The sequence below is a fragment of the Cherax quadricarinatus genome, chromosome 72 (assembly GCF_038502225.1).
Source record: "Cherax quadricarinatus isolate ZL_2023a chromosome 72, ASM3850222v1, whole genome shotgun sequence".
Lineage (NCBI taxonomy): Eukaryota > Metazoa > Arthropoda > Malacostraca > Decapoda > Parastacidae > Cherax > Cherax quadricarinatus.
In genome coordinates, this window is record NC_091363.1 from 1,474,124 (window position 1) to 1,546,212 (window position 72,089).

Below are 72,089 nucleotides of genomic sequence, written 5' to 3' on the forward strand. Positions count from 1 at the left end.
CTGTGTAGAGCTTTACCATGTTTCACTGTGTAGAGCTTTATCATGTTTCACTGTGTAGAGCTTTATCATGTTTCACTGTGTAGAGCTTTATCATGTTTCACTGTGTAGAGCTTTATCATGTTTCACTGTGTAGAGCTTTATCATGCTCTACTGTGTGGAGCTTTATCATGCTTTACTGTGTAGAGCTTTATCATGTTTCACTGTGTAGAGCTTTATCATGTTTCACTGTGTAGAGCTTTTTCATGCTTCACTGTGTAGAGCTTTATCATGTTTCACTGTGTAGAGCTTTATCATGCTTCACTGTGTAGAGCTTTATCATGTTTCACTGTGTAGAGCTTTATCACGTTTCACTCTGTAGAGCTTTATCATGTTTCACTGTGTAGAGCTTTATCATGCTTCACTGTGTAGAGCTTTATCATGTTTCACTGTGTAGAGCTTTATCATGTTTCACTGTGTAGAGCTTTATCACGTTTCACTCTGTAGAGCTTTATCATGTTTCACTGTGTAGAGCTTTATCATGTTTCACTATGTAGAGCTTTATCATGCTCTACTGTGTAGAGCTTTATCATGTTTCACTGTGTAGAGCTTTATCATGTTTCACTGTGTAGAGCTTTATCATGTTTCAGTTTACAGCTTTATCATGCTTCACTGAGTAGAGCTTTATCATGCTTTACTGTGTAGAGCTTTATCATGTTTCACTGTCAGGAGCTTTACCATGCTTCACTGTGTAGAGCTTTATCACTTTTTACTGTGTAGAGCTTTATCATGTTTCACTGTGTAGAGCTTTATCACGTTTCACTGTGTAGAGCTTTATCACGCTTCACTGTGTAGAGCTTTACCATGTTTCACTGTGTAGAGCTTTATCATGTTTCACTGTGTAGAGCTTTATCATGTTTCACTGTGTAGAGCTTTATCATGTTTCACTGTGTAGAGCTTTATCATGCTCTACTGTGTGGAGCTTTATCATGCTTTACTGTGTAGAGCTTTATCATGTTTCACTGTGTAGAGCTTTATCATGTTTCACTGTGTAGAGCTTTTTCATGCTTCACTGTGTAGAGCTTTATCATGTTTCACTGTGTAGAGCTTTATCATGCTTCACTGTGTAGAGCTTTATCATGTTTCACTGTGTAGAGCTTTATCATGTTTCACTGTGTAGAGCTTTATCACGTTTCACTCTGTAGAGCTTTATCATGTTTCACTGTGTAGAGCTTTATCACGTTTCACTCTGTAGAGCTTTATCATGTTTCACTGTGTAGAGCTTTATCATGCTTCACTGTGTAGAACTTTATCACGTTTCACTGTGTAGAGCTTTATCATGTTTCACTATGTAGAGCTTTATCATGCTTCACTGTGTAGAGCTTTATCATGTTTCACTGTGTAGAGCTTTATCACGTTTCACTGTGTAGAGCTTTATCATGTTTCACTGTGTAGAGCTTTATCATGCTCTACTGTGTAGAGCTTTATCATGTTTCACTGTGTAGAGCTTTATCATGTTTCACTGTGTAGAGCTTTATCATGTTTCAGTTTACAGCTTTATCATGCTTCACTGAGTAGACCTTTATCATGCTTTACTGTGTAGAGCTTTATCATGTTTCACTGTCAGGAGCTTTACCATGCTTCACTGTGTAGAGCTTTATCACTTTTTACTGTGTAGAGCTTTATCATGTTTCACTGTGTAGAGCTTTATCATGTTTCACTGTGTAGAGCTTTATCATGTTTCACTGTGTAGAGCTTTATCATGCTTCACTGTGTAGAGCTTTATCATGTTTCACTCTGTAGAGCTTTATCATGCTTCACTATGTAGAGCTTTATCATGCTTCACTGTGTAGAGCTTTATCATGTCTCACTGTGTAGAGCTTTATCATGTTTCACTGTGTAGAGCTTTATCATGTTTCACTGTGTAGAGCTTTATCATGCTTCACTGTGTAGAGCTTTATCATGTTTCACTATGTAGAGCTTTATCATGTTTCACTATGCAGAGCTTTATCATGCTGCACTATGTAGAGCTTTATCAAGTCAGTTCAGCATTAAGGTCTTTACGCTGCTGTCTCCCACAGCAACCATCTGACAGCAGCACAGCACCGTCAGCACTGTACGAGCAGCTGCTGAGGGAAATCAGCAAGAGAGACGACCCAGGAGCTGCCTGTCAACTCCTGTGTCATGGGTCGCCCCTGGAGGCCACAGGAGACTTCTACACCAGTGCTGTGGTTCTGGCCATAACCTGCAACAGACCCAGGATCCTGAGCCTGCTGCTGGCAGCTGGTGCACCGCTGACCACCTGCTCAGCTGGGCTGTCACTGCTGCAGGTGGCCTGGAGGTCACATGATGTCACCATCAGGGTCAAGCTGCTCGTCACAAGGGTCAGTCTCCAATACAAGTGTCAGGAAACACTTGTCCTGTTTCCTGACAAACCTTACCTAACCTAACTAAGCCTAATCTAATGTAACTTAACTAAACCTAACTTAACCTAACTTAACCTAACTTAACCTAACCTAACCTAACCTAACCTAACCTAACTTAACCTAACTTAACCTAACTTAACCTAACCTAACTTAATCTAACCTAACCTAACCTAACCTAACCTAACTTAACCTAACTTAACCTAACCTAACCTAACCTAACCTAACCTAACTTAACCTAACTTAACCTAACTTAACCTAACCTAACTTAATCTAACCTAACCTAACCTAACCTAACCTAACCTAACCTAACCTAACCTAACCTAACCTAACCTAACCTAACCTAACCTAACCTAACTTAACCTAACTTAACCTAACTTAACCTAACCTAACCTAACCTAACTTAACCTAACTTAACCTAACTTAACCTAACCTAACTTAATCTAACCTAACAACCTAATCTAACCTAACTTAACCTAACCTAACTTAACCTAACTTAACCTAACCTAACTTAACCTAACTTAACCTAACCTAACTTAACCTAACTTAACCTAACCTAACTTAATCTAACCTAACAACCTAATCTAACCTAACTTGACCTAACTTAACTTAACCTAACCTTACCTAATCTAACCTAACTTTACCTAACTTGACCTAACTTTACCTAGTTGTAGTAGCAATAATTGTTACAGCAGTATATATATTACATGAGCACTAATCACATAGAGGTCATGTACAGTATTTTCATTATATATCAGTTTTAAAATATAATTGTAGAAAAGCACTAAACCCACAAGGGTCATACAGCATTGATAAAGCACTTGAATGAAAGATACTTAGGTTTGTTCCAAGCAAGAGGACGGTAGCTCCGATTCTTGGATCAAGAGCATTTCTTAATGACCTATTATTATAATAATGAAGCACTAAACCCATAAGGGTCGTACAGTAATGATCCTCAGACGTATTGTCTTCAGAAAGTTTTATTGTTGCAGCACTTGTTGCACGCGTTGCAAGCAGAGAAACGTCGCATCAGAGAGGAAGACCGAGGTCTACACGATGGTGTTGAACACTTGATGAAGACCATGAGAGGTCCCAGACCATGGCAGACCTCATGGCCTCCTGACACACTGACTAACCTCACCTCCCTGATGGTAATGGCAGCTAGTAACAACTGCCCCCTGGCAGCCACCTTCCTCAGGCAGGCTGGTGCCAAGTGTTTCCTCAGGAATGAGGCAGGTGTTACAGGTGTGCATGCAGCCATGCAGGCTCGACACTGGAAGCTTGCAGAGTTGCTGCTGACACACCTGGGTGGCTGCCTCTACATACCTGACTCTGCAGCAACACTGCCTCTACATATGCTACCAGAACATCACAGCAACTACATAGAAGATGTAAGCTCTTACTTTCAATTATTTTCTTTATGGAGGGAGACCTAAACCCATAGGGGTTGTACAGCACCTGGGGACAATGGGAGGTAATCAAGTTTGATCCAGATTAGGTTAGATCCAGTTCCCTAGATCAAGAGCCCCTCACCAGCATCAAGGAACCTCCCTTGAGGCAGGTCCTGAGAAGCGAGAAGTAATCAGGTTTGATCAGAGGGGGGAAAAGGGTAGCTCCAGTTGCTTGGATTAAAAGCCTTTCACCTTCATCAAAGCCTCTCCCACTCTTGAAGGATCCATTATGCTGTAATTATATTCATGGGGTTTTGCAGAGTTCATTATTTTTACTATAATCGCAAAAACTTTTAAATAGTGTGAGTCACTGAGCACTGCCTTCATTATATCTTTGATCATCACATTATTATATTTATTGGGAAGCGCTAAACCTGTAGGGGACATACGGTGCCTCGGGGACTGGGAGATAATCTATGCTTGTGCCGGGGAAGAAGTGATCAGCTCTAATTCATTAGACAAAAACCTCTCACTAGAAACAAGGAACTTGTAATATATTTAACAGGAAATTCTAAACACACAAGGGCTTATTATAATCAAAACTAAGCACTAAACCCACCAGGGTCATACTGCACTGCAGTGTCCTGGAGAATGAGAGATAGTGAGGCTCAGTCCAAGTGTGGGAAGGACCAGATCCAGTTCCTAATATCAGAACCTCACTGGCATCACAGAACCTCCCTCAAGGGGTTTATTATTATTGCAATCAAAACTTAAGTACTAAACCCACAAGGGTCATACAGCATTGCAGGGTAGGATGTGCTAAAGATGTGCTATGCCAGATCAGAGACCAGCGAGGGTGACAAGGATGCTGGAGGCAGAGTCAGTAAGGGTGGTGAACGCTCAAGGAAAGTATAATCAAAGTAGGTGTAGTAAAGCTGTCGCTGACGGGTTTCTTAACACTGATTTTACTGTAATTGACTGTCAATAGAGGTGGCAGGATGCCACTGAAGGGCAGGAAATTAGAACTTCCCTCTTTCTTAGATATTATACAACTGCCTCCAATTTAAATTCTTTAGATATGTGACCCCTTTGGATCTTACTTAAATTCTCATTTGAATTATAATTCATTAAATGTACTTATCATTTATTTCAGGTTATATATCACCAAGAAAAGCATAAATTAGAAGATATTATAGAAAATGCCAAAGATAAAGAGGAAAAGGATGAACTACAGGCAGTTCTTGACATATACAAGTATTTGTATATTAGATATCGTGCACACACTACTATGAGAGAAAGACAATTGTCTGCTTCACCACCACAAGGATCACTCATCAGCTCATACAGTCTTCTGGTGTCGTGCCGTAATGGGCTGCTGCAGTTAACATATCTCTTGATTACTGTGGGCGGTCTTAATGTTGATGTGGTGGTTGATGCTACACACGACTCTACTGCCCTCCATCAAGCTGCCTCCCACGGTAACTCAGCCAGCTTAGCCCTCCTCTTAAGTCTTGGTGCGAGCCCTTTAAAACAGGACCGCTATGGCCATACCCCTGCCCACTTTGCTGCCATGTTTGGTCATGATACAAGTTATGAACAGTTAAAGGTACACATGTTAGATCAACCACCATTGAGTGTTGCTGGGACAATACCCAGCGAGGTTAGTGCTAACTTTACAGACTATTTGTATCGTTATAGAAAAATTGAAACAAACTCGGAAAGTGCAGTGGTGTTCAACAATCCATCCGAAGCGATCAAGAAGATACTAAACTTTATTAATATAAGGGATGTCTTGGGAAACTTAAACAACATCACTGTTGACTTTACTAAAGGTGAAGCTATGAGGGTGAAAATGGCTCTGACCAATGAAGTGCAAATCATAATGGATAAAATCAGTAGTGTTGACAGCTTGTATAAAGGTGAACTCACAACTGTTGGGAGTTCATCAGATGGCAGCCGCTTATATGCACCTGATGAGTATGATATAAGTGTTGTGCTTTCTAATATCCCAGGAGTTGATATAGAAATTGTTGAGCAAAGTTCCCAACAAGCAGCTCTGAGTGGACACAGACTGAGAGTTGTTGTAAAATCAGAACATCCAAGACTACAAGGAAATGCTTTGATAAACACATTTTACGAGTTAGTGAGAAGTTGCCTTGAAACTCATGCGATTGAAAACCGTCAATTAAGTCTAGTGCCTCCAGGAGTGACAAGAACTCAGGTAGGAGTGTCCTTAACATTTGCATGGCAGGGAAAGGATTATCCACTTCTGTTGATAAACATAGACTTGGTTCCCGTGTTGGCTGTCCCATGGCCTCCAGAAGTGAGAAGACCACCACTGACGCCAGACAACATCACACAAGTGTACCTCAGTAATACAGCTGATGGTGAATGGCGTTGTAGCTTTGCCGGAGCCGAGGCTGAAGTACTGAGCCGCTTGAGCTCACAGGAGCGTCAGGTTTATATAGCCTGCAAAACTCTTCTCTCGCACCTCAAGGCTGAACCTTGGATGCCCAAGGAAGTGAAAAACAATTACATTTGGTGGGACTCAAGAAGATGGAAAATTATGATTCCTGCAGGATTTGCAATGAAAAATAGTTTCCTAAATCAGCTGCAACTTAAGAGAGAGCAGCAGCTAGAGTGGTACAATGAGGACCTCTTGGAGATTATCATCACTATCATGAAGAATATGTGCCAAGATTTTCATGACCCATCAACTGGTGTTGAATCGCTGGTGCCAGCCAAAATATATGCTTATTTTGGTGGAGAGTTTGAGAAACCAAAATTAGGCGAAGGCGCTCCACAGATCATAGAAGCTTTAAGAGGAATTCAAAAACAATAGATACTGTTTTGTTCATCGTCCCTTAAATTACTGTACAGTGGACCCCCGCATAACGATTACCTCTGAATGCGACCAATTATGTTAGTGTATTTATGTAAGTGCGTTTGTACGTGTATGTTTGGGGGTCTGAAATGGACTAATCTACTTCACAATATTCCTTATGGGAATAAATTCGGTCAGTACTGGCACCTGAACATACTTATGGAGTGAAAAAATATCGTTAACCGGGGGTCCACTGTATTTATCTTTAATCTTTTCAGTTATGTAAAAGTATTAGGTACAATTTGGTGAAAGATAATTAGTATTAAAATAAATCAGGGGTTATTTAAATGTGCTCAGTAAATTATTATTATTACTATTTATGTATGTTGACGGCACCAAATGACCCATACAGGTTTGACAATCTGTATGATTATAACAACATGGTACTACCCTACCTTGGTGGGAGACGGGCAGAGTGCTAAAACAAGGAAACTAAAAAACTGTAATGATAATCTCCACATTCACAAGGAAGTGCTAAACCCAAATGGGTCATTTAGTGCCAACAGTAGGAAGGTGTGCAATGGAACTCCCATTTATCTAATATTTTTCAATATGTTCTCTGTAGGTCACAAACCATCTCCACCTTATTAGCAATGCTATTTTCAGTTGATGAGCAATTCCTGTGGGTTTAGCTCTCTACAGAGCACACAACAACATATGTATTTTATACTTGCATCCCAGCAGTAACAGCCTAGTTAATCAGACCCTGATCCACCACTAGACCTGGTCTCAGACCGAGCTATGGGGGCTTTAACCCCCGGAACCCTCCCCAGGTATACTCCAGGTATACCCTCCCCTCGAAAGTAAAAAGAGGCAGAAAGCCACAGGATTATTACCACCTTCCTGGTGAAGCACTAAACACGTAAGGGGGTTGTAGAGCACACAATAAATGGGAGGTAATTACAGTAGTACTGACCCAAGGAGGAGGAGGGAAGCTCCAATTCCTTAAATAACCAGCCCTGCACCAACATCAAAGCTTTCTTCCTTAAAACGTAGAAGACCAGGTTATTGTATGTCTCCCACCTTATAATCTGCATAATACTCCACTCAAACAAGCTTCACTAAATTAGTAGACTCATTTACATACAATATAGCTATAGATATTGGCAGTTTGGAGGGATATGTTGTGTATCTTTATATGTGCATGCTTCTAGACTGTTGTATTCTGAGCACCTCTGCAAAAACAGTGATAATGTGCGAGTGTGGTGAAAGTGTTGAATGATGATGAAAGTATTTTCTTTTTGGGGATTTTCTTTCTTTTTTGGGTCACCCTGCCTCGGTGGGAGACAGCCGACTTGTTGAAAAAAAAAAAAAAAAAAATAGCTAAATATTTAAGGTACAGACTATCTTGTCCTCCTTTCTAGATAAATTATTGAATTGCATAAAAAAATTTTATAAGAAATTTGTATCTTGAGTTTACAATGAACATCAATAGGAACTCACATTTTTAATTCTAGAAAATAAGCTGAAGGCCCATCAGTATAAATTTTCTTGGTTTTAACTTTTTACTTTTAGAAAATATGAAATTTTGATAACTAAATGTTTGGAAATTATTAAGAATGAAAAGCTTTGAAGATTTTACAAGATTTTCTTTTTTTTAACACACTGGCCATCTCCCACCAAGGCAGGTGACCCAAAAAAAGAAATGCTTTCGTAAGTTTTTCTAGTTTTTAAATTTTGTAATTTATACAAAAGAATGGGGTTACTAGCTCCTTGCTCAAAGCATTTTAGTCACTACTTCCAACATGCACGGCCTACAGAGGAAGAATTCTTCTCCACAGTATCATATACATGTTACATGTATTATATATTATATATCAACACTGTCCTAGGTAGCAGGTTGGTAGACAGCAACCACCCAGGGAGGTACAACCATCCTACCAAGTGGGTGTAAAACAAAAGCCTGTGAACTGCAAAGTTTTGGAGTAAAAAAAAAGCAAGTGTAAAAAAGTATTCTGGATATTATATATTCCTGGATTAGTTTTTCATATGGACTTTTTTTTTTCTACCCCAAAAATAAAAATAACATTTTTTGCCGCAGATGGCAACACCACATCAATACTTTGAAATATGGTAGAATATCTTTATACGTATATGCTTCTAAGCTGTTGTATTCTGAGCACCTCTGCAAAAGCAGTGATAATGTGTGAGTGTGGTGAAAGTGTTGAATGATGATGAAAGTATTTTCTTTTTGGGGATTTTCTTTCTTTTTTTGGGTCACCCTGCCTCGGTGGGAGACGACCGACTTGTTGAAAAAAAATAAATAAATAAATTTCAATATTTAAGCATCAGCACATCTTTGTATATTAATAAATTCCAGGATAAAAGTAATGTATAATAACAATTATCTGGGGAAGGCACTCTGGCATGCACGAAGCTGCTGTATCTGGCCCCAACAGACCTTAAAATAACACAAAGCCTAGCCTAAATGAAAGGATAACTCCACAAACAACATTCCTGATAACAATTATTCTTTATTTTGGTCTTTTTGTAATTGATTCTAATACTGAACAAGAAACTGAAAAGCCTATGAAGCCATTTATATCCTTGACGACAACTGGATAACCTCAGTATACAGTAATGAAAACTGTCAGCCTTGTATACACCATAGACTTGTGAAGAAAAGGTGTGCAGAACAAGCCTTTGTTGGAACAATGTTTGACTCTGTATAGAGCTTTATCAAGTCAGGATGACTACATAACGCTCTACAAAGGGAAACACTGACTCAATAAAAGCTTGTCCTGGAACATGTGTCATCTCTTCACTACTGTTGGTAATATGCCCTTTCAATCTTTATATTACTCTGAGTAAAATACAATATCACAATTTTGCCACCTCGCATTTCTCAGCAAACCATAAAAGTCACTACACATGATTTTTTTATCTTATTAATGCCAATATTTAAGTTGAAAAAAAAAAAAAAATTTAAGTTATTCATTCCTACATATGAGAGTACAACTATTCCTGTTAATTTACAAAATATATATACACTCAAAAATAATTACAAAAATCTAGTAAATAAATACTAAACCAAAATATAGTAATAGAGCAAGACTAAAAATAACACTACCAGTATTAATGTACTAAAATAATGGTTTAAAAACGAAGCTTCCTTAAAGCAGGAGCTGATAACAGTTGTTTAAGTGTAATTGTAAATAAAGTTACACAAATCATTAAAAAAATCTATGAAATCAAACTCCTGTTGGCTATATGTTAGCCAAGTTCACACACAACAGATATTCTCACAGGATATTGCACTCGCTGCATTTATCGAGTAAATTCTTAATCCACAACTAATACCCCCAAGGACACATCTCTGACAGCGATGAAAGACCTAATACACACAGCATTTATACTTTCTGCTGCTAGATATGCGAATACTGTACAACCTTTGAACATATATATGCATACACCTGTTCGCTTTTAATAAACCACGGAACTGGTGGGGTTTGATCCCATGGCAAGTGAGTTGTAAAACTCCAGGCCAGTGTGTAACCCACTGGGCCAGCTAGCCAAGTGGCTTACACACTGGGCTGGCTGGCAAAGTGGCTTACACACCGGCCTGAAGTTTTACAAACCACTTTTGATAACACTGCAGGAATGTCTCACAAGCTGATGAAAGCTTGCACAGTCTACATACATGTTATATCTTTCCAGATATACAATAAACACCAACATGTCAGGACGACCTCGACACAATATTTACGGATATTTAAATCTTGCATCCAGAATATGAATAATGATACAGTATGTATTTACAGAACCAGCTAAAACCATGCATTTTTCAGAAACTGATACAAGACTCAAACACCTGCAGCAAGCTTAAGGATCTCCTCAAGTGGCATATTATTTTGCATGAAAACAATTACAGCAATTTTATCCAGCCTGATACATGGACTGGATCAGCAAACAATTTTATACATTTTAGTGCACTGGCAATCAACATGATACTCAAGTCTTTAGCAATGTGTAACAATATACATTTTACAACACTTGCTATGAGCATGCCAAATGTTTACTGAAGACTGATAAATATACAATTACAATTATAATGTCAGCAATTTATCTTATGATGCTCACAAGTACTTGACAGAAGAAATATGGATTTGTTAACTATCATTAATGCACTTGCTTTCAATTTCTTCATATCTTCAGATAAAATATTCAGGCAAATTATTATAATTACTTTTTCTTAGCTAAGGTCAAACTAAACATTACATATAGTTCCAATTACCCAGGTCAAAACAAGGAAAAATATCCTTACCCTCTCTTTAAATAAAAATCTAGTGCAAAAATTATTCCTATTAATTACACAAAAAATAAGTAAAAACCAATACATATTTTAACAAAATATGTTGAAAATTCTCCCTAGACAATTCAGTCAGTAGAAAGCAACCACACTGCTGTTGCATTACTGCAGAATTAAAGAAATAGGATTGACAGACATGTCAACACTGGCTGTCAATTATCAGGTTATTTTCTCTAGGTAATATTAGAATTATACAGATGTTACACAATTATTCAGGTAAAACTGTGCATTCGTGTAACTTTCAAACAATAGACTGGTTTGTCAATAGATTTAGACTAGAACTAATACATTAGAAGATTATTACAGAACTGTATTTTATTGATGAGGAGCTGCCAAACCTGTTGGGATCATACAGTGACCAACACCTCAGTAGAACCTAATCATGTGAATAAGCATCTTGAACCATATAATAATAAAATAAAGGAAAGAAGAACGGTTAGGTCTACACACTGAAGTGACAATAGGGTAATACAGCATTACGTTCAACACAGGTGTCTAAGTGCTCTTACGTATCCAAGGTCAGTCATGAGAATTTCTTCCTTTTTTTCCCTTACATTCCTGCTGCTCTTATAATTTGTTAATATATTTTTCCATCAATAAACAACAAAAGGAACCTCAAAAAAATTCATCTGTTAAGAATGAGCATGCAAATTATGCATTAAGGAAACTTACAATTAGTATACCATAATATTATGCATATGATATGTGTGTAATTACCTATTTACAATTACCTATTTGAGTCTGTGAGGATGAGCTCATACCTCTTGATCCAATCTTAAACTCTCAACAAGAGTGATATGAAACAGCTTCATTATACCTACTTATGATCCCTTATATGGAGACAGCTTCCACTGTTTCACTCTACAAACCATTCCACTTCTGTAGAACTAATGTTTAAGTGTTTCCTGATATATCTGTGGCTCATATGGTGTGTAATTTTCACCTCATCTCTCTTGTTATTGTTGCTTCCCTTGTGCAGGCAATCCTTCTCTACCTATGAAGTACTTTGAATATATTGATCACATGACATTTCATCCTTCATCCTGAATCACGAAGTCATAATAGCACAACGATAACAAACCACTTATGGGTGGGGTTAAAACCCATGGCGAACGAGTCGTAAAACATCAAGTCAGTGCATAAACCACTGTACCAGCTGGCTACAATAAGATTCATCCAATAGGTATATTTATAAACACAGGGAGGTTAGCATGGGCCCCACTGTATGCCCCCCCTTCCCTTGATAATAGGCTGTTGGATATATATGGATACAGGACAAGCTAACACAGATGGAAGCAGTAATACCTATGAACCATAAGAATTAGGAAATACAAAGGTATGCAGAAATAGAATGACGTCAGTGACATAATTATTTCCACGGTAAAGTTGATATGGGCTAGCTCACATAAGAGATTCGAAAGTTAAGAGACCAGCTCTGGCACTAAAATGCAACTCTGGCAAACTCAACTAGGTAAAGTGTGGACAAACAACCACACACTCACGCATTACCCACATCCCCACAATAATCAGCACTGGGTATAAACAAAACATAAATATATTATGTTAAATACTAAATTAATCATAAAACATTACTATAAATTCCTTGTATTTAGAACTATAAATCAGAAAAACAGTATCAAATTTATTAAAAAATCAAATACTGTATGACTAAAAAAATCTACAGTCAACTATGGTTGCATCTTATGATGAATTCTTTTGTGGCATGTTAAGTGTACAGGAAAAAAATATACATTTTTACCATTATTGGCCTGTAATTTGAACTATATGCAATATTTCGTCTAACCTAAGAGACCCTTACCACATTATGAAGAGAAGATCATAACATATTTTTCCTCCAGGTAGTGATTACCAATGTCAAAACTAATCCCTTCCTTGGCTGGTAGTGGTCCCAGGGATCTGTCACCAGATAACAGACTTTTACACAATGTTTTACATCCTTAAGATAACAAGATGTTTATATATCAATGGATTTTTACTCAGCATTCAGCAAACTAAGATCTGCACACTTCAGTCCTATCAAACATACAATGCATAATAAGTAAAATAATTCTTGGAATAGGCAAAAATAAAGTACATTACTCCAATGCATGAAGGCCAAGCATCCCAAGAATTAAATTCCAGCTGTAAAAGAACTCTCAAATGTTTTGTTCAAGTGGCACAGCAGCATTGTTCACCAAGCCAAGTTCAAGAGGCATTGATAACCATTCAGATACAAGTCTTTTTGATACAATTTATCATAACCACTTCCCATCCCGTGGAAGATAATTCATATAAAACTTCCCCATATACACTATGGAAACTACATTTACAATACTATATACTTTTCATTCACATACAAGTTTAATCCTCCTTCTTCTCTTCTAAAGACTTCGGTGGGTCTAGTTTTGCTGCAGCAGCACCATTGCCCAGAGCAGCTCCTTGTTTCTTCTCTCTTGCCTCCTTCTCCATGTCCTGGGAGAACCCAAATTCATTCACTCTTGAAGGATCTACACGATAGATGTACCTCTGTAAAAAAATATATATGTATAAGGAAACAAATAAAGAATATAAATTATAAATATGCTCTTGCTAGTAGAGTACAACTTTTAGCACGTAAACACTCTGTCCTAGTTTAACATAGTTCCTTATACATTAACCCAACTTCGTTTAAATACAGTTTTTTAGCACCAAAAATTTAGACCATAGTGTGGCATACATCATCAACATGTAAAGTGAAAACAATATATCATGCACCATACATTTGCTATTAGGTATTTTTTCCAAAACAAAGAACAATACAATCACAAACATTACTACGAAACTTGCAAAACATAAAACATGAGAGCACAGTGTGAAAAATTAGAACATGCCAATTTAAAAATTTTATGCATTGTACAGCAATGTATGTAAGAACCTGTTGTAGTATACGAGACCTAGCCAATATACAGTGGACCCCCGGTTAACGAACTTTTTTCATTCCAGTAGTATGTTCAGGTGCCAGTACTGACCGAATTTTTTCCCATAAGGAATATTGTGAAGTAGATTAGTCCATTTCAGACCCCCAAACATACACGTACAAACGCACTTACATAAATACACTTACATAATTGGTCGCATTCGGAGGTGATCGTTAAGCGGGGGTCCACTGTATATATTTGTCATAATTTTTCTAATATTTATTTCAAGTCTGTAAGTATATTAATTATTATTTTTGTTTAACATACTGGCCCTCTCCCCACTGAGGTTGGGTTACCCAAAAACGAAGAAATACTTTCATCACACTCACTCCATCACTGTTCTTTCAGAGGTGTTGATAATACAGTTCAAAACTGCAAATATCCTCATCCCTCCTTCAGAGCACAGGCACTGTACTTCCCACCTCCAGGACTCACTCCTATCTACCATGCTTACACATGCTTGCTGGATATTTAAGCCCCATTACACACAAAATCCTCTTTTACCCCCTCTCCCCAACCTTTCCTAGGACGACTTCTACCCTGTCTTCCCATAGCTCAACTGCTAGCACACTCAGCTCACACAAAGATTTGGGGGCCGATCCCTGGTACGGGTGGAAACATTAGGACGTGTTTCCTTAAGGCACCTGCTGTCCATGTTCACATATCAATAAAATAGATACTTCTTTCTTTCTTTCAACACACCGGCCGTATCCCACCGAGGCGGGGTGGCCCAAAAGGAAAAACGAAAGTTTCTCCTTTTGCATTTAGTAATATATACAGGAGAAGAGGTTACTAGCCCCTTGCTCCCGGCATTTTAGTCGCCTCTTACAACACGCATGGCTTACGGAGGAAGAATTCTGTTCCACTTCCCCATGGAGGTAAGAGGAAATAAACAAGAAGAACTAGAAAGAAAATAGAAGAAAACCCAAAGGGGTGTGTATATATATGCTTGTACATGTATGTGTAGTGTGACCTAAGTGTAAGTAGAAGTAGCAAGACGTACCTGAAATCTTGCATGTGTATGAGACAGAAAAAAAAAGACACCAGCAATCCTACCATCGTGTAAAACAGTTACAGGCTTCAGTTTTACATTCACTTGGCAGGACGGTAGTACCTCCCTGGGCGGTTGCTGTCTACCAACCTACTACCTAGGTAAAATAGATACCTGGGTGTTAAAAAACTGGTTTAAGTCAAATCCTGGGGACAAAATTGACCTAATTTGCCTTAAAATGCTCTGCATTTTAAGACAAATGCTCTGCATTTTAAGGCTTTCTACACAGTAGTAAGTCATAGATGTAAGCCAGGCCTGTATACCTTGTACAAGTACTTGTAGAAATAAACATTGTTCTTTCTTTCAACACACTGGCCATATCCCCACCAAGGCAAGGTGGCCCAAAAAGAAAAACAAAAGTTTCTCTTTTTAAATTTAGTAATTTATACAGGAGAAGGGGTTACTAGCCCCTTGCTCCAGGCATATTAGTCACCTCTTATGACACGTATGACTTACAGAGGAAGAATTCTGTACCACTTCCCCATGGAGATAAGAGGAAATAAATAAGAACAAGAACTAGTAAGAAAATAGTAGAAAACCCAGAGGGGTGTGTATATATATGCTTGTGGGGGGTTGAAGAGGGTTGGAATAGTTTTAAAAATGCAGTATTAGAATGTGGGGCAGAAGTTTGTGGTTATAGGAGGGTGGGGGCAGGAGGAAAGAGGAGTGATTGGTGGAATGATGAAGTAAAGGGTGTGATAAAAGAGAAAAAGGTAGCTTACGAGAGGTTTTTACAAAGCAGAAGTGTTATAAGAAGAGCAGAGTATATGGAGAGTAAAAGAAAGGTGAAGACAGTGGTGAGAGAGTGCAAAAGGAGAGCAGATGAAAGAGTGGGAGAGGCACTGTCAAGAAATTTTAATGAAAATAAGAAAAAATTTTGGAGTGAGTTAAACAAGTTAAGAAAGCCTAGGGAAAGTATGGATTTGTCAGTTAAAAACAGAGTAGGGGAATTAGTAGATGGGGAGAGGGAGGTATTACGTAGATGGCGAGAATATTTTGAGGAACTTTTAAATGTTGTGGAAGAAAGGGAGGCGGTAATTTCATGCACTGGCCAGGGAGGTATACCATCTTTTAGGAGTGAAGAAGAGCAGAATGTAAGTGTGGTGGAGGTACGTGAGGCATTACGTAGAATGAAAGGGGGTAAAGCAGCTGGAACTGATGGGATCATGACAGAAATGTTAAAAGCAGGGGGGGATATAGTGTTGGAGTGGTTGGTACTTTTGTTTAATAAATGTATGAAAGAGGGGAAGGTACCTAGGGATTGGCGGAGAGCATGTATAGTCCCTTTATATAAAGGGAAAGGGGACAAAAGAGACTGTAAAAATTATAGAGGAATAAGTTTACCGAGTATACCAGGAAAAGTATACGGTAGGGTTATAATTGAAAGAATTAGAGGTAAGACAGAATGTAGGATTGCGGATGAGCAGGGAGGCTTCAGAGTGGGTAGGGGATGTGTAGATCAAGTGTTTACATTGAAGCATATATGTGAACAGTATTTAGATAAAAGTAGGGAAGTTTTTATTGCATTTATGGATTTAGAAAAGGCATATGATAGAGTGGATAGAGGAGCAATGTGGCAGATGTTGCAAGTATATGGAATAGGTGGTAAGTTACTAAATGCTGTAAAGAGCTTTTATGAGGAGAAGTGAGGCTCAGGTTAGGGTATGTAGAAGAGAGGGAGAATACTTCCCGGTAAAAGTAGGTCTTAGACAGGGATGTGTAATGTCACCATGGTTGTTTAATATATTTATAGATGGGGTTGTAAAAGAAGTAAATGCTAAGATGTTCGGGAGAGGGGTGGGATTAAATTATGGGGAATCAAATTCAAAATGGGAACTGACACAGTTACTTTTTGCTGATGATACTGTGCTTATGGGAGATTCTAAAGAAAAATTGCAAAGGTTAGTGGATGAGTTTGAGAATGTGTGTAAAGGTAGAAAGTTGAAAGTGAACATAGAAAAGAGTAAGGTGATGAGGGTATCAAATGATTTAGATAAAGAAAAATTGGATATCAAATTGGGGAGGAGGAGTATGGAAGAAGTGAATGTTTTCAGATACTTGGGAGTTGACGTGTCGGTGGATGGGTTTATGAAGGATGAGGTTAATCATAGAATTGATGAGGGAAAAAAGGTGAGTGGTGCGTTCAGGTATATGTGGAGTCAAAAAATGTTATCTATGGAGGCAAAGAAGGGAATGTATGAAAGTATAGTAGTACCAACACTCTTATATGGATGTGAAGCTTGGGTGGTAAATGCAGCAGCGAGGAGACGGTTGGAGGCAGTGGAGATGTCCTGTCTAAGGGCAATGTGTGGTGTAAATATTATGCAGGAAATTCGATGTGTGGAAATTAGGAGGTGTGGAGTTAATAAAAGTATTAGTCAGAGGGCAGAAGAGGGGTTGTTGAGGTGGTTTGGACATTTAGAGAATGGATCAAAGTAGAATGACATGGAAAGTATATAAATCTATAGGGGAAGGAAGGAGGGGTAGGGGTCGTCCTCGAAAGGGTTGGAAAGAGGGGGTAAAGGAGGTTTTGTGGGCAAGGGGCTTGGACTTCCAGCAAGTGTGCATGAGCGTGTTAGATAGGAGTGAATGGAGACGAATGATACTTGGGACCTGACGATCTGTTGGAGTGTGAGCAGGGTAATATTTAGTGAAGGGATTCAGGGAAACCGGTTATTTTCATATAGTCGGACTTGAGTCCTGGAAATGGGAAGTACAATGCCTGCACTTTAAAGGAGGGGTTTGGGATATTGGCAGTTTGGAGGGATATGTTGTGTATCTTTATACGTATATGCTTCTAAACTGTGTATTCTGAGCACCTCTGCAAAAGCAGTGATAATGTGTGAGTGTGGTGAAAGTGTTGAATGATGATGAAAGTATTTTCTTTTTGGAGATTTTCTTTCTTTTTTGGGTCACCCTGCCTCGGTGGGAGACGACCGACTTGTTGAAAAAAAAAAAAAAAAACATGCATGTGTAGTGTGACCTAAGTGTAAGCAGAAGTAGCAAGACATACCTGAAATCTTGCATGTTTATGAAACAGAAAAAAAGACACCAGCAATCCTATCATCGTGTAAAACTAATTACAGGCTTCTATTTTACACTCACTTGGCAGGGCAGTAGTACCTCCCTGGGTGGTTGCTGTCTACCAACCTACTACCTAGGATTATTATTCTTCTTCTTTCTTTCAACACACCGGTCGTATCCCACCGAGGCAGGGTGGCCCAAAAGGAAAAACAAAAGTTCTCCTTTCAAATCCAGCAATATATACAGGAGAAGGGGTTACTAGCCCCTTGCTCCCGGCATTTTAGTCGCCTCTTACAACACGCATGGCTTACGGAGGAAGAATTCTGTTCCACTTTCCCATGGAGATAAGATGAAATAAACAAGAACAAGAACTAGAAAGAAAATAGAAGAAAACCCAGAGGGGTGTGTATATATATGCTTGTACATGTATGTGTATATCTTTATACGTATATGCTTCTAAACTGTTGTATTCTGAGTACCTCTGCAAAAACAGTGATAATGTGTGAGTGTGGTGAAAGTGTTGAATGATGATGAAAGTATTTTCTTTTTGGGGATTTTCTTTCGTTTTTGGGTCACCCTGCCTCGGTGGGAGACGGCCGACTTGTTGAGAGAGAAAAAAAAAAAAAAAAAAAGTGTGTGTAGTGTGACCTAAGTGTAAGTAGAAGTAGCAAGACGTACCTGAAATCTTGCATGTTCATGAGACAGAAAAAAGGACACCAGCAATCCTACCATCATATAAAACAATTACAGGCTTTCGTTTTACACTCACTTGGCAGGACGGTAGTACCTCCCTGGGCGGTTGCTGTCTACCAACCTACTACCTAGGATTATTATTATTATTATTATTATTATTAAGTCACTATTTTGTTCCATCCTCTCTAAATATCCAAACCACCTCAACAACCCCTCTTCAGCCCTCTGGAAAATAATTTTAGAAATCTTGCACCTTCTAATTTCCAAGCTACAAATTCTCTGCATAGTATTCACAACGCACAGTGCCCACAGACATGACATTTCCACTTCCTCCAGCCTCCCCCTCGTCCTCCTCCTCCAAAGTGCAACATTTAAAACACTGTCATACCTGGTACAAGAAGATGAAGAAGATAACATCATCTCTTAAGCAGCCTAACCTATACATTGTTGGCATCTTGATAACAAAAGCAAATATATCATCAATGAATGTGTTGAGTGCTTTGTAGGTGAGCATCCGCCATGGAAGGTGAGCCACAGACTTGAGCTTGTAGTTGATGAACAACTGTGGCGTCATCATGATGAACCCTAGGAGGAATCACTAATAAGTTTTCAATTGAAATATTAACACAATTAGCTTTACATTTTGTGTTTATCATACACTAAGCAATGAAGTGAAATCAGCAGGCTGTATGGTGCATGCAGCAAAGTGCTACCAATTATCTATGACAAAATATTTCAAACAATTAAAAGGTAAATATTACAAAATTATATATTCAGGAATTTAACACAATTTGCATATGAGTAATTATGTACCAAAGGTAAGGAGGAAGCCATATAGCATGGAGAGTACAAATGAGTACCACCCCTTGTGCTCATGGTAGACAAGGGAGTATATGCAGTAGCCTCCCAGCAGGGGAAACAGTGCAATGGATAAATATCGGAAGGCTAGTTCATCATATTGCCTTGTGTTTGACTTGATGTATGTCCCTTTGTCCGTAAATTTGAGGGTAGGGATACCCATGATCCTCTTATCCCGGTTAAGAGAAACATCAGTGACCTGTTGATTAAAAAAATATTCATTAAATACTAATTCAAATATTTATGTTATACTGATATAAGAGAAAAGGGGACAAAATAATTAAGAGAGAATGATCAGTGTGGTAAAAAATATATAAAAAAGTTTGCTGAGTATATCAGCTAAAGGTACTGTATATATTAAATTACAATAGAACCCCGTATCCGTAGATTCTGTTTCCACAGTTTCAGTTATCCATAGTTTACCATGGCCCAAAAATAGCCCTTAATTTTGCTTAATAATGGCCCCAAAGTGCACAAGTAGTGATGGTGGCAGTTGTTCAAAGCCTAAGAGAAGCTGTGAAGTGCTTCTCATCATTGAAACACTGCTAATTTTTTACTTATTGTGCATAATTTATCAATTAAACCTTATTATAGGTATGTATGTAAATGAAAAACGACTTATATATAGGGTTCACTACTATCCACGGTTTCATGTACCCACGGTAGGTCTTGGAATGTATCCCCCACGGATACAAGGGTCCTACTGTATTCCTGAAAATTTTAGGGATAAGGCAGAAAACACGGATGAAAAAGAGTAAGGAACATTTAACAATGGTATGGAATGGGTAGCCCAAGTAAGTCAGCTCAAATAAAAACCAAAATAAAGTAAATCTGAGATTACTTACCTTAGTAATCTTCCAGAGCTCAATACCAAGACCAATAAAGCAGGACACCTTGATGACAAAATTGGTCTCATTGTCCAGCACATAGAGAAGCACTATCACTGATTGAAATACATTGAAGAAGACTGATCGCACTGACAGACCCTCAAGACTTTCACGGTTGTTCCAAAACTGAATATCTGGAATAAAAAATTAACTGAAACATGACAAGCCATGTGCTATACTATTTATTGCTTACCATAGTAAGAGTTGCAGCTTTATTATTATTTATTTACTATGACAGTAGTAAGGTAGTGTAGTGTGAGAGAAGACAATAAAGCAGATAAGTAGTTGTAATTGGGGAAGACAGATCATAATATTAATGTATTCATCTACTGCTCACAGGAATCATGCTCCAACTCCTGGGTCCTATCTTCTAACCCCTTAATTGACTAATAGGTCTCAACTTTGTCATATTTATTTGTACTTGTCTCACTATATGTCAAGCTCTAGATCCTGGGTCCCATCTCTCATTCAATAACTGGTATGATACATTCCCAACATTGTGGATTTTGTCATAGAGAATTTATATGTAAATTCACATAAGGAGTTGGCCTCTACTTCCTGCACCACGAGTGCACTCCACTCATTTTCCCTACACTAATTTTCACAACAAAAATGTAAATACAATGGTACCCCGAGTTTCGGCCATAATTCGTTCCAGAAGGCTGTTCGAGTGTCGTTACCAAACGAATCTGTTCCCATAAGGAATAATGTAAATTAGATTACTCCGTTTCAGACCCCCAAAAATACAGTTACAAAAGCACTTACATAACTGTTCAAGTTGGGAGCTGTACGAAACTCGGGGAACCATTGTACTGTAGTAAATAGACTGTCTTGGGAAACTCCAGACAGCACTGCACCCTATTTGCAAGGTGTCTGCGAGATTTCCACAAACGGGCAAGGTGCGACATTATTATACTTTTCTGAGTGTAATCCAAAAACCAAGGTGCACCAGTAGTTAAAACTTTTCCCTTAAAAATTTGCAAATTACGCTAAGCTTGGACATAATGAAGATGAACCTCGCTGCATCCAGTCTACCACCAAGCAGTATACAATTTTGAAATTCCTTACCATTCTTAAATGCAAGGAACTCAAAGACTGAATGGAGGAGAGAGATGATGATGGTGAGAGCGAGCAAATAGGGAGAGGTCTCAAGGAAAGCTTCTTTGATGGTGTCTTGATCCTCCTCGTCCTCCTCCCCACCCAGACCCTCCAACATTGCAGTCCCAGGCCATCTGCAACAATATGATTAGAGAGGAAATAAAATACCTGAAAACTTCTTTAGTAATTGAATTGAGGGAAGTAGGAGACCCCACATAAAAAATTAAATGCTAAATACTTTTTGGTACAAATTTTGCATGGGATGACCTAGGCATCCTAAAAATGTAATTCTGGCAAAAACCCAGAAAAATTACATCCTGCATCTGGCTGCAATTTAAATTTTACATTCATAGTAGAAATAACCTTTTAAGCCAATCCAGAGGCTGTATTAAAATATATATTACGCTCTGAAAAGTCATTCAAGTGATTTTATCTACACAGACTAATACAGTGGTACCCAGAGTTTCGTACAGCTCCCAACTTGAACAATTATGTAAGTGTATCATTGTAGTAATTGATTTTGTAAGTGTATTTTTGGGGGCCTGAAATGAACTAATCTAATTCACATTATTCCTTATGGGAACAAATTCATTCGATAACGGCACTCAAACAGCCTTCTGGAACAAATTGTGGCCGAAACTCGGGTACCACTGCATAAGTAAAGCACAATCAAGCATTGATTGAGGAAACAGTGATTTTTGAACCAGTGATTTGAATGAAAAATAAAACAAAATACAGTACACAACTTTGCTATGGAATTTTTATTATTACTATTACATTCATGAGAAAGCACTAAACCTGTAGGAGTCATACAGCGCCTGAGAGAAAGGAAGGTATTCAGGTTCGATCCAAAGAAGGGGAGTACAGGTCCAATTCCTCAGATCAAGGCCTCTCAATGGATCAAGGAACTTCCCCCGTGGGGTTGCTATGGCATAAAATAATTTGAACAAAATAATGAATAGCTTAATTTTAGTATTTATGTGTTGTTGCATGACAGTGTGTGAGAAGCAGCTGCAAGTGAAGTGTTGAGGTGCGTTGCACGGGAAGGTCTGGCTGCCAACACACACTAACAACAACATTATTATTACATTCATGGGGGAAGCACTAAAATGCAAATATCATGATACTGCTTTTGAATAGAAAGTAATCAGGTTTGATCTGAGGAACAGGAGGGTAGCTAAAATTCTTTGAATTAATAGTTCATCACCAGCACCATGGCCTGCAAATATGAACCAGGGAAATAATGATAAAGAGAAACATATGACCTTGCAATAAAAAGAAAGAATTCCTAAAATAAAAGAGAGTTAATCAGAATTAAGGTATTACTCTATATTCTCCCCAGTAAATATATTAGAAGAAATGACTCACAAATTAGAACAATACGTACAAAGATTATAACGATGATTAACAAAAGTACACTAACTCTTAAATATAAGAAAAATTCAAAATTTAAAAAAAATGAAAACATATTTGGTTATTTTAGAAATACGTATTTCCAGATCATAAATTTTAGTCAAAAACTGGTAAGTCTGAGGAGCGAAGATGTATAAAAAATTTATAAATGCTCAGTGTACTAACACCATGAGAATGCAGGTCATTAGAACAAGAGTTCTAGCATAATGGTACCGAGTCATGGCTACCATTTTTTCCACAGCAGCCATCTCATCTAAGCAGAGCTATTTAAACACTCTCACCACACTGTTTGCAGCATAATTTGTTGTTTGCCTTGCTATATTTTTGCCAGTCTATTTTCTTTGTTATAACTCAGTGTTATGCGAGACACGTACCTAACTGTCCCTGGCAGCTGCCTATGTGGGTCAGTCTGTAGCTTCATTACCAGTCATATTGTATGCACTATGACTGGTAATGGTTCAACATACCTTTGATTTTCAAGATTAGCAAAACTGTAGTGTTTTCTTGAGCAGTGTAAACCATGGTATACTTATAAAAGACTGTAAGTGCAGGGCAAAACTACATTCGATTCCACTAACAATGCCACTGAAGGGCATCCCACTTGTAGACAGGAAAGTAGCAATGGAAATTACACTGCTGATGAGGACTCTATTGGGAATAAAAATAGTGTCACTTCCACTGCTGTTTTCATGTCTAAATATGGGATACCCTTCTACACATACATTAAAGCCCAATCCCATTCTTTCTACGTGACAAGAGGAACCTTATCAAGAGGAGTATGAGCAGCCAAGGAAAATAAGCAACAGAAGAGTAAAGAGAGAAAAACTTTATTGCCAAGAAATGAACAATCCTGATAGCCATGCAAGTGTCCAATATTGCTGGATTCATAAACACAAAAATTAAGAATACTTGCCCCAGTTAATCAGCCAGTTCAGTCAATGTAACTGTAATGACAACAGCACAAGCAAAAGCTGCTTAATAATGGGGATACTACATACTTGCAATGGGATCCATGTTGCATCCATACAACAAAACTACATTAATATAGTAATGGTTTAACAAAAACAAGTTCACATGACTGAAAACTGCTGATCATACTTTACATAAAAAAGCTCAAGCTAAAATATATCTACCCAGAAAAATATGAAGCAAAGATCGTGAGAAAAAAGATTCATGATTAAGGACAAATTAAGATAGTGACATTTAAGATAGCAGACAAGTGCAGATACTGTAACATTTAAAATCATATCAATGAGAAATGAGTTATCTAAAGTTCAGATCTATCCAAATAAAGAACAAAAATGCACAATACCATGACCGGAACAATACACAAATAACCCGCACATAGGAGAAAGAAGCTGCATGACCCTTGTCGGTTTAGCGCTTTATTATTTGATTATAATAATAATAGTAGAAAGAAGATTGTGACAAGTTGGACTGAAACAGTCACACTAACACACGAAGGTGAAGGAGCCAGTATACTGGATTCCTCACCTTTATGTGTTACTGTGACTTGTCGGTGATCCAAGTCAGACCGAAATATCGTCATAAGCTTCTTTCTCCTATGTGCGGGTTATTTGTGTATCTATCCAAATAATTTTAAAGAATTAATGATATTCTGTATTTAACCCTTAAATGGTCCAAACGTATATATACGTTTTTTCAACATTTGAAAGCATGTAAAAAAATATAGATCTTCTTTCTTGTTTTACATTTAAAAATGTGTAAAAAAAACTTTTATCTACATTTTTTTTTGTGTTATATTTGAAAATATGTAAAAAAAACGTAGATCTACTTTTGGAGCACTACGGATTTGAATGTCGATCTGTTTGGACCGTTTAAGAGTTAATCATTCTATATGCTAAGTCAAAAGTAATCATAGGTAGCCAACATGCAAAATTCTTTCATTACCTGTTCCTGACACTCTTTGAAACACTATACAAAAGTCTACATCTTACAGAATTAAAGAATTTGGAGAATGAAAGTCTCAAACAGTTGATCACAGGAAGCCCAGAAATGGAGATTGCTTGCTTAGGAGACATTGTTACATATGGAGTGAAACTTTTAACTCTTCCAGCTCAGGTGTAAACCTTGAAGAATAAATGTCTCAGTACTATAGCTGGAACAATTCACAACTAACTAACATACTGAAAATGAAATTAGATGAACCAGTCTGTTCTGGGCTTGATAATGCTCTATGACAGACCTAAATGTAATATCGTTTCATCTCTAAATTATGGGCTAGTTGTGAACTGGGAGATGTAACTCGAGCATTTCTATGCAATTTCAAGCCAGAATCTCCTATTTTATAAAACCAACATCATTTAAATTATGATTGTGACAAACTATGTATATCCTGATCAAATGACGTCTCAAAAATAATTGCCTTTTTCTTTTTAACTCAATCTTACGATTATTGCCCTGAGTCCTAGACATATAAGCACCTAAGACAAATTCATTCTGACACAAAACCCTTAATAAGATGCAAACATACACTTCCATAAAGAGGAAAAGCAGGTCACCTTTTATTAAGAAAAAATCAGAGTCAAATATTTTGCTTTTGTGAGGTTATAATTAACATTAATTAGCTAGAACAGAAAAAACAATGTATAATAGCAAACTGAATTAAAAATTCAATCCTCTTTGAACAATTTGAAAACAATCTCCTCTACCTTTCATGAAAACTTCCATATTAAAAGTCAAGCGGTATACCACTACTCCAAAGATTCTCCTAAAAATTCAGTGTTTAAACCCACTTCTATCTACACTTTTTCGTAATGGCATGATAAATAAATAAAAAGTTTTACAAAAGCAACTAAAAGTAGAGAGTATTATACAAGGTAAGTCACATTTGCAGCTGATAACCTGGTTTGATAATGCCGCTCACTGAGCAACATTATCTAATGCTGCACAACAAACACAAGATTTATATATGGGTAAAGCATTACATTTCCATAGGTTACAGAATACTATACAAGAATACCTCAGTTGAACTTCTGTTCACTGAATCACCAGATACACTTATATAGAGAAATTTAGAGTTCATTTGAGGGCATTTTGTTTGATCACAACTTTTATGATCTTAAAAGATTATCTCAGTGGTGAAGGCTAGTTACTTGTTACCATGCACTGATGCATAATTCATTCCAACCCAACTCAAAATTATTATACTACTATGTACTTAAAAATTAAATCTTTTATACCATACCTCCTAAAGAAAAATGAATTATAACAAGAGAGAAAATTCTTTTCTATTTCACCTAAAGCTCCAACAAGCCAAGCTTTATCAAAGTCAAGGTGTACAATATAATAGAGCTCTTGTTTTATAATGTGTTGGAAAATGCATCTTAGCTCAAAAGGTCAATTTTATATGAGAGAATACAGTCAAGTAGTACTGAACAAATCTTCCTTCTCAGCTAAAGAGAAAATAATTTCAATCAGAAACACTTGTCATGTCGTTATTAACCTTCAATGGAGCATCAATGTATATATGGTACAGTATAACAAAGTTAATCCAGTCGCCCATTATTAATTTTTTTTTTCAACATACCAGTCATCTCTCACCGAGGCAGGCGACTCGAAAAAGAAAAACCTTCTAAAGTTTTTCTTCTTTTTACATTTAATAATTTATACAGGAGGGGTTACTAGCCCCTTCCTCCCGATATTTTAGTTGCCTCTTACGACACACATGGCTCATGGAAGAAGGATTTCATCACTAAATACATAATGAAAACAATAACAAGACCATCATCCAACGTTCATTGATTTTTTTTTTTTTAATTTTAAAATAGCAAGTCTAATAAAAATTCACCATTTTGAACATTCATGCAATTGCAAATAACACGGACAATTCAAATCCTCTTAATTTAAGCTTTCAAAATTCCCATAAGAGCTCAAATGCAGGGCATTCATTTTCAGGTAAATGAATAATCTGGCTGATGACATGATCGTTACCTCCCCAGTCCTGCCGGCCCTGCTGGCCCTGCTGGCCCTCACACTCATTCAACAAAGACTGGCATTCGTACCTGCTCTTCATAGCTTGAGCTGCATACAACTGCCACTTAAAAAGTGACAGAGGCTGGAAGGTGAGGCTCAACTCCAGGTTCTCAGAGGTGCTATTGATGGCCTGGTAATCCTTCACCAAGTTCCAGTAAGTGTTCAGGAATGTGATGGGTTTATATCTAAAAGAAAAAAAAAAAAAGTGATGACAAGAAAACCAAAATTAGCAATGGGGTATCTTTAGTGGAAAATGATAGAGCACATTCATAAGAGGAGGAAGGAAAGTGTTTAAGATGTACAGAGCTTAGACTTGTAAAATTATTCAGCATTCACTGACAGACAGACAGGTAGACAAGCATGCACAAACAAAAAAATTAAAACTTTAAATAAAGCTTTTGGTCACCTGACTGCTGGCTTACTGGTCCACCCCTTTAAAAATTATGGTTATTATTATAACCATTTCTTTCATGCTGCTATAACAATCTATATGGGTAATACAGATTATTATAAGAAAATATTACAATCTAGCACTCTTTGTAGTTTCCATGCAGCCACTAATCAATGATATCTCTTAACCCTATCTCAGGGGCACACAGACTATTATAAAATGCAATATTTTTTCTCTTAGAGATCCAACTTGAAATCATGTAATAAAATTTTCTCAACTCAATTTTCATACTTAGGATGGATTAAAATCTATATGAGATATGGTAAAAAAATTATGGCAGTCATATAAGCACATATTTCCAATTAGAAACTTGGGTGTCAATAAATGGTTAAGAAAAATAATTAGTTGATAACCGAAGCACTTGTGCAACATTCGGGTGTTTTTAATTCGGGAAACATTTTGCCAGCCAGTGGCTTCTTCAGTCAAATGCAGAGAAAGGTAGAAGATAAGGAGGACTGTGTTCAGTCAATCAAGTCTGAGATAATCAGTCCCTCCAGGCTGAGGGACTAATTACCTCAAACTACTCCTCATCTTCCACCTTTCTCTGCATTGGACTAAAAAAGCTACTGGATGGTGAAACATTTCCAGAAATAAAGATACCCAAATGCTGCATAAGTGTCTCATTTAGAAACTTAGCTACTATTTCAGAGTGAACTTTCTGAATACTGTAATGCTGCCACTGACAAACAACTCTCAAACCCTTCACACCAACACAGCCAACCTTCAGCAGTACGTACCTGTCTCCTGCTGCAGTAAACTCCACATATTCATCCAGTGGTGGAGGCACTGCACCACGTGTCCACTGGGTAAAGTCGTGCACAATATTGATGGTCAGGTTGGGGTGCCAATGTGATACAATTTCCTCCTTCAGAGTTTCAGCTTTCTATATAAAATAACAAGAAACAAAAGAAATTAATATTGTAGAGGTGAATACAAAACGCTACAACCATTTTCTATTGATACTGGCAAGACAGTGATGGAGTGAATGATGGTGAAAGTTTTTCTTTTTCGGGCCACCCTGCCTTGGTGGGAATCGGCCGGTGTGATAATAAAAATAATAAATAAAATAACTATTTAAGGATGTGCCTAAGTATCGGTATTGGGTGGTATCAGTTAACTTTGATGGTATCGGTCTACAACTGATTATCGGTATCGGTGAGTATCGGTTGATATTTATTACAGCCTCTCCTCACTTAACGACAGAGTTCCGTTCCTGAGACCACGTCGGTAAACGAATTCGTTGATAAGTGAGGAGCATACTATAATGGTAGTGGGTTTGTGTCAACCATCTCTGATACTGTTTTAATGTCACCTTTGCACCATTTATAACATTTCTGGTATATTTTTTTAAAAACATGTATTTATACATGTATTTTTATTTTTATATAGCCGGACTTGAGTCCTAGAAATGGGAAGTACGTACAATGCCTGCACTCTAAAGGAGGGGTTAGGGATATTAGCAGTTTGGAGGGATATGTTTGTGTATTTTTATAGGTATATGCTTCTAAGCTGTTGTGTTCTGAGCACCTCTGCAAAAACAGTGATTATGTGTGAGTGTGGTGAAAGTGTTGAATGATGATGAAATTATTTTCTTTTTGGGGATTTTCTTTCTTTTTTGGGTTATCCTGCCTCGGTGGGAGACGGCCGACTTGTTTAAAAAAAAAAAAATTTATGCAGTTGTGCACTGTATATTGTAATAAACAGAATGGAGAAAATCAGCTCTAATATACATTATTTAGGTATGCATACTGGTCAGAGAGCCCATCATAAGTCAGAGTTGTCGGTAAACAAGTACGTCGCTAAGGGAGGAGAGGCTGTATATCAGTATCGGTGGGTATTAGCTATTCTTGATGGTATCAGCCTTAATATTGAGCACTGGGATATGTATCAGCAAAAATTATTTTATATTATAATCCCATAACTAGTATTATCTATCTTATTCTATTGGTCTTTCAGAGATAGTATAAAATTATTATGTATACCGTAGTCCTTGTACATGTATTGTATACACTACCAACAAGATGACGAATGAGATACTTGTGCAACATCTGGGTATTTTCACTGTAGTAGAAGTTTTGCCATCCAATGGCTTTATCAATACAAATTTAAGAACAGTAGAACTATATACAAAAGATGAGGTAATCAGTCCCTCAGCCTTGGAGTTGGAATTTGAAAAAACTTCCTAAACATTGTATAAATTTGAAAAGCTTCCTCAACATTGTGTTACGTTATTTCCTCCAAATGCTAAACTTCAGCCTAACTATAATATACCAGACTATAATTTAAATACTTTACCAAGACCTCCTCATCAGACAGCTTGGTTTCTCCAGTGATTAAATTACTGGTCTTCTTGTAGCGACGTCGTTTGTACTTGTTGAGTCGCTGTGTGGTGTACAGGGTGTACTTTTTGCTGTAAAGTTCACTGCTAGGATCAGGGGAGAACCCACTTTTCACAAAGTACACGTGGACATACAACGAGCCATTGTTCCGTAACCGCTGCAACACAGTAATGAATATACACTATATTTATAGAAATTCTATATATTCAGTGTTTTTATTTAAAAAATAGTGTTGTTTATTCATAATAAGAAACCTTGACTTACAGTGTCATAATATAGTACAATACCTCAGATGCTGGGAAAACAATAGTGTGTGTGTGTGTTCCATCTCCATTGGGTCCACCAATCCAGTCACCATAAACAATGTCCTCTTTAAACCACACTAAAGCCTTTGGATCACTGAACTGATTAAAATGGTCAAACTCAGCCTTGTAAACATAAAGATCCATATTTGTCCCATCCTCAAAAAGGTTTATGGCAGGGATACGTCCAGTGGGATCCACCTGTCCTTCTGCTCCTCCTTGAGGCCCAGTTGGTTGTGCAGGACGTCTACAAGTATAAAGGAAAAAGGAGTTAAGAAAGACATACCACATTCTCTTTAACATTTGCACTGATCATTTATAATGCAGAATTCATTTAAGCATATCCAAACGGGTGCTCCTCAATTTATGATGGTTCGAGTTACGATATTTCGACTTTACGATGTTGCATAAGCAGTTACTTTGGAGATGAAACTTAAGATAATTACTCAGTATGTACAGAAAACACTTGATTTAATGAATAAGTAAGGAAGCAGATGGCCAGTAATGGCAACTGTGGTGGACGTCGAGATTATTTTACTTAAATCATAACAACAGCGGACAATTCTGCAATTAATGAACTTTCTCCATTAGTTTCCCAAACTGACCTCAGCAGATTTTGTCCCTCATTTCCAAAGTCCATTAAATTGAATTATACCAGTGTTCTTTCAGACTCTGGAAATATTTTAGTATGAGGAGCAACAGTATATGACAAGAGACTCCTGGTGGTGATGGTTTGCTATGCTGGTGTCAAGCATACAAGCAGGTGTGAAGGCATGATCGAGGGCGATGGTAATTATATCTTGTTCATTCCCTATAATAAATCTCACTCTAATTAGACATTAAATTTTAACTGAAGGTAATTAAGCTTTAGTTTTGCTCTTAATATTGTAGTACAGAATTAACACTAACTACAACTACACTGTACAGTGGACCCCCGGTTAACGATATTTTTTCACTCCATAAGTATGTTCAGGTGCCAGTACTGACCGAATTTATTCCCATAAGGAATATTGTGAAGTAGATTAGTCCATTTCAGACCCCCAAACATACACGTACAAATGCACTTACATAAATACACTTACATAATTGGTCGCATTCGGAGGTAATTGTTATGCGGGGGTCCACTGTATTTAGTTTTGCTCTTAATATTGTAGTACAGAATTAACACTAACTACAACTACACTGTATTTTTGACAACTCTATTATTAATTATTATTATTTTTTTTATTATTATTATAATCAAATCTAAGTGCTAAACCCACATAGCTGCCAACTGTATCCTTGTGTATTTATTAACATCATTATTATTATTATTAACTCTTAAGTATTCATTTTACACTCTAACACAGCCATAGTTCTTTAACAATCACTGAGAACATTATTTTAAAAATCAGGCTTTATGGTAATTTTTCACAACCATTCCGTCCATCTCTTCCATTTACTGGAAAAACTTTTATATGTAGAGTATTTCATCTAGACCAGTGGCTGACCCACATTTCAACATCTGCACCGATGATCATGGCTCTACTACTCAACTTTACTAAATTACCTTCTGTCTTTTTCTGCTTCATGTCAGAAATTTATTGATTATATTCCTGTTAAAATTACCTTCCCAAATTCCAAATTCCAAAATACATAACCAGTACTCCCATACCTTATCTTTTCGTTACCATACAAATTTCATATTGTATAACCTATGAAGGCGTCCACGTCTAGTGCAAATTGTGGGGATCCAATGTCTCAGACAAGTAGATAAAAAGGCTATGAAGAGAAATAGTATTTGGATTTCTCCCTGAAGCCATTTAAATATTCAACTTCCCCTACCACCCTGTCTCTTATATTTTCACAAATATAAACTGCAACATTAACACCCCTCCTTCAGAGTGCAGGCACTGTACTTCCCATCTCCAGGACTCAAGTCCGGCCTGCCGGTTTCCCTGAATCCCTTCATAAATGTTACTTTGCTCACACTCCAACAGCACGTCAAGTATTAAAAACCATTTGTCTCCATTCACTCCTATCAAACACGCTCACGCATGCCTGCTGGAAGTCCAAGCCCCTCGCACACAAAACCTCCTTTACCCCCTCCCTCCAACCCTTCCTAGGCCGACCCCTACCCCGCCTTCCTTCCACTACAGACTGATACACTCTTGAAGTCATTCTGTTTCGCTCCATTCTCTCTACATGTCCGAACCACCTCAACAACCCTTCCTCAGCCCTCTGGACAACAGTTTTGGTAATCCCGCACCTCCTCCTAACTTCCAAACTACGAATTCTCTGCATTATATTCACACCACACATTGCCCTCAGACATGACATCTCCACTGCCTCCAGCCTTCTCCTCGCTGCAACATTCATCACCCACGCTTCACACCCATATAAGAGCGTTGGTAAAACTATACTCTCATACATTCCCCTCTTTGCCTCCAAGGACAAAGTTCTTTGTCTCCACAGACTCCTAAGTGCACCACTCACTCTTTTTCCCTCATCAATTCTATGATTCACCTCATCTTTCATAGACCCATCCGCTGACACGTCCACTCCCAAATATCTGAATACGTTCACCTCCTCCATACTCTCTCCCTCCAATCTGATATTCAATCTTTCATCACCTAATCTTTTTGTTATCCTCATAACCTTACTCTTTCCTGTATTCACCTTTAATTTTCTTCTTTTGCACACCCTACCAAATTCATCCACCAATCTCTGCAACTTCTCTTCAGAATCTCCCAAGAGCACAGTGTCATCAGCAAAGAGCAGCTGTGACAACTCCCACTTTGTGTGTGATTCTTTATCTTTTAACTCCACGCCTCTTGCCAAGACCCTCGCATTTACTTCTCTTACAACCCCATCTATAAATATATTAAACAACCACGGTGACATCACACATCCTTGTCTAAGGCCTACTTTTACTGGGAAAAAATTTCCTTCTTTCCTACATACTCTAACTTGAGCCTCACTATCCTCGTAAAAACTCTTCACTGCTTTCAGTAACCTACCTCCTACACCATACACTTGCAACATCTGCCACATTGCCCCCCTATCCACCCTGTCATACGCCTTTTCCAAATCCATAAATGCCACAAAGACCTCTTTAGCCTTATCTAAATACTGTTCACTTATATGTTTCACTGTAAACACCTGGTCCACACACCCCCTACCTTTCCTAAAGCCTCCTTGTTCATCTGCTATCCTATTCTCCGTCTTACTCTTAATTCTTTCAATTATAACTCTACCATACACTTTACCAGGTACACTCAACAGACTTATCCCCCTATAATTTTTGCACTCTCTTTTATCCCCTTTGCCTTTATACAAAGGAACTATGCATGCTCTCTGCCAATCCCTAGGTACCTTACCCTCTTCCATACATTTATTAAATAATTGCACCAACCACTCCAAAACTATATCCCCACCTGCTTTTAACATTTCTATCTTTATCCCATCAATCCCGGCTGCCTTACCCCCTTTCATTTTACCTACTGCCTCACGAACTTCCCCCACACTCACAACTGGCTCTTCCTCACTCCTACAAGATGCTATTCCTCCTTGCCCTATACACGAAATCACAGCTTCCCTATCTTCATCAACATTTAACAATTCCTCAAAATATTCCTTCCATCTTCCCAATACCTCTAACTCTCCATTTAATAACTCTCCTCTCCTATTTTTAACTGACAAATCCATTTGTTCTCTAGGCTTTCTTAACTTGTTAATCTCACTCCAAAACTTTTTCTTATTTTCAACAAAATTTGTTGATAACATCTCACCCACTCTCTCATTTGCTCTCTTTTTACATTGCTTCACCACTCTCTTAACTTCTCTCTTTTTCTCCATATACTCTTCCCTCCTTGCATCACTTCTACTTTGTAAAAACTTCTCATATGCTAACTTTTTCTCCCTTACTACTCTCTTTACATCATCATTCCACCAATCGCTCCTCTTCCCTCCTGCACCCACTTTCCTGTAACCACAAACTTCTGCTGAACACTCTAACACTACATTTTTAAACCTACCCCATACCTCTTCGACCCCATTGCCTATGCTCTCATTAGCCCATCTATCCTCCAATAGCTGTTTATATCTTACCCTAACTGCCTCCTCTTTTAGTTTATAAACCTTCACCTCTCTCTTCCCTGATGCTTCTATTCTCCTTGTATCCCATCTACCTTTTACTCTCAGTGTAGCTACAACTAGAAAGTGATCTGATATATCTGTGGCCCCTCTATAAACATGTACATCCTGAAGTCTACTCAACAGTCTTTTATCTACCAATACATAATCCAACAAACTACTGTCATTTCGCCCTACATCATATCGTGTATACTTATTTATCCTCTTTTTCTTAAAATATGTATTACCTATAACTAAACCCCTTTCTATACAAAGTTCAATCAAAGGGCTCCCATTATCATTTACACCTGGCACCCCAAACTTACCTACCACACCCTCTCTAAAAGTTTCTCCTACTTTAGCATTCAAGTCCCCTACCACAATTACTCTCTCACTTGGTTCAAAGGCTCCTATACATTCACTTAACATCTCCCAAAATCTCTCTCTCTCCTCTGCATTCCTCTCTTCTCCAGGTGCATACACGCTTATTATGACCCACTTCTCGCATCCAACCTTTACTTTAATCCACATAATTCTTGAATTTACACATTCATATTCTCTTTTCTCCTTCCATAACTGATCATTTAACATTACTGCTACCCCTTCCTTTGCTCTAACTCTCTCAGATACTCCAGATTTAATCCCATTTATTTCCCCCCACTGAAACTCTCCTACCCCCTTCAGCTTTGTTTCGCTTAGGGCCAGGACATCCAAATTCTTTTCATTCATAACATCAGCAATCATCTGTTTCTTGTCATCCGCACTACATCCACGCACATTTAAGCAACCCAGTTTTATAAAGTTTTTCTTCTTCTCTTTTTTAGTAATTGTATACAGGAGAAGGGGTTACTAGCCCATTGCTCCCGGCATTTTAGTCGCCTCATACGACACGCATGGCTTACGGAGGAAAGATTCTTTTCCACTTCCCCATGGACAATAGAAGAAATAAAAAAGAACAAGAGCTATTTAGAAAAAGGAGAAAAACCTAGATGTATGTATATATATATATGCATGTGCGTGTCTGTGAAGTGTGACCAAAGTGTAAGTAGGAGTAGCAAGATATCCCTGTTATCTTAGCGTGTTTATGAGACAGAAAAAGAAACCAGCAATCCTACCATCATGCAAAACAGTTACAGGTTTTTGTTTCACAGTCATCTGGCAGGACGGTAGTACTTCCCTGGGTGGTTGCTGTCTACCAACCTACTACCTACATTTTTTCACAAATAGGTATACAATATTTTATGGCAAACAAGATGCTCCCCCAATTCTGACTGGCTAAATTTTGGAAAAAAAGAAAAAGATAAACAATAATTTGGCTTCCAAGATGCTGGGTAAATTTACGAGACTTATTCTGGGAAAAAACTTGTGTCTTCGACGCCATTACAGTATTTAATGTGCATTATAAGACCAGCATAGTATTATTACCAAAAAGACTTGCCAACATCATGTCTTACCTGAAAAATGATGTGATAAAGTAGATTATGATTGCTCTGATTATAAGTGACTTAGTAATGGCCATGAAAGACTCTCCTGCAGTAGGTTGACGTGCCTGCTGGCCTTCTTGAGCAGGAGCAGGAGTGGCAGCAGTGGCAGCAGCAGTGTCTGCCATGGCCACTATTTGCCCTCCTTCACCTCCCTCGCCCATCGGTGCTGCTTCTCCCTGCAGAAGGCATCAAATTGAAAAAAATCTTAATTCTAATAAAATTTTAACTTCATATATAACCTATAGGTGGAGTAAACCATCTACATCACTCTGGCTAACAACCAGTGATGTTTCAAGAGTTTCCTGCAGCCTACCTGGAGTTTACCTGGAGAGAGTCCCGAGGGTCAACGCCCCCGCAGCGTTGACCTCCCTCATAACTATGCAGGTAGCTACTTCATTGCTACTTACAGGTTCAGTCATCACAGCCTGGCTGCTCAGGCACCTATACTAAGAATGTCTATTTTTCTCCTCAGTTCCTCAGTTACAGTAGATTTAGATTTTGCCACCGAAGTGGCTAGTTTATTGTGCACCCCATATCCATCCTGTGGACGGTAGCTCAAGAGCATATGGATACACAAAAGGCCCAGGAACTAGGCCCCAAAGGGCTAACATGAATACATATGGATTTATATCTACATATCTATAGTTCACTTACCTGTAACAAGCAAATTTAGGAAATTTGCTTAGTATATCTGGTATCTTATTTTCATTAATAAGATATCTTGACATGTCACATAGGTTATTATACTGTCTATCTCTGTATTCCTCAATAAGTGGACAATTAAGCACATAGTGTTCAAGACAGTGACCATATGCCTGATCACATAATTTACATTTAGTTTGATCATCATCTGTGTGTCTCCCAAACTGCCAGAAGCACTTGTAACCAAGCCTAAGCCTGGCCACTACAACATCAGTCAGTACTGTACTTGTAACCTTATCTACGTTCATGTTATCATAGTGGGTTATAGATCTACTCAGGCTTCTAATTGCAGTTACAGTACAGCAGCTATAGTTCAACCTCTGTATGTTGATAGAAACCACACCTAAGTCAATGGCTGGCTTCCCCTCAGATTACATATTTAGGTGAAGAATTTAACACATGAGTTGCTCGGCACAAGCACTTGCGAGACTTTTTTCCCCACCAACGCTTCCCTCAGTCGTAAAAAAAAAACTGCCATGTGGAAAGCAGCAGCTGGTATGATGTAGACAAGCTTCCCATGAATCAAATACAGAGAACATGCCACTGATGCTACAGGCAGCCTGACACATCCACACATGACAAAGCCAGTGTAAAAACTGCAACATTAATTTAAATAGATCAATTTTCAATATAATCTGTGGCTGGGATTTGTATCATATCATCTTAACAAAGTTTCATTGACTTGTAAGACAATATAGATAAATGGTTCAGTGAACTGACAAGTTGATAAATTAGACACATATGCAACACTTGGGTGTCTGTATTGTGGAGACATTTTGCCACACACTGGCTTCATCAGTCTTATATAGAGAAGAATATTGAAGATCAGAAGGAAATTGAGGTAATCATATTCTTATCAAGATTGATGGACTGATTACATCGACTCCAGACTGAGGGACCAATTACCTCAATCTCCTTCTGAGCTTCAAAATTCTACTTTGTACTGGACTGATGAAGCCGCTGTGGGACAAAACATTTCCACAATAAAGATACTCAAGTATTGCGTATGTGTCTAATTTATCAACTTTTAAGACAAAATGTTTCAGGTCTCTCAGAATAACGAACATGCTCTGGGCCTGTTTTATCTATAGTTACTATTACAGTAGTACAGTATAGATACTGTAAACCTGACAACACACTTGTAGGCAGGCAGAAAAAACAAGTAGGCCTGGTCACAGATCGGGCCGCGGGGCGTTGACCCCTGGAACTCTCTCCAGGTAAACCATTGCAACTTTTAAAAAATTATACGAAGAACATTATTAATGAAGATGGGAAACACAAGCATAGTTCTGCTCTCGCAGGTACAAAGAGGTACTATTACTAATAAACCACTTGGCTGGTAGTGAACTCAGCTTACACACTGAGGGACTGCAGTTCAATCCCTGGCACAAGTGAAAATGTTGGGCATGTTGTCTTACTATGGTGGCCCGTGGCCTGGTAGACAATGTTCTCGCCTCACACACAGCGTCTGTGGTTCACTCTCCGGCATGGGTGGAAACACTGAGCATGTTTCTTTACACCTGTTGCCCCGTTCACCTAGCAAGTAAGTAGGTACCCGGGTGTTAGTTGACTGGTGTAGGTTGCATCCTAGGGGACAAAATTGAAGACCCACAATGGAAATAAAACAAAGTCCCTCAAAGACGCACTGACTTTCTTGGGTTATCCTGGGTGGCTAACTATCTGGGGTTAAAAATCTGAACAAAATCTTATCTTCTTACACCTGCCATCCCTGTTCACCTAGCAGCAAGTAGGTACCTGGGTGTTAGACGACTGATGTGTTGCATCCTGGGGGAGAGAATTAGGGAATCCTATGGAAATAAGACAAGTCCCGATGCCATCCTGACTTTACCGGGTTATTCTGGGTTAATAGCCCTCCAGGTTAATAATACAAATACAATTTTTTTGATAAACCCCCAAAAAAGCCACGTTACGCCCAAAAAAGCCACGTTACGCCCAAAAAGGCCACGTTACGCCCAAAAAGGCCACTTTACGCCCAAAAAAGCCGCTTTACGCCCAAAAAAACCACTTTACGCCCAAAAAAGCCACGTTACGCCCACAAAAGCCAAGTTACGCCCAAAAAAGCCAAGTTACGCGGCTTATTTCAGCAGCCCAATACTGTTCAACTGCCTCCCAGCACACATAAGGGGGATTACCAATAGACCCCTGGCTCTCTTCAAGCTGGCACTGGACAAGCACCTAAAGTCGGTACCTGACCAGCTGGGCTGTGGTTCGTACGTTGGATTGCGTGCAGCCAGCAGTAACAGCCTGGTTGATCAGGCCCTGATCCACCATGAGGCCTGGTCACAGACCGGGCCGCGGGGGCATTGACCCCCAGAACTCTCTCCAGGTAAATTCAAGCGCTAGTAAGTGGAAGATAGGTCTATGTTATGAGGTCACCATAATATATATGGAGAGCTAAACTCGTAAGGGTTGTAAGAGGCTTGATCCTAGGAAAGGGAGAAGTGCTCTGTGTACTGGGATCAAGATCCCTTCACCATCCTGGCACTGGCACTCATGTACCAGCTGGACCATGATACATTATTATTATTATAATCAAGGGGGAAGCGCTAAACCCGGAGGATTATACAGCGCCTGGGGGGGGATGTGGAAGGCATTCAGGCTTAATTCGGGGAACTGGAGCACAGATCCAATTCCCTAAATCAAGGGCCCCTCACCAACATCAAGGAACCTTCCTTGAGGGGTGGACCATGATACAATGGTCCATCATTATTATGACAGACCAACCAGTGACCAGCCAGCGAGACCACTACTCAGACCAGGGAGACCACTAGTGAGTCCTGGGAGACCAGGGAGACCACTAGTGAGTCCTGGGAGACCAGGGAGACCACTAGTGAGTCCTGGGAGACCAGGGAGACCACTAGTGAGTCCTGGGAGACCAGGGAGACCACTACTCAGACCAGGGAGACCACTAGTGAGTCCTGGGAGACCAGGGAGACCACTACTAAGACCAGGGAGACCACTAGTGAGTCCTGGGAGACCAGGGAGACCACTACTCAGACCAGGGAGACCACTAGTGAGTCCTGGGAGACGAATATTGAGACCACTTGGGAGACCCCTAAGATCACCATTAAGACCTCTAAGACCACCATTAAGACCTCTAAGACCACCAGTAAGACCTCTAAGACCACCATTAAGACCTCTAAGACCACCAGTAAGACCTCTAAGACCACCATTAAGACCCCTAAGATCACCATTAAGACCTCTAAGACCACCAGTAAGACCTCTAAGACCACCAGTAAGACCTCTAAGACCATCAGTAAGACCTCTAAGACCACCATTAAGACCTCTAAGACCACCAGTAAGACCTCTAAGACCACCAGTAAGACCTAAAACTTCTCCTCAGTAACCAGGGAGAAAAGGGAAGGTAGTGACGGGGGGAGAGGAACATGTGAGCAAAATGTGTTTAATGGTGGCCGCTGGTGCACCATGACGCTGCTGTTACCCCTGGGCCACCCTGGGCCACCCTGGGCCACCATGGGCCACCCTGGACCACCCTGGACCACCACCACACCTCACATGGACCATAGATGACAGACCTGGGCAGTGATGGAGTCAGTGTTCTCAGTCATGGTTATACTGAGTGATGGAGGAGGTGTTCACGTCGTCTGCTGTCTGCTGCTGCTGCTGTCTGCTGCCCTCCCTTCCCTGGTACCTACCTCCCTCCCTCCCTGGTACCTACCTCCCTCCCTCCCTGGTACCTACCTCCCTCCCTTCCCTGGTACCTACCTCCCTCCCTCCCTGGTACCTACCTCCCTCCCTCCCTGGTACCTACCTCCCTCCCTCCCTGGTACCTACCTCCCTCCCTCCCTGGTACCTACCTCCCTCCCTGGTACCTACCTCCAGTGTGTTGCTGATGCTTTACCAGGATGGACTTCCCTCCCTGCCCTGCCTTCCCTCGCTCTTCCTTCTTTCCTGCCTTCATTACTTCCTCCCTCCATCTATCCAACCCTCTCTTTATCTATCCAACCCTCCCTCCATCTATCCAACCCTCCCTCTATCTATCCAACCCTCTCTCCACCTAGCCAAACCTCCCTCCATCTATCCAACACTCTCTCCATCTATCCAACCCTCTCTCCATCTATCCAACACTCTCTCCACCTATCCAACCCTCCCTCCATCTATCCAACCCTCTCTCCATCTATCCAACCCTCCCTCCATCTATCCAACACTCTCTCCATCTATCCAACCCTCTCTCCATCTATCCAACCCTCCCTCCATCTATCCAACCCTCTCTCCATCTATCCAACCCTCCCTCCATCTATCCAACACTCTCTCCACCTATCCAACCCTCCCTCCATCTATCCAACACTCTCTCCATCTATCCAACCCTCTCTCCATCTATCCAACCCTCCCTCCATCTATCCAACCCTCTCTCCATCTATCCAACCCTCCCTCCATCTATCCAACACTCTCTCCATCTATCCAACCCTCTCTCCATCTATCCAACCCTCCCTCCATCTATCCAACCCTCTCTCCATCTATCCAACCCTCCCTCCATCTATCCAACACTCTCTCCATCTATCCAACCCTCCCTCCATCTATCCAACCCTCTCTCCATCTATCCAACCCTCCCTCCATCTATCCAACACTCTCTCCATCTATCCAACCCTCTCTCCATCTATCCAACCCCTCCCCTCCATCTATCCAACCCTCTCTCCTGCTATCCAACCCTCTCTCCATCTATCCAACACTCTCTCCACCTATCCAACCCTCCCTCCATCTATCCAACCCTCTCTCCATCTATCCAACCCTCTCTCCACCTATCCAACCCTCCCTCCATCTATCCAACACTCTCTCCACCTATCCAACCCTCCCTCCATCTATCCAACACTCTCTCCATCTATCCAACCCTCCCTCCATCTATCCAACCCTCTCTCCATCTTTCCTCCAACCCTCCCTCCATCCTTCCTCCAACCCTCCCTCCATCTATCCAACCCTCCCTCCATCTATCCAACACTCTCTCCATCTATCCAACCCTCCCTCCATCTATCCAACTCTCTCCATCTATCCAACCCTCTCTCCATCTATCCAACACTCTCTCCATCTATCCAACACTCCCTCCATCTATCCAACCCGCTCTCCATCTATCCAACCCTCCCTCCATCTATCCAACCCTCTCTCCATCTATCCCAACACTCTCTCTATCCAACACTCTCTCCATCTATCCAACCCTCCCTACATCTATCCAACCCTCCATCTATCCTACCCTCTCTCCATCTATCCAACTCTCTCCATCTATCCAACATCTCTCCACCTATCCAACACTCTCTCCATCTATCCAACCCTCCCTCCATCTATCCAACCCGCTCTCCATCTATCCAACCCTCACTCCATCTATCCAACCCTCTCTCCATCTATCCAACCCTCTCTCCATCTATCCAACCCTCTCTCCACCTATCCAACCCTCTCTCCATCTATCCAACCCTCTCTCCATCTATCCAACACTCCCTCCATCTATCCAACCCTCCCTCCATCTATCCAACCCTCTCCATCTATCCAACCCTCCCTCCATCTATCCAACCCTCTCTCCATCTATCCAACCCTCTCTCCATCTATCCAACCCTCTCTCCATCTATCCAACCCTCCCTCCATCTATCCAACCCGCTCTCCATCTATCCAACCCTCTCTCCATCTATCCAACCCTCTCTCCACCTATCCAACCCTCTCTCCATCTATCCAACCCTCTCTCCATCTATCCAACCCTCTCTCCATCTATCCAACACTCTCTCCATCTATCCAACACTCTCTCCATCTATCCAACACTCTCTCCACCTATCCAACCCTCTCTCCATCTATCCAACACTCTCTCCATCTATCCAACACTCTCTCCACCTATCCAACCCTCTCTCCATCTATCCAACACTCTCTCCATCTATCCAACACTCTCTCCACCTATCCAACCCTCTCTCCATCTATCCAACACTCTCTCCATCTATCCAACACTCTCTCCATCTATCCAACCCTCCCTCCATCTATCCAACACTCTCTCCATCTATCCAACCCTCTCTCCATCTATCCAACCCTCTCTCCACCTATCCAACCCTCCCTCCATCTATCCAACACTCTCTCCATCTATCCAACACTCTCTCCATCTATCCAACACTCTCTCCATCTATCCAACCCTCTCTCCATCTATCCAACACTCTCTCCATCTATCCAACACTCTCTCCATCTATCCAACCCTCTCTCCATCTATCCAACACTCTCTCCATCTATCCAACACTCTCTCCACCTATCCAACCCTCTCTCCATCTATCCAACCCTCTCTCCACCTATCCAACCCTCCCTCCATCTATCCAACACTCTCTCCACCTATCCAACCCTCTCTCCATCTATCCAACCCTCTCTCCACCTATCCAACCCTCTCTCCATCTATCCAACACTCTCTCCATCTATCCAACACTCCCTCCATCTATCCAACCCTCCCTCCATCTATCCAACCCTCTCTCCATCTATCCAACCCTCCCTCCATCTATCCAACACTCTCTCCACCTATCCAACCCTCTCTCCATCTATCCAACCCTCTCTCCACCTATCCAACCCTCTCTCCATCTATCCAACACTCTCTCCATCTATCCAACACTCCCTCCATCTATCCAACCCTCCCTCCATCTATCCAACACTCTCTCCATCTATCCAACCCTCCCTCCATCTATCCAACACTCTCTCCATCTATCCAACCCTCTCTCCATCTATCCAACCCTCTCTCCACCTATCCAACCCTCCCTCCATCTATCCAACACTCTCTCCATCTATCCAACACTCTCTCCATCTATCCAACACTCTCTCCATCTATCCAACCCTCTCTCCATCTATCCAACACTCTCTCCATCTATCCAACACTCTCTCCATCTATCCAACCCTCTCTCCATCTATCCAACACTCTCTCCATCTATCCAACACTCTCTCCACCTATCCAACCCTCTCTCCATCTATCCAACCCTCTCTCCACCTATCCAACCCTCCCTCCATCTATCCAACACTCTCTCCACCTATCCAACCCTCTCTCCATCTATCCAACCCTCTCTCCACCTATCCAACCCTCTCTCCATCTATCCAACACTCTCTCCATCTATCCAACACTCCCTCCATCTATCCAACCCTCCCTCCATCTATCCAACCCTCTCTCCATCTATCCAACCCTCCCTCCATCTATCCAACACTCTCTCCACCTATCCAACCCTCTCTCCATCTATCCAACCCTCTCTCCACCTATCCAACCCTCTCTCCATCTATCCAACACTCTCTCCATCTATCCAACACTCCCTCCATCTATCCAACCCTCCCTCCATCTATCCAACACTCTCTCCATCTATCCAACACTCTCTCCATCTATCCAACACTCCCTCCATCTATCCAACCCTCCCTCCATCTATCCAACCCTCTCTCCACCTATCCAACCCTCTCTCCATCTATCCAACCCTCTCTCCACCTATCCAACCCTCTCTCCATCTATCCAACACTCTCTCCATCTATCCAACACTCCCTCCATCTATCCAACCCTCCCTCCATCTATCCAACCCTCTCTCCATCTATCCAACCCTCCCTCCATCTATCCAACACTCTCTCCACCTATCCAACCCTCTCTCCATCTATCCAACCCTCTCTCCACCTATCCAACCCTCTCTCCATCTATCCAACACTCTCTCCATCTATCCAACACTCACTCCATCTATCCAACCCTCCCTCCATCTATCCAACACTCTCTCCATCTATCCAACACTCTCTCCATCTATCCAACACTCTCTCCATCTATCCAACACTCTCTCCATCTATCCAACACTCCCTCCATCTATCCAACCCTCCCTCCATCTATCCAACCCTCTCTCCACCTATCCAACCCTCTCTCCATCTATCCAACCCTCCCTCCATCTATCCAACACTCCCTCCATCTATCCAACCCTCCCTCCATCTATCCAACCCTCCCTCCATCTATCCAACCCTCCCTCCATCTATCCAACCCTCCCTCCATCTATCCAACACTCTCTCCATCTATCCAACCCTCCCTCCATCTATCCAACCCTCCCTCCATCTATCCAACCCTCCCTCCATCTATCCAACCCTCCCTCCATCTATCCAACACTCTCTCCATCTATCCAACCCTCCCTCCATCTATCCAACACTCCCTCCATCTATCCAACCCTCCCTCCATCTATCCAACCCTCCCTCCATCTATCCAACACTCTCTCCATCTATCCAACCCTCCCTCCATCTATCCAACCCTCCCTCCATCTATCCAACACTCTCTCCATCTATCCAACCCTCCCTCCATCTATCCAACCCTCCCTCCATCTATCCAACCCTCCCTCCATCTATCCAACCCTCCCTCCATCTATCCAACACTCTCTCCATCTATCCAACCCTCCCTCCATCTATCCAACACTCTCTCCATCTATCCAACCCTCCCTCCATCTATCCAACCCTCCCTCCATCTATCCAACCCTCCCTCCATCTATCCAACCCTCCCTCCATCTATCCAACACTCTCTCCATCTATCCAACCCTCCCTCCATCTATCCAACACTCCCTCCATCTATCCAACCCTCCCTCCATCTATCCAACCCTCACTCCATCTCTCAAACCCTCCCTCCATCTATCCAACCCTCCCTCCATCTATCCAACCCTCCCTCCATCTATCCAACACTCCCTCCATCTATCCAACACTCCCTCCATCTATCCAACCCTCTCTCCATCTATCCAACACTCCCTCCATCTATCCAACCCTCCCTCCATCTATCCAACACTCTCTCCATCTATCCAACCCTCCCTCCATCTATCCAACCCTCCCTCCATCTATCCAACCCTCCCTCCATCTATCCAACCCTCCCTCCATCTATCCAACACTCTCTCCATCTATCCAACACTCACTCCATCTATCCAACACTCACTCCATCTATCCAACCCTCCCTCCATCTATCCAACCCTCCCTCCATCTATCCAACCCTCCCTCCATCTATCCAACCCTCCCTCCATCTATCCAACACTCTCTCCATCTATCCAACCCTCCCTCCATCTATCCAACCCTCCCTCCATCTATCCAACCCTCCCTCCATCTATCCAACCCTCCCTCCATCTATCCAACCCTCCCTCCATCTATCCAACACTCTCTCCATCTATCCAACCCTCCCTCCATCTATCCAACACTCTCTCCATCTATCCAACCCTCCCTCCATCTATCCAACCCTCTCTCCATCTATCCAACCCTCCCTCCATCTATCCAACCCTCCCTCCATCTATCCAACACTCTCTCCATCTATCCAACCCTCCCTCCATCTATCCAACCCTCCCTCCATCTATCCAACACTCTCTCCATCTATCCAACCCTCCCTCCATCTATCCAACACTCTCTCCACCTATCCAACCCTCCCTCCATCTATCCAACCCTCCCTCCATCTATCCAACCCTCCCTCCATCTATCCAACACTCTCTCCATCTATCCAACCCTCCCTCCATCTATCCAACCCTCCCTCCATCTATCCAACCCTCCCTCCATCTATCCAACACTCCCTCCATCTATCCAACACTCTCTCCATCTATCCAACCCTCTCTCCATCTATCCAACCCTCCCTCCATCTATCCAACCCTCTCTCCATCTATCCAACCCTCCCTCCATCTATCCAACCCTCTCTCCATCTATCCAACCCTCTCTCCATCTATCCAACACTCTCTCCACCTATCCAACCCTCCCTCCATCTATCCAACCCTCCCTCCATCTATCCAACACTCTCTCCATCTATCCAACCCTCCCTCCATCTATCCAACCCTCCCTCCATCTATCCAACCCTCCCTCCATCTATCCAACACTCCCTCCATCTATCCAACCCTCTCTCCATCTATCCAACCCTCCCTCCATCTATCCAACCCTCTCTCCATCTATCCAACCCTCTCTCCATCTATCCAACACTCTCTCCACCTATCCAACCCTCCCTCCATCTATCCAACCCTCCCTCCATCTATCCAACCCTCCCTCCATCTATCCAACCCTCTCTCCATCTATCCAACACTCTCTCCACCTATCCAACCCTCTCTCCATCTATCCAACCCTCTCTCCACCTATCCAACCCTCTCTCCATCTATCCAACCCTCTCTCCATCTATCCAACACTCTCTCCACCTATCCAACCCTCCCTCCATCTATCCAACCCGCTCTCCATCTATCCAACCCTCCCTCCATCTATCCAACCCTCTCTCCATCTATCCAACCCTCTCTCCATCTATCCAACCCTCTCTCCACCTATCCAACCCTCTCTCCATCTATCCAACCCTCTCTCCATCTATCCAACCCTCTCTCCACCTATCCAACACTCTCTCCACCTATCCAACCCTCTCTCCATCTATCCAACCCTCTCTCCATCTATCCAACCCTCTCTCCACCTATCCAACACTCTCTCCACCTATCCAACCCTCTCTCCATCTATCCAACTCTCTCCATCTATCCAACACTCTCTCCACCTATCCAACCCTCTCTCCATCTATCCAACACTCTCTCCACCTATCCAACCCTCTCTCCATCTATCCAACTCTCTCCATCTATCCAACACTCTCTCCACCTATCCAACCCTCTCTCCATCTATCCAACTCTCTCCATCTATCCAACCCTCTCTCCACCTATCCAACCCTCTCTCCATCTATCCAACTCTCTCCATCTATCCAACACTCTCTCCACCTATCCAACCCTCTCTCCATCTATCCAACTCTCTCCATCTATCCAACACTCTCTCCACCTATCCAACACTCTCTCCACCTATCCAACCCTCTCTCCATCTATCCAACTCTCTCCATCTATCCAACACTCTCTCCACCTATCCAACCCTCTCTCCATCTATCCAACTCTCTCCATCTATCCAACCCTCTCTCCACCTATCCAACACTCTCTCCACCTATCCAACCCTCTCTCCATCTATCCAACTCTCTCCATCTATCCAACACTCTCTCCACCTATCCAACTCTCTCCATCTATCCAACTCTCTCCATCTATCCAACCCTCTCTCCACCTATCCAACCCTCTCTCCATCTATCCAACACTCTCTCCATCTATCCAACACTCTCTCCATCTATCCAACCCTCTCTCCACCTATCCAACACTCTCTCCACCTATCCAACTCTCTCTCCATCTATCCAACACTCTCTCCATCTATCCAACACTCTCTCCACCTATCCAACTCTCTCTCCATCTATCCAACACTCTCTCCATCTATCCAACACTCTCTCCATCTATCCAACACTCTCTCCATCTATCCAACACTCTCTCCATCTATCCAACACTCTCTCCATCTATCCAACACTCTCTCCATCTATCCAACCCTCTCTCCATCTATCCAACTCTCTCCATCTATCCAACACTCTCTCCACCTATCCAACACTCTCTCCATCTATCCAACCCTCCCTCCATCTATCCAACCCGCTCTCCATCTATCCAACCCTCTCTCCATCTATCCAACTCTCTCCATCTATCCAACACTCTCTCCACCTATCCAACACTCTCTCCATCTATCCAACCCTCCCTCCATCTATCCAACCCTCTCTCCATCTATCCAACCCTCTCTCCATCTATCCAACCCTCCCTCCACCTATCCAACCCTCCCTCCATCTATCCAACCCTCTCTCCATCTATCCAACCCTCTCTCCATCTATCCAACCCTCTCTCCATCTATCCAACCCTCCCTCCATCTATCCAACCCTCTCTCCATCTATCCAACCCTCCCTCCACCTATCCAACCCTCCCTCCATCTATCCAACCCTCTCTCCATCTATCCAACCCTCTCTCCATCTATCCAACCCTCTCTCCATCTATCCAACCCTCCCTCCATCTATCCAACCCGCTCTCCATCTATCCAACCCTCCCTCCATCTATCCAACCCTCTCTCCATCTATCCAACCCTCTCTCCATCTATCCAACCCTCTCTCCATCTATCCAACCCTCTCTCCATCTATCCAACCCTCTCTCCATCTATCCAACCCTCTCTCCACCTATCCAACCCTCTCTCCATCTATCCAACCCTCTCTCCATCTATCCAACACTCTCTCCACCTATCCAACCCTCTCTCCACCTATCCAACCCTCTCTCCATCTATCCAACCCTCTCTCCATCTATCCAACACTCTCTCCATCTATCCAACACTCTCTCCATCTATCCAACCCTCTCTCCATCTATCCAACACTCTCTCCATCTATCCAACACTCTCTCCATCTATCCAACCCTCTCTCCATCTATCCAACCCTCTCTCCATCTATCCAACACTCTCTCCATCTATCCAACACTCTCTCCATCTATCCAACACTCTCTCCATCTATCCAACCCTCTCTCCATCTATCCAACACTCTCTCCATCTATCCAACACTCTCTCCACCTATCCAACCCTCTCTCCATCTATCCAACACTCTCTCCATCTATCCAACACTCTCTCCATCTATCCAACCCTCTCTCCATCTATCCAACACTCTCTCCATCTATCCAACACTCTCTCCATCTATCCAACCCTCTCTCCATCTATCCAACACTCTCTCCATCTATCCAACACTCTCTCCATCTATCCAACCCTCCCTCCATCTATCCAACCCTCTCTCCACCTATCCAACCCTCCCTCCATCTATCCAACCCTCTCTCCACCTATCCAACCCTCCCTCCATCTATCCAACCCTCTCTCCACCTATCCAACCCTCTCTCCATCTATCCAACCCTCTCTCCACCTATCCAACCCTCTCTCCATCTATCCAACCCTCTCTCCATCTATCCAACCCTCTCTCCACCTATCCAACCCTCTCTCCATCTATCCAACCCTCTCTCCACCTATCCAACACTCTCTCCATCTATCCAACCCTCTCTCCATCTATCCAACCCTCTCTCCATCTATCCAACCCTCTCTCCATCTATCCGACCCTCTCTCCACCTATCCAACACTCTCTCCATCTATCCAACCCTCTCTCCATCTATCCAACCCTCTCTCCATCTATCCAACACTCTCTCCATCTATCCAACCCTCCCTCCATCTATCCAACCCTCTCTCCATCTATCCAACACTCTCTCCATCTATCCAACACTCTCTCCACCTATCCAACCCTCCCTCCATCTATCCAACCCTCTCTCCATCTATCCAACACTCTCTCCATCTATCCAACCCTCTCTCCATCTATCCAACACTCTCTCCATCTATCCAACACTCTCTCCATCTATCCAACACTCTCTCCATCTATCCAACACTCTCTCCACCTATCCAACCCTCCCTCCATCTATCCAACCCTCTCTCCATCTATCCAACACTCTCTCCATCTATCCAACACTCCCTCCATCTATCCAACACTCTCTCCACCTATCCAACCCTCTCTCCACCTATCCAACCCTCCCTCCATCTATCCAACCCTCTCTCCATCTATCCAACACTCTCTCCATCTATCCAACCCTCCCTCCATCTATCCAACCCTCCCTCCATCTATCCAACCCTCCCTCCATCTATCCAACCCTCTCTCCATCTATCCAACCCTCTCTCCATCTATCCAACCCTCTCTCCACCTATCCAACACTCTCTCCATCTATCCAACCCTCTCTCCATCTATCCAACACTCTCTCCATCTATCCAACCCTCCCTCCATCTATCCAACCCTCCCTCCATCTATCCAACCCTCTCTCCATCTATCCAACACTCCCTCCATCTATCCAACCCTCTCTCCATCTATCCAACACTCTCTCCATCTATCCAACCCTCTCTCCATCTATCCAACACTCTCTCCATCTATCCAACACTCTCTCCACCTATCCAACACTCCCTCCATCTATCCAACCCTCTCTCCATCTATCCAACACTCTCTCCATCTATCCAACCCTCTCTCCATCTATCCAACACTCTCTCCATCTATCCAACACTCCCTCCATCTATCCAACACTCTCTCCACCTATCCAACCCTCTCTCCACCTATCCAACCCTCCCTCCATCTATCCAACCCTCTCTCCATCTATCCAACCCTCTCTCCACCTATCCAACCCTCCCTCCATCTATCCAACACTATCCATCTATCCAACCCTCTCTCCACCTATCCAACCCTCCCTCCATCTATCCAACCCTCCCTCCATCTATCCAACCCTCACTCCATCTATCCAACACTCTCTCCATCTATCCAACCCTCTCTCCATCTATCCAACACTCTCTCCATCTATCCAACACTCTCTCCATCTATCCAACCCTCTCTCCATCTATCCAACCCTCTCTCCATCTATCCAACCCTCTCTCCATCTATCCAACCCTCTCTCCATCTATCCAACCCTCTCTCCACCTATCCAACCCTCCCTCCATCTATCCAACACTATCCATCTATCCAACCCTCCCTCCATCTATCCAACACTCTCTCCATCTATCCAACACTCCCTCCATCTATCCAACCCGCTCTCCATCTATCCAACCCTCTCTCCACCTATCCAACCCTCCCTCCATCTATCCAACACTCTCTCCATCTATCCAACACTCCCTCCATCTATCCAACCCTCTCTCCATCTATCCAACCCTCTCTCCATCTATCCAACCCTCCCTCCATCTATCCAACCCTCTCTCCAGCTATCCAACACTCTCTCCATCTATCCAACACTCTCTCCATCTATCCAACCCTCCCTCCATCTATCCAACCCTCTCTCCATCTATCCAACCCTCTCTCCATCTATCCAACCCTCTCTCCATCTATCCAACCCTCCCTCCATCTATCCAACCCTCCCTCCATCTATCCAACCCTCTCTCCATCTATCCAACCCTCCCTCCATCTATCCAACCCTCTCTCCAGCTATCCAACACTCTCTCCATCTATCCAACACTCTCTCCATCTATCCAACCCTCCCTCCATCTATCCAACACTATCCATCTATCCAACACTCTCTCCATCTATCCAACACTCCCTCCATCTATCCAACCCTCTCTCCATCTATCCAACCCTCTCTCCATCTATCCAACACTATCCATCTATCCAACACTCTCTCCATCTATCCAACCCTCCCTCCATCTATCCAACACTATCCATCTATCCAACACTCTCTCCATCTATCCAACCCTCCCTCCATCTATCCAACCCTCTCTCCAGCTATCCAACACTCTCTCCATCTATCCAACACTCTCTCCATCTATCCAACCCTCCCTCCATCTATCCAACACTATCCATCTATCCAACACTCTCTCCATCTATCCAAAACTCCCTCCATCTATCCAACCCTCTCTCCATCTATCCAACCCTCTCTCCATCTATCCAACCCTCCCTCCATCTATCCAACCCTCCCTCCATCTATCCAACACTCTCTCCATCTATCCAACACTCTCTCCATCTATCCAACCCTCCCTCCATCTATCCAACCCTCCCTCCATCTATCCAACCCTCTCTCCATCTACCCAACCCTCTCTCCATCTATCCAACCCTCCCTCCATCTATCCAACACTCTCTCCATCTATCCAACACTCTCTCCATCTATCCAACACTCTCTCCATCTATCCAACCCTCCCTCCATCTATCCAACACTCCCTCCATCTATCCAACCCGCTCTCCATCTATCCAACCCTCCCTCCATCTATCCAACCCTCTCTCCATCTATCCAACCCTCTCTCCATCTATCCAACCCTCTCTCCACCTGTCCAACCCTCCCTCCATCTATCCAACCCTCTCTCCATCTACCCAACCCTCTCTCCATCTATCCAACCCTCTCTCCACCTGTCCAACCCTCCCTCCATCTATCCAACCCTCTCTCCATCTATCCAACCCTCTCTCCATCTATCCAACCCTCTCTCCATCTATCCAACCCTCTCTCCATCTATCCAACCCTCTCTCCATCTATCCAACCCTCTCTCCATCTATCCAACCCTCTCTCCACCTATCCAACCCTCCCTCCATCTATCCAACACTCTCTCCATCTATCCAACCCTCTCTCCATCTATCCAACCCTCTCTCCATCTACCCAACCCTCTCTCCATCTATCCAACCCTCTCTCCATCTATCCAACCCTCTCTCCATCTATCCAACCCTCTCTCCATCTATCCAACCCTCTCTCCACCTATCCAACCCTCCCTCCATCTATCCAACACTCTCTCCATCTATCCAACACTCTCCATCTATCCAACCCTCCCTCCATCTATCCAACCCTCCCTCCATCTATCCAACCCTCCCTCCATCTATCCAACCCTCTCTCTCTTGGAATATTGCTGTACACTAACTGCCCCTTTCTAGTCAGGCGAAACTGCTGACCTGGAGAATAAACAGAGAACTTTCTCTGTTCTTATAAGTACAATAAAACACCTAAATTACTGGGAACGGTTGAAGTTCCTTGATTTGTATTCCCTGGAACGCAAGCGAGAAAGATACATGATAATATACACTCGGGAAAATCCTAAGAGGAATTAGTACCAAATTTGCAAACGATAATCACTCGCTGCGAAAGCAAAAGACTTGACAGGGGGTGCAACAGTCCCCCAATGAAGAGTAGGGGCGCCAAGGGTACACTGAGAGATAACACAGTAAGTGTTGTCTCTCAGTCTTGTGTCAGGGGTCCAAGACTGTTCAGCTGCCTCCGGCATACATAAGGGGGATTATCAATAGACCCCTGGTTGTCTTCAAGACCCCTGGTTGTCTTCAAGACCCTTGGTTGTCTTCAAGACCCCTGGTTGTCTTCAAGACCCCTGGTGGTCTTCAAGACCCCTGGTTGTCTTCAAGACCCCTGGTTGTCTTCAAGACCCTTGGTTGTCTTCAAGACCCCTGGTTGTCTTCAAGACCCCTGGCTGTCTTCAAGACCCCTGGTGGTCTTCAAGACCCCTGGTTGTCTTCAAGACCCCTGGCTGTCTTCAAGACCCCTGGTGGTCTTCAAGACCCCTGGTTGTCTTCAAGACCCCTGGTTGTCTTCAAGACCCTTGGTTGTCTTCAAGACCCCTGGTTGTCTTCAAGACCCCTGGTTGTCTTCAAGACCCCTGGCTGTCTTCAAGACCCCTGGCTGTCTTCAAGACCCCTGGCTGTCTTCAAGACCCCTGGTGGTCTTCAAGACCCCTGGTTGTCTTCAAGACCCCTGGTTGTCTTCAAGACCCCTGGTGGTCTTCAAGACCCCTGGTGGTCTTCAAGACCCCTGGTTGTCTTCAAGACCCCTGGTTGTCTTCAAGACCCCTGGCTGTCTTCAAGACCCCTGGCTGTCTTCAAGACCCCTGGCTGTCTTCAAGACCCCTGGTTGTCTTCAAGACCCCTGGTTGTCTTCAAGACCCCTGGTTGTCTTCAAGACCCCTGGTTGTCTTCAAGACCCCTGGTTGTCTTCAAGACCCCTGGTTGTCTTCAAGACCCCTGGTGGTCTTCAAGACCCCTGGCTGTCTTCAAGACCCCTGGCTGTCTTCAAGACCCCTGGCTGTCTTCAAGACCCCTGGTTGTCTTCAAGACCCCTGGCTGTCTTCAAGAGGGAGCTGGAGCGGCTGTAATGCCTCGATATGATAGTGGTTTTCTTTGCTCCAGTCATATTATGATACGTAAACACACACTGTTTACCTGGAGAGAGTTCCGGGGGTCAACGCCCCCGCGGCCCGGTCTGTGACCAGGCCTCCTGGTGGATCAGAGCCTGATCAACCAGGCTGTTACTGCTGGCTGCACGCAAACCAACGTACGAGCCACAGCCCGGCTGATCAGGAACCGACTTTAGGTGCTGTCCAGTGCCAGCTTGAAGACTGTAACCTTAACAAACAAATAAATATTTTATTTTATTCTTATTTTTATTTCAATGTAAGTACTTGACCAGATTGTCTCTACAGCCAGCGTAACAGACTGGTTGATCAGGTCTGATCCACCGCGAGGCCTGGTCGTGGACCTGGCCTCGGGGGCGTTGACCCCCGAAACCCCATCCACTTGGCAGACGATGCACCCAGTAAAAAGCAGGGGTGTCACTAGCACGTTAAGAGACCATACAGTAAGTGTCAGGGGCCCGAGACTGTTCAACTGCCTCCCAGCATACATAAGGGGGATTACCAATAGACCCCTGGCAGTCTTCAAGCTGGCACTGGACAAGCACCTAAAGTCGGTACCTGACCAGCTGGGCTGTGGCTCGTACGTTGGATTGCGTGCAGCCAGCACTAACAGCCTGGTTGATCAGGCTCTGATCCACCATGAGGCCTGGTCACAGACCGGTCCGCGGGGGCGTTGACCCCCGGAACTCTCTCCAGGGTACTCCAGGTTATTCTAGGTATCCATTCAGCCCTGAAGTAAGATAAGAGATAAGATTTCGTTTGGATTTTTAACCCCGGAGGGTTAGCCACCCAGGATAACCCAAGAAAGTCAGTGCGTCATCGAGGACTGTCTAACTTATTTCCATTGGGGTCCTTAATCTTGTCCCCCAGGATGCGACCCACACCAGTCCACTAACACCCAGGTACCTATTTGCTGCTAGGTGAACAGGACAACAGGTGTAAGGAAACGTGTCGAAATGTTTCCACCCGCCGGGAATCGAACCCGGGCCCTCCGTGTGTGAAGCGGGAGCTTTAGCCACCAGGCCATCTATCTATCCATCAATCAATCCATCAACTAATCCATCTATCTATCCATCAATCCATCTTCTATCTATCAATCCATCTATCTATTCATAAATCCATCTATCTATCCATCAATCCATCTATCTACCCATCAATCTATCTATCCATCAACCCATCTATCTATCCCTTCATCAATTAATCCATCTATCAATCTATTCTTCTGGGTTATAATAATCAGTGAGGAAGCACCAAACCCTTAGGGGCCTTTTATTAATATACTTCACCTCTTGGAGTGCCACGTCAGGACCAATCAGAATGCTAGTATTGTTGTTAGAATGCCACGTCAGGACCAATCAGAATGTTAGTATTGCTGTTAGAATGCCACGTCAGGACCTGGAGTTTACCTGGAGAGAGTTTCGGGGGTCAACGCCCCCGCGGCCCGGTCTGTGACCAGGCCTCCTGGTGGATCAGCGCCTGATCAACCAGGCTGTTGCTGCTGGCTGCACGCAAACCAACGTACGAGCCACAGCCCGGCTGATCAGGAACTGTCTTTAGGTGCTTGTCCAGTGCCAGCTTGAAGACTGCCAGGGGTCTGTTGGTAATCCCCCTTATGTGTGCTGGGAGGCAGTTGAACAGTCTCGGGCCCCTGACACTTATTGTATGGTCTCTTAACGTGCTAGTGACACCCCTGCTTTTCATTGGGGGGATGGTGCATCGTCTGCCAAGTCTTTTGCTTTCGTAGTGAGTGATTTTCGTGTGCAAGTTTGGTACTAGTCCCTCTAGGATTTTCCAGGTGTATATAATCATGTATCTCTCCCTCCTGCGTTCCAGGGAATACAGGTTTAGAAACCTCAAGCGCTCCCAGTAATTGAGGTGTTTTATCTCCGTTATGCGCGCCGTGAAAGTTCTCTGTACATTTTCTAGGTCGGCAATTTCACCTGCCTTGAAAGGTGCTGTTAGAGTGCAGCAATATTCCAGCCTAGATAGAACAAGTGACCTGAAGAGTGTCATCATGGGCTTGGCCTCCCTAGTTTTGAAGGTTCTCATTATCCATCCTGTCATTTTTCTAGCAGATGCGATTGATACAATGTTATGGTCCTTGAAGGTGAGATCCTCCGACATAATCACTCCTAGGTCTTTGACGTTGGTGTTTCGCTCTATTTTGTGGCCAGAATTTGTTTTGTACTCTGATGAAGATTTAATTTCCTCATGTTTACCATATCTGAGTAATTGAAATTTCTCATCGTTGAACTTCATATTGTTTTCTGCAGCCCACTGAAAGATTTGGTTGATGTCCGCCTGGAGCCTTGCAGTGTCTGCAATGGAAGACACTGTCATGCAGATTCGGGTGTCATCTGCAAAGGAAGACACGGTGCTGTGGCTGACATCCTTGTCTATGTCGGATATGAGGATGAGGAACAAGATGGGAGCTAGTACTGTGCCTTGTGGGACAGAGCTTTTCACCGTAGCTGCCTCGGACTTTACTCTGTTGACGACTACTCTCTGTGTTCTGTTAGTGAGGAAATTATAGATCCATCGACCGACTTTTCCTGTTATTCCTTTAGCGCGCATTTTGTGCGCTATTACGCCATGGTCACACTTGTCGAAGGCTTTTGCAAAGTCTGTATATATTACATCTGCATTCTTTTTGTCTTCTAGTGCATTTAGGACCTTGTCGTAGTGATCCAGTAGTTGAGACAGACAGGAGCGACCTGTTCTAAACCCATGTTGCCCTGGGTTGTGTAACTGATGGGTTTCTAGATGGGTGGTGATCTTGCTTCTTAGGACCCTTTCAAAGATTTTTATGATATGGGATGTTAGTGCTATTGGTCTGTAGTTCTTTGCTGTTGCTTTACTGCCCCCTTTGTGGAGTGGGGCTATGTCTGTTGTTTTTAGTAACTGAGGGACGACCCCCGTGTCCATGCTCCCTCTCCATAGGATGGAAAAGGCTCGTGATAGGGGCTTCTTGCAGTTCTTGATGAACACAGAGTTCCATGAGTCTGGCCCTGGGGCAGAGTGCATGGGCATGTCATTTATCGCCTGTTCGAAGTCATTTGGCGTCAGGATAACATCGGATAGGCTTGTGTTAGTCAAATTTTGTGGCTCTCTCATAAAAAATTCATTTTGGTCTTCGACTCTCAGTCTGGTTAGCGGCTTGCTAAAAACTGAGTCATATTGGGACTTGAGTAGCTCACTCATTTCCTTGCTGTCATCTGTGTAGGACCCATCTTGTTTAAGTAGGGGCCCAATACTGGACGTTGTTCTCGATTTTGATTTGGCATAGGAGAAGAAATACTTTGGGTTTCTTTCGATTTCATTTATGGCTTTTAGTTCTTCCCGCGATTCCTGACTCCTAAAGGATTCTTTTAGCTTAAGTTCGATGCTTGCTATTTCTCTGACCAGTGTCTCCCTGCGCATTTCAGATATATTGACCTCTTTTAGCCGCTCTGTTATTCTTTTCCGTCGCCTGTAAAGGGAGCGCCTGTCTCTTTCTATTTTACATCTACTCCTCCTTTTTCTTAGAGGAATAAGCCTTGTGCATACATCGAGTGCCACCGAGTTAATCTGTTCTAGGCATAAGTTTGGGTCTGTGTTGCTTAGTATATCTTCCCAGCTTATATCGGTTAGGACTTGGTTTACTTGGTCCCACTTTATGTTTTTGTTATTGAAGTTGAATTTGGTGAATGCTCCCTCATGACTAGTCTCATTTTGTCGGTCTGGGGCTCCATGCATACATGTCTGAACCTCAATTATGTTGTGATCTGAGTATATTGTTTTTGATATGGTGACATTTCTTATCAGATCATCATTGTTAGTGAAGATGAGGTCTAGTGTATTCTCCAGTCTTGTAGGCTCTATTATTTGCTGGTTTAAATTGAATTTTGTGCAGAGATTTAAAAGCTCGTGTGAGTGTGAGTTTTCATCAGAGCTGCCTCCTGGTGTTATTTCTGCAACAATATTATTTGCTATATTCCTCCATTTTAGGTGCCTTAAGTTGAAATCCCCCAGGAGCAAGATGTTGGGTGCAGGAGCTGGAAGATTTTCCAGACAGTGGTCAATTTTTAACAGCTGTTCCTGGAATTGCTGGGATGTTGCATCCGGAGGCTTGTAGACTACCACAATGACTAGGTTTTGGTTCTCGACCTTTACTGCTAAAACTTCCACTACGTCATTTGAGGCATTAAGCAGTTCTGTGCAAACAAGTGACTCTGCAATGTACAGGCCAACCCCCCCCTTTTGCCTGTTCACTCTGTCACATCTGTATAGGTTGTAACCTGGGATCCATACTTCGTTGTCCAAGTGATCCTTTATGTGGGTCCAATCAGAATGTTAGTATTGTTGTTAGAGTGCCACGTCAGGACCAATCAGAATGCTAGTATTGTTGTTAGAATGCCACGTCAGGACCAATCAGAATGTTAGTATTGTTGTTAGAGTGCCACGTCAGGACCAATCAGAATGCTAGTATTGTTGTTAGAATGCCACGTCAGGACCAATCAGAATGTTAGTATTGCTGTTAGAATGCCACGTCAGGACCAATCAGAATGTTAGTATTGTCTTTAGAATGCCACGTCAGAACCAATCAGAATGTTAGTATTGCTGTTAGAATGCCACGTCAGGACCAATCAGAATGTTAGTATTGCTGTTAGAATGCCATGTCAGGACCAATCAGAATGTTAGTATTGTTGTTAGAATGCCACGTCAGAACCAATCAGAATGTTAGTATTGTTGTTAGAATCCCACGTCAGCACCAATCAGAATGTTAGTATTGTTGTTAAGGTGCCACGTCAGAACCAATCAGAATGTTAGTATTGTTGTTAGAATGCCACGTCAGAACCAATCAGAATGTTAGTATTGTTGTTAGAATGCCACGTCAGAACCAATCAGAATGTTAGTATTGCTGTTAGAATGCCACGTCAGAACCAATCAGAATGTTAGTATTGTTGTTAGAATGCCACGTCAGAACCAATCAGAATGTTAGTATTGTTGTTAGAATGCCACGTCAGAACCAATCAGAATGTTAGTATTGTTATTAAGGTGCCACGTCAGGCCCAATCAGAATGTTAGTATTGTTGTTAGAATGTCACGTCAGAACCAATCAGAATCTCAGTATTGTTATTAAGGTGCCACGTCAGGACCAATCAGAATGTTAGTATTGTTAGAATGCCAAGTCAGAACCAATCAGAATGTTAGTATTGTTGTTAGAATGCCACGTCAGAACCAATCAGAATGTTAGTATTGTTGTTAGAATGCCACGTCAGGACCAATCAGAATCTCAGTATTGTTGTTAAGGTGCCACATCAGGGCACTCAGGGTAATTTACACTATGTATGATAATAATACACATGTATACCTGTACCTAAATAAACTTACTTATATACATTTGTACATAAGAACATAAGAACATAAGAACGAAGGAACACTGCAGAAGGCCTACTGGCCCATGCGAGGCAGGTCCAAGTCTCCTACCGGCTTAAGCCAATGCACCCAACCTAGTCAGGTCAGGTCACATTGACTTAAGGGAGGAACACGGCAACCGACCTGTTAGCACAAGCTATCAGGTCTAACTCACACCCACCCACATCTACTCATGTATTTATCCAACCTATTTTTAAAGCTACACAACGTTCTGGCCTCTATAACGGTACTTGGGAGTTTGTTCCACTCATCCACAACTCTATTACCAAACCAGTACTTTCCTATATCCTTCCTGAATCTGAATTTTTCCAACTTAAAACCATTGCTGCGAGTCCTGTCTAGGCTAGATATTTTCAGCACACTATTTACATCCCCTTTATTTATTCCTGTCTTCCATTTATACACCTCAATCATATCCCCCCTAATTCTACGTCTTTCTAGAGAGTGCAGTTTCAGGGCCCTTAGTCTATCCTCATAGGGAAGGTTTCTGATACATGGGATCATCTTTGTCATCCTCCTTTGTACATTTTCCAGAGAATTTATATCCATTCTGTAATACGGTGACCAAAACTGTGCAGCATAATCTAAATGAGGCCTAACCATGAATAACCTAACCATGAATAGAAATGAAACCAAATTTTGTGATGTTCCTTGTAGACAGTCGCAGGTTTTTAACATATACAACATTCCAAAAATTCATAGAAAGGGCAGCATTTTTTTGGTTGCACTGTTACCTGATATAGTCTTTTTTTATATATTGACCACATGACAGTCTTCCTTTGCAGACACTGCAAGGCTCCAGGCGGACATCAACCAAATCTTTCAGTGGCTGCAGAAAACAATATGAAGTTCAACGATGAGAAAATTCAATTACTCCGATATGGTAAACATGAGGAAATTAAAACTTCATCAGAGTACAAAACAAATTCTGGCCACAAAATAGAGCGAAACACCAATGTCAAAGACCTGGGAGTGATTATGTCGGAGGATCTCACCTTCAAGGACCATAACATTGTATCAATCGCATCTGCTAGAAAAATGACAGGATGGATAATGAGAACCTTCAAAACTAGGGAGGCCAAGCCCATGATGACACTCTTCAGGTCACTTGTTCTATCTAGGCTGGAATATTGCTGCACACTAACAGCACCTTTCAAGGCAGGTGAAATTGCCGACCTAGAAAATGTACAGAGAACTTTCACGGCGCGCATAACGGAGATAAAACACCTCAATTACTGGGAACACTTGAGGTTCCTAAACCTGTACTCCCTGGAATGCAGGCAGGAGAGATACATGATTATATACACCTGGAAAATCCTAGAGGGACTAGTACAGAACTTGCACACAAAAATCACTCACAACGAAAGCAAAAGCCTCGGCAGACGATGCAACATCCCCCCAATGAAAAGCAGGGGTGTCACTAGCACGTTAAGAGACAATAAAATAAGTATCAGGGGCCCGAGACTGTTCAACTGCCTTCCAGCATACATAAGGGGGATTACCAATAGACCCCTGGCTGTCTTCAAGCAGGCACTGGACAAGCCCCTAAAGTTGGTACCTGACCAGCTGGGCTGTGGCTCGTACGTTGGATTGTGTGCAGCCAGCAGTAACAACCTGGTTGATCAGGCTCTGATCCACCATGAGGCCTGGTCACAGACCGGGCCACGGGATGTTGACCCCGTAACTCTCTCCAGGTAAACTCCAGGTAAACACCTACCTTCTGGCGCAAGTGTTCCCCACACCTGTCTCCTGACAAAGCAGGTGTTAGGGTCTTTCCAACACTCCTCCTTACACTATATGCAGGGGGCATGAGTCCCCCACACCTGCCTTCTGACAAGGACATTCAGGCAAATAAACTTTTGACACCATTAGAATTGATAAAGGATTAACTTCTTTTCTTTTTACAGGTACAGTATTAACTTAATTGTAGCTGCAGGAGTCAGGTATCAGCTCCTGGGCCCACCACTTCTGTTGGCACTACTAGTTTCACTCTCTTCTGGTTGCGAGTCTATTTGTATGGATTGTGCATCTACCACAGCATCAACAGCCTCCCATCAAGCATTAGGGGAATTGCCAATAAACCCCTGGCTGCCTTCAAAAGAGAGCTGGACAGATACCTAAAGTCGGTGCCGGATCAGCCAGGCTGTGGCTCGTACGTCGGACTGCGTGCGGCCAGCAGTAACAGCCTAGTTGATCAGGCCCTGATCCATCGGGAGGCCTGGTCGTGGACTGGGCTGCGGGGGCGTTGATCCCCGGAATAACCTCCAGGTAACCACTTTACTGTCTAGGTTGTTCCACTTCCTGACCATTATGTGGCTAAGGAAGTATTTCCTAACATCACTGTGACACATCAGTGCTTCATCCTCTGCCCTGCAGCACTGTATGACCCTAATGGGTTTAGCACTTCTTTTTTATAATAATATTAATACATAATAATAATAAGGTGCTTTTAACTTTCAGTTGTGACCTCATGTACACAAGACCTGCCTCTCAAACACACTATCCCTGTCCAGCTTAGCAAATCTTACGAGACACAAAAATATCCGGGCAGCGCTACATTATTCTACTAACATAGTGACAACAGAATTTATGTCAAATTAAATATCTGCTACACAGACAGCAGTATTACAGTATTATTGAAGACTGAGACACTTATGCAACGTATAGGAATCTTTATTTAAGAAACGTTTTGCCACACAGTGGCTTCATCAGTCCATACAAAGGAGAATGGTGAAGAACAGGAGGAGTTTGAGGTAATCAGTCCCTCAGCCCTGAGTCGATGTAATCAGTCCATCAATCTTGAAAAGAATGCAGTATATGTGCGAAGAAGTGGCTTATATACTGTAAACAGGTGAGGTAAAGCAGTAGTAGGAAGTATCACACTTGACAAATCCAAATGTGGAAGTAGGTCTTCGTCCAAAGGTTGGACAGGTGTTGAAGAATTCCTTGTATCAAGATCCCATGATGTTGCAGTGTCTGACAGATGTGATAAATGGTTCTTTTCAAGACTGATGGACTGATCACATGGACTCAAGGCTGAGGGACTGATTACCTCAAACTCCTCCTGTTCTTCACCATTCTCCTTTGTATGGACTGATGAAGCCACTGTGTGGCAAAACGTTTCTTCAATAAAGATTCCCATACGTTGCATAAGTGTCTCAATCTTCAACTTCTCGGTTGTAAACCATTTATCACACAGTACTATTATTAAATTCATGGGGAAGTGCTAAACCCCACAGGGGTCATACTGCACCTGGGGATTATTATTATAATCAAAAAGAAGCGCTAAGCCACAAGGACTATACAGCGCTGCAGGGCAGGAAGGAAGCGAGGGCATCAGGTGGCAAAAGGGAGATGGATGAGTAATAGGTTACGGATAACAGCGGGGTAGTGGATGGTGAAAGGGTAAAGGGCAGCAAGAGACTGAACTAGAAAGGGCTGAGGGGAGTGCGAAAAGTATCATCAGAGTTTGTGGAGTAAATCAGTCGTTGTCAAGAAGTCAATGAGAGAGTCAGGATTAAAGGAGGGTCCATCAGCAAGAAGGGAAGGTAAAGAGAGAGTAGTAGAACGAAGACGACGTTGGAGGTAAATTCTGCGTACTCGTTGATAGAGAGGGCAGTCTAACAGAATGTGGCTAACTGATACTGGAACTTGACACTGCTCACAGAGAGGAACAGGGTGCCTCTCCATGAGATACCCATGAGTAAGACGAGTGTGGCCAATGCGAAGGCGGGAGAGAGTGGTCTCCCAACCTCGGCACTGATGACAAGAAGACGGCCAGTAACCTATGCTCGATTTAATAGAATGAAGTTTGTTACCGAGCAGAGTTGACCAACGTTGCTGCCAACGGGTGCGAAGGTGGGCAGCTATTGCAGCAAAATAGTCCAGAAATGGAACACCTCGATAGGAAATTGGTAGGTCATGTACTGCTGACCGCGCAGCAGTGTCTGCCTGTTCATTGCCCTGTACGTCGACATGACCAGGGACCCAACAAAAAACAATATCTTTATGTTTGGTAGAGATACGGCGTAGCCAAAGTTGGATATGGAGAACTAGGGGATGAGATGTATCAAATTTTCGGATAGCCTGTAGAGCACTAAGGGAGTCTGAGACTACTACAAATGATGACACAGGCATAGATGCGATACGAATAAGTGCTGCAAGAATGGCATACAGTTCAGCAGTAAAAATGCTAGCTGAAGATAGTAAATGCACCTGGGGAATGGGAGGCAATTAGGGAAGGCAGCTCCAAATCTTTGGAACAAAAGCCTTCAGCCTCGCCTCCTTGAAGGGATAATAAAAAAAAAAGACAGTTGATATGATGGCAACATCATTTTCTCCATTCACTTTCCTAGTGAAGAACTCTTGATTCAAGGAATTGGAGCTATCCTTCCTTTCCTTGGATCCTATATGATTACATCCCATTCCCTAAGCATTGTACGACACATATGGATTAAATACTTACCCCATAGCTGATGTTATGGAGCTGAACACTACAAGGCAGAGGGATTGATCACCTCATTTCTACATTTCCACAACTTTCACTGTTTCCTCCGTATTTTGACTGAAGCCTTCTGAGCAGGTGAAACCTCTTGTCAATAAGATATCAAAGTGTTACATGTGCCTTACTTATCTACTGGGGTCATATGGTACCTGGGGAAATGGTAGGTAGTCGGGTTTAATGTGAGAAAAGGAAGAGTACCTCAAAGTCCTTGGAGCAAAAGCCTTTCACCAGCATCAAAACACCTCCCAGGGGAGACCACTTCTGTTTACTTCCGGTCTTTCTGCCTTACACCACAAATTCGTAATTTTTGTTTTTAAATAACCTTAGAGAAATAATTACTACATTCATCAGTGCAAGCAATATTATAATTATCATAATCATAACTAAGCACTAAACCCACAAGGGTCACACAGTGCTGACAGGCAATAATCACTGAAAAGATTTATTATTGTCTTATAATCATAGGGCAGCGCTAAACCCGTAGGATTATACAGCACATGTGGGGGAGGGTGAAAGGTATTCAGGCTCAATTCCGGGAAGTGGAGCACAGATCCAATTTCCTAAATCAAGAGCCCCTCACCAGCATTAAGGAACCTTCCTTGAGGGATGTAGAGGTTTAGAAACAAGAAAACTCTCACATATACATGGTACACATACCTGCTTGTCTATATGGCTTCACGTCCAACAAGCAAAATCCTTAATATGTTTCTCTGATATATGTGGGGTCAATATCAGAGTGTAGCATGTTAGACAGAAGCGTGTTACATAGGAGTGAATGGAGACAAATGGTTTTCAGGACTTGACGTGCTGTTGGAATGTGAGCAAGGTAACATTTATGAAGGGAGTCAGGGAAACCGGAAATACAGTGCCTGCACTCTGAAGTAGGGGGAGTTAATGTTGCAGTTTTATAACTGTAGTCTAAGTGCACCTCTGGCAAGACAGTGATGGAGTGAATGATGATGAAAATTTTTCTTTTTTTGGGTCACCCTGCCTTGGTGGGAGAAGGCCAATGTATTAATAAATAAAAAATTAATTTTTTCAAAGTATCAAACACTATTTTAACACAGTTTTCACTTGGGCCTTCTGAAGTACAGATCTTTATAGTAGTTGAGTTATTAAGTTGTAATTGTTCCATCAGATCTGTGGTCAGAATGCTGCATCTGTTTGTTTGGTATCGAGATCCTTCAGTTATGTTTGGTTGTGTGTCTGAAGAGATGTCATTTGTTTGTTAGTGGTCTATGCAGCTTCATTTTGTTTATTTGATGGCTCAGCATGCTTTTCAGTTCCGTTATTTTGTTTGCTTGCTTAGCTACCATTTTTTATATTATATTCATGAGGAGTGCTAAACCTGTAAAGGTTTTACAGCAGCTGGGGGAATGGGAGGCATTCAGGTTCAGTCCAAGGGAAGACTAGGTCCAATTCCTTAGATCAAGAGCTCTTCACCAGTAACCAGATTTCATAGCAGTGTGGTAATTTTGCAGTGATGATACTGCATCTTCAAGCCTTTTGATAGTTGTTAGAAGTTCTTAATCTGTTTGTACAAATCCCCTAAAGTAGTTCGACTGTTTTCCTTCCTAGTGCATCGGTGTAGAATGCCTGCCATCTACACCCTTGGAGTGGGTCGGAAATATTATGTCATGAGCGTTGGAGTTAAACTGATGCAGGTTGCCCACGTCTGCCTCTTAGTCATATTGCTTGAAAGTTGCAGGGCTATTATGATGTGTTTTGGAGGCTTCAATTGTAGTTCATGGTGGTCACATCTGTTTAATGAGCACATTTGTTTATTTTGATCTTTAGATATTATTGAGGCTGGTTTGCACCGAGTGTTGCATCACTTTATGTTTCCATGTAATGTAGGACTATATCATTTGTGGCGACTTATTTGAGCCAGGAAATCTAAGTAAATGTGGAAATCTTATAAGTGAGGCTCCCTCAGGCAACAACCTAAAAAATCTAAAGTTGGCATTTTCAATAAAATCTTTTTTTTTTTTTGAAAAATAAAGAAAAATTAAACTTAGACATTGTCTTGATTTGTCTTTTATTCAAAGAAAAGTTTGGATGTGAGCAGGACATTCATAGCAGAAACTTCTTTACATAGATACCTGCTACTTCATATACGTATATATATATATATATTTTTTTTAGAAAAATAGCCAAATATATTTTACAAATAACTAGATAACAAATTTTCTAGCTACAGGTACGAGCAGACTTAAGATGAATCAAGAAATATATACTGTATTTTACCTAGAGCAATTTCATAAAAATAAAATTACTGACACGTATCTAACAAACGAATATACGTATGTTAAATATTTAAAATAATATTTCTTTGTAGTTTCAAATGGCTCTAATCGTGGGAGAGTTTAAAAAATGTTTTAACTTAACAAATGTTTCATTACCAGATCAACAATCTATATATCTATAAATTGGGCCAAATTACAATTAAATAACTAAGCATGCAAAGAAGTTAACATATATGTCAGACTATTTTTTAAACCCTGCCCAATGGTGGGAGAAATTGTCATGCACACTATAGTGGTGGCCAAGACAACACACACAAAGTGTAGATAATAAAAGTCACAATACAATTGCTAGAAAAATTTACACCTAACCCACTAATTAGAAGTGGAAACTAGACAGCATTTTGGTGCATCCCAGACCATCATCAAGTTGAAGACAGACAGACGTCATCTAGGCTCAATTTTCAATTTGTGGGTTAGTTATCAGACACAAAGAGTATCATCTCTCTTTGACTTGTGGCACATGTCTCTGCAGGAAGAGGCCACCAAGTACAAGATTACATGAAATAATGAAGCTATCATGTGCACGACAGGTGTACCATGCTGCCTAGTACATGCATGGGAACTCTGTTCCTGTAAATAATAATGTAGCGCACTACCCACTGTATTGTAGAGGGGTTGGCTAAGTATCTTTGGTCAAATGTGGCATGAGAATATACTCATGGTAGCCATGAACAAAATCAATTTAATATAAAATATTACTTCAAGTACTTCAATATGTAATAAATCCAGCCATATAAACTACATCCTAGTTCCTCTTATACCATCTATATACAAAAAAACTAATAATTTTTCCAAATGCATGATATTACAGCATCTAACAATACTTTGTACTTTTCTAGTAGAAATTAAACTAAAAATAAGTAAAAAAATAATGACTACATTAAAATATTTGTATGTAATTAACTTCAACAATCAGATTAGCTATACTTGGCTTTACCTGATCTCTTCACAAAAAAATTGCATGCAAATGCAAATTGTACCCAATAATAAAATATACTTTTCTCAAAGCAAAACTTAGAGAATAAGATTTAAGCATTAACACTTCAGGAACCTAATGATAATGTGATAAATTTCTTGTACTGTTATTAAGAGAGTTTAGCAAATAAATAACGATAACTTATTATTTCAGAATTTTTTGGATAATGATCGATTAAGATAATTATGCATGCCTGCAAGCAAATACAGTATGTCTCCAGTCCTAAAATCTCCATACCCATGCTATGTCTGTAACCTGCCACTGAGTAATGCACAGGTAACCACTGCAATTGCAACAGTGCTTCAATCAAATTGCATAAATTTATTCAGTGATAACTTTATGTAACTGCAAAATATTGGCACAACTGTGGGCCAATAACTGTTTATGGGGTAAATTAATTAATGTTTTATAACAAAAACAAAAATGCTGAAGATATTGCTACCCACACACTGCTGAGTGCCAGATTACAAACATTTACTGGACTGTGCCTAGTTAGACTAAAAACTTTATACTGTGCTCATTATTAATCCACATGGAGACAATCTCTGGAGACTGACTGGTCTGTATATTTCGGCCCCCTTCTGGGATCCTTTTCAGCAGGAAGAGGATCCCAGAAAAGGATCCCAGAAGGGGTTCCCAGAAAAGAATCCCAGAAAAGAATCCCAGAAGAGAATCCCAGAAGAGAATCCCAGAAAAGGATAACAGGAGGAGGATCCCAGAAGAGGATCCCAGATGGGGATCAAAATGTACAGATCAATTAATTAACTGAGTTTCTGTCTCCATGTGGCTTATTACTGAGCACTGATAAGTGTTTATTATACTTTATTCACATTATACTGTATTATACTGCATTATAAATATAGACTTATGCCTTTGGCAACTCTATGGTAATGTGACAATTTATGTACAAATAAACTATTTAATTAAATGAAATTTAGGCACAAATGTACATCTTTAAGTTATATTCAACTTCTACTACAACATGTCATGAAGGCCTATTGGCAGAGATCAAGATCATTTTCAACCGTCTAATACGACAGGTTGAGTTCATTCCTTACGAAAAGGTAAATATAAGGGTACAGTACAGTTTGAGTTATTACTATCAACACCCTCTCTACTAACCTATAAGCACACACATTACTACACGCTGCACTGTAAACTAGTAGTAAATTTGGAATCATTTTCAGATGATGATAATCACCAAAATACTTTGATCTGATCATGGTCTGTAATTAGCTTGAAGTACATCTCTAACATAGATGCGTGTTTCCTATGGGAGCCCAGTCTTTGAGGGGGAGATTTCAAAAAAAAGTCTTCCCTAAATATTTCAAATGACATTAAGTATTAAAAGACTTAAGCAGGAGCATTTAAAATATTTGTCAAAGAATACTCACTGCTGGCCTTGGCCCCATAAAAGAAAAGCAGTAAGTGCTAGCATTGAGAATAAATATTTGTAAAATGAATGGACATGCAAAAGAGTAGAAGGAAAAAATCACAAAAAAGTTTAGAGGGACATGTGAGAAAAAAGACAAATAGAAAAATAAAATTTACTGTGAAGGTAATAAGGAAGGAGAAAGAGTTGACGATGAAGTAGGACTAGTGTGAGAGTAGCCCAAGTTAAACACTACCACTGAGGAATGGAAGGAGAGAGAGAGAGAGTGGATCATGAAGTGGGGATAGCGTGAAAGTAGCCCAAGTTAAACACTACCTCTGAGGAATGGAAGGAGAGAGTGGATCATGAAGTGGGGCTAATATGAGAGTAGCCCTAGTTAAACACTACCACTGAGGAATGGGATAAGCCCCTCACCTGTGCTATGGTAGTGCTTTCATGGATATGCCTAGGTCAAGCACTCCATTACCTGGGTAGAATATAACTCAGGAGTATTGCCATGGTATAGTGTATATTATAGTGTGACTTAGAACAAACACAAGTAAACATACACACATATGCACACATAAGGGCACATGCACACACACATGCACACACACACATATATACCTATACATACATACCTATACTTACATACATACATAAACAGCTGCAGCCTGCAAGATGTATTACTTAATTAACTATAACATGGTTTTAACCATTGGGTCAATCAGGTATAACACTGATGAAAAGCTCATTAATGCAAGTCAAAAAAGCATAAGCAGATATTGCATTTGCTTTTATTTCTCATCATCAAGCGGTAGTCTGCACATCCTCTCTCTCTCTTTCTTTCTGATGCATCTGAATCATGCACATAAAATATCCCAAAATCAACAAAATATATACACATTAATTTAACAAATTGCATATGTTTGTGAACAACTTTGTTTTGCCAAATTGGCACCAGGTGTTCGTCATACATTATAAAACTCATAAGTCTGAAACAAGTTTAGTGTTAAATTATAACAAAGAATCAGTGTGAAGAATGAAGCTTCAACTTGCAAGTTGATCATTAAAACAGTGTTATGTTTATGAACCATTAAGAGATACATGAGTGGAGATGTGGCAGTCAGACCCATCCAAGGCTTACTTGCACATTACCAAGCGAGGTCAGGGAACCCTTTGTAATGCCAACACCAGGGCAACCGACCCAGGGAAAGTCAAGTAAGTGTCATGGCTGACTTGGACGTGGATGGTGGTGGTGGCATACGCAGGGTGAGGGTTGGTGGGCACTAGAGGAGAGGGAGTTACCCTACATGCATCACTTCCGGAGAGTCAGGTACACAATGCCAAGCCAAAACACTCAGCCAAAGCTTCAAGGACTCACAAGTAGGTAGACTCGCCTGCAAAAGTCAAAGCTCTGGCGTTACTTAATAAAAAAGCTCACTTTTAAAACACACAATATTAAACCTCAGTGTTACACCCATGTACAGATGTATGTGCATAATGAAGTGCAATTATTGTTCTCCAATAAGTTTATATTAAAACTTCACATTTTAAACAATCCATTTTCATTATACACACTTTTAAACCTTTGTCAGTACTGAGTCACAAGAAATATTATACATTCCACATAAAGGATGACTTTGTTCAGCAAAAATCTGTAACATATTTACACAGTAGTATTACAATTAGAAGAGTAATGTTTATAGAACGTGCAATATACCGAGTGCTCCAAGGCATCCCCTTATCCAGTGCTCCAAAATGCATGCATTTCTGGCAAGTCAAGCGCAAAATACCATGCAAATACTCTGAGAAGGTTAAATGGTATGAGCATAAAAAGAACAGCGACACTATGAAAATGCCTTTTAAAGAAGCTTCATAACCTCCAGGTAAAAAAAGTGAGTGATTACAAAAGGCCATAAAATAGGAGATATAAAGACAAATTTAATATAAACATCTTTAATGAGGATCTTCAATTAAGTGTGACATTGTTAGTAATTTAAAGCCTTCATTAAACTACACACTTGCCTACCAAGACTATTGTTAATTATATCCTAATTACATGGCCAATAAAGGCTTAAAGTGACTAACCACATCACAAATAAACATGTTCTACATAGAGTAGGAACCTCTAGCTGTATGAAATTTACAAAATATTTTCCCTATGATGATTCAACATCTAAGAACCTGTACACCACTCTTAGCTATCAGTAGTGATCTATTTTAACTTGAACAATGAGTACAGTTTCATGAGATCTCAAAATGTATATACAAAAGACAGTGATTATCACGAATTCCATTGCCACCTTCTGGCAAGGGGCAGGCAAAAGGAGCCACACCAACAGAAAATTATTAGCATGGCAAGAATTATAAAATATCTATACAAGTTTTAGCCAAAGCAAAACCCTCAACATCTACAAAATATGAGTTAAATATCTCACATGTTGAAAATCCCTATGAACACATTTTTGAAAATGTTAAGGGACACGTAAGTACCCCTAATAACATGTTCATTTTTCCACTATAATCCACCTTGTCCATAATTACTATTGCATTTGCTCTGTCTGCTTTGGTAAGGTGAAGTCTAGGATCCTTCCTTAATTTATAGTATAACTTAACAAATCTTTGATGACAATTGTGTTGTAGATGTTTGAGCAAAGCTCAGACCTCCATGTGATAGTAATTATGGACAAGGTAGATTATAGTGGAAAAATGAACATGTTGTTAGAAGACAGGGGTACTTATGTGCCTCTTAAGAGGGAGATTAACTTTAAGTTGCACCATTTTAAAGTGTAGAGTAAATGGGTAGATAAATGAGACTCTTTTGTAACATAGGGGAAACTTTATTCTGGAAATGTTTTGCCATGCAGTAGCTTCTCCAGTCCTATGCAGAGAGAGGTTGAAGATGAGGAGGAGTTTGAGGTAATCAATCCCTCAGTCTAAGAGTCAATGTGTTCATTCCATCAATCTTGACAAAAGTCACATTGACTCCAGGCTGAGGGACTCATTACCTCAAACTCTTCTTCATCTTTCACCTCTCTCTGCAATAGACTGAAGAAGCCACTGCATGGCAAAATGTTTCCAGAATAGAGACTCCCAAATATTTCTCAAGTGTCTCATTTATCAACTTGTCAGTATCTAAACCATTTATACACACACAAATGGATAGAGGAAGATCTGCAATGTGTTTGTGTTCAGTTGCTCAACTGTAACTGTGGTGGACATAGGTGTTAAGTCCAGTCATGTGAAGAAATACAAATAGAATATTTGTGCCCAGATCTGAGGGTTCTACCCTCACAGCCCAGCGTGAGGCTAGGCTTTCTTGTCGATGGCTTGGCTATTTAGGCCATTGCTGTTAGTGGCATGCAAACATACATAGCCATCATGGTACAACTGATCTGGCACCTGGAGGTATTGGTTCAGTTCCCTCTTGAAAACTTGTATTATTTCCCTAAGAATCTTCTTAAGACACAGAAAAAGTAAGGAATTCCAATTATAAATATATCCTCTATGTTATCAAAAACTGACCTGTCATTTAAACTGCTAATCACACTTTACAAGTTAAAAATCTTTAGATTTAGATATATTCATAGCAGCAAACTTAACAATCAAAAACAGTTTTATTTTCAAATCAATTCCACCATTCAACAAATAAATATTTCCATGCACCTGAGGTGACAGTTTACA

At 41.6% G+C, this 72,089-nt stretch overlaps 3 protein-coding genes across 17 annotated transcripts in view; 1 reads left to right on the forward strand and 2 right to left on the reverse strand.

The window, feature by feature from the left end:
• The window catches only part of LOC128701452 (serine/threonine-protein phosphatase 6 regulatory ankyrin repeat subunit B), a 20,335-nt gene extending 13,568 nt beyond the window's left edge, over positions 1–6,767 (forward strand). For all 3 annotated transcript variants that reach the window (XM_070100263.1, XM_070100264.1, XM_070100265.1), the window contains 3 exons: positions 2,058–2,360; positions 3,392–3,790; positions 4,944–6,767. In XM_070100263.1, the coding sequence (XP_069956364.1) occupies positions 2,058–2,360; positions 3,392–3,790; positions 4,944–6,632 (2,391 nt within the window). In that variant the 3' untranslated portion in view covers positions 6,633–6,767. The remainder of the gene's footprint in view (positions 1–2,057; positions 2,361–3,391; positions 3,791–4,943) is intronic.
• Positions 6,768–12,211: 5,444 nt separating this feature from the next.
• LOC128701410 (putative lipid scramblase CLPTM1) lies at positions 12,212–40,276 on the reverse strand. Of its 3 annotated transcripts, XM_070100267.1 has the most exons (12): positions 39,909–40,037; positions 35,620–35,825; positions 30,038–30,299; positions 29,707–29,907; positions 28,149–28,294; positions 26,990–27,145; positions 21,522–21,685; positions 20,412–20,587; positions 19,522–19,765; positions 19,097–19,293; positions 13,341–13,509; positions 12,760–12,900 (listed from the first exon to the last, which is right to left on the reverse strand). In XM_070100267.1, the coding sequence occupies exons 1-11, from the start codon at positions 39,939–39,941 to the stop codon at positions 13,345–13,347; spliced, it is 1,950 nt and encodes a 649-aa protein (XP_069956368.1). In that variant the 5' UTR covers positions 39,942–40,037; the 3' UTR covers positions 12,760–12,900; positions 13,341–13,344. The 3 variants fall into 3 exon arrangements, with proteins under 3 accessions (XP_069956367.1, XP_069956368.1, XP_069956369.1); XM_070100266.1 differs by having other exon boundaries at positions 12,212–13,509; XM_070100268.1 differs by lacking the exons at positions 12,760–12,900; positions 39,909–40,037 and adding an exon at positions 40,210–40,276 and having other exon boundaries at positions 13,197–13,509.
• A 25,492-nt stretch (positions 40,277–65,768) lies between these two features.
• The window catches only part of LOC128701272 (phosphatidylinositol 3,4,5-trisphosphate 3-phosphatase and dual-specificity protein phosphatase PTEN), a 97,992-nt gene continuing 91,671 nt past the window's right edge, over positions 65,769–72,089 (reverse strand). For 6 of the 11 annotated variants that reach the window (XM_053794916.2, XM_053794912.2, XM_053794911.2 and 3 more), the window contains one exon: positions 70,346–72,089. This exon is cut by the window's right edge and continues 9,223 nt beyond it. Coding sequence is in view for 1 of the 11 variants with exons in the window: in XM_053794914.2 (XP_053650889.1) it covers positions 69,783–69,802 (20 nt within the window). In the remaining 10 variants the exon portion in view is untranslated. Of the gene's footprint in view, positions 69,803–70,345 lie in introns of those variants that run through there. The other 5 variants (XM_053794914.2, XM_053794913.2, XM_053794910.2 and 2 more) reach the window with 1 other exon arrangement.

Coding starts and splice junctions, on each gene's coding strand:
- LOC128701410 (XM_070100266.1), bottom strand. CDS start 39,941: ATGACTGAGAACACTGACTCCATCACTGCCCAG. Junction 29,908..30,037: donor TTGTTTTCCCAGCATCTGAG/GTATTGTACTAT, acceptor ACTGTGTTGCAG/CGGTTACGGAACAATGGCTC. Junction 20,588..21,521: donor GTTCCTTGCATTTAAGAATG/GTAAGGAATTTC, acceptor TTTTTATTCCAG/ATATTCAGTTTTGGAACAAC.